At 37.4% G+C, this 70886-nt stretch overlaps 6 protein-coding genes and 1 long non-coding RNA gene across 11 annotated transcripts; 4 read left to right on the top strand and 3 right to left on the bottom strand.

The window, feature by feature from the left end:
- Nucleotides 1-9834: 9834 nt before the first annotated feature.
- On the top strand, nucleotides 9835-16172 carry LOC132177674 (Protein kinase superfamily protein). The gene is made up of 6 exons (XM_059590100.2): nucleotides 9835-11217; nucleotides 13119-13240; nucleotides 13533-13741; nucleotides 13867-14041; nucleotides 14555-14689; nucleotides 15635-16172. The coding sequence occupies exons 1-6, from the start codon at nucleotides 10896-10898 to the stop codon at nucleotides 15839-15841; spliced, it is 1170 nt and encodes a 389-aa protein (XP_059446083.2). The 5' UTR covers nucleotides 9835-10895; the 3' UTR covers nucleotides 15842-16172.
- A 4043-nt stretch (nucleotides 16173-20215) lies between these two features.
- On the top strand, nucleotides 20216-24104 carry HMT3 (homocysteine S-methyltransferase 3). The gene is made up of 7 exons (XM_059592600.2): nucleotides 20216-20487; nucleotides 21142-21198; nucleotides 21309-21553; nucleotides 22199-22328; nucleotides 22591-22794; nucleotides 23216-23287; nucleotides 23607-24104. Exons 1-7 carry the CDS (start codon nucleotides 20302-20304, stop codon nucleotides 23748-23750), a joined length of 1038 nt encoding a protein of 345 aa, XP_059448583.2. The 5' UTR covers nucleotides 20216-20301; the 3' UTR covers nucleotides 23751-24104.
- Nucleotides 24105-24206: 102 nt separating this feature from the next.
- On the top strand, nucleotides 24207-27760 carry LOC132179818 (LOW protein: PPR containing-like protein). Its single transcript, XM_059592599.2, has one exon. The coding sequence runs from the start codon at nucleotides 25061-25063 to the stop codon at nucleotides 27611-27613; it is 2553 nt and encodes an 850-aa protein (XP_059448582.2). The 5' UTR covers nucleotides 24207-25060; the 3' UTR covers nucleotides 27614-27760.
- Nucleotides 27761-27852: 92 nt separating this feature from the next.
- RDM1 (RNA-DIRECTED DNA METHYLATION 1) lies at nucleotides 27853-31080 on the bottom strand. The gene is made up of 3 exons (XM_059592601.2): nucleotides 30736-31080; nucleotides 29420-29656; nucleotides 27853-28400 (listed from the first exon to the last, which is right to left on the bottom strand). Exons 2-3 carry the CDS (start codon nucleotides 29637-29639, stop codon nucleotides 28033-28035), a joined length of 588 nt encoding a protein of 195 aa, XP_059448584.1. The 5' UTR covers nucleotides 29640-29656; nucleotides 30736-31080; the 3' UTR covers nucleotides 27853-28032.
- A 1312-nt stretch (nucleotides 31081-32392) lies between these two features.
- On the bottom strand, nucleotides 32393-33887 carry LOC132179690 (uncharacterized). The gene is made up of 2 exons (XR_009439950.2): nucleotides 33471-33887; nucleotides 32393-33105 (listed from the first exon to the last, which is right to left on the bottom strand). It is a non-coding gene; the product is annotated as an uncharacterized LOC132179690 (long non-coding RNA).
- A 2197-nt stretch (nucleotides 33888-36084) lies between these two features.
- Nucleotides 36085-41575, top strand: LOC132177430 (Pentatricopeptide repeat (PPR) superfamily protein). Of its 2 annotated transcripts, XR_009439758.2 has the most exons (3): nucleotides 36085-36420; nucleotides 38531-40542; nucleotides 40788-41575. XR_009439758.2 is itself a non-coding variant. In XM_059589752.2 (2 exons), exon 2 carries the CDS (start codon nucleotides 38829-38831, stop codon nucleotides 40473-40475), a length of 1647 nt encoding a protein of 548 aa, XP_059445735.2. In that variant the 5' UTR covers nucleotides 36085-36420; nucleotides 38531-38828; the 3' UTR covers nucleotides 40476-40590. The 2 variants fall into 2 exon arrangements, 1 of the variants encoding a protein (XP_059445735.2); XM_059589752.2 differs by lacking the exon at nucleotides 40788-41575 and having other exon boundaries at nucleotides 38531-40590.
- A 78-nt stretch (nucleotides 41576-41653) lies between these two features.
- Nucleotides 41654-67945, bottom strand: LOC132177429 (DExH-box ATP-dependent RNA helicase DExH16, mitochondrial). 4 transcript variants are annotated; one of them, XM_088516078.1, is made up of 16 exons: nucleotides 67532-67935; nucleotides 66472-66598; nucleotides 57437-57558; nucleotides 57155-57345; nucleotides 56462-56602; nucleotides 55255-55377; nucleotides 52203-52280; nucleotides 51550-51718; nucleotides 50748-50860; nucleotides 50519-50599; nucleotides 43528-43593; nucleotides 43367-43427; nucleotides 43126-43166; nucleotides 42926-43042; nucleotides 41954-42045; nucleotides 41654-41875 (listed from the first exon to the last, which is right to left on the bottom strand). In XM_088516078.1, exons 1-16 carry the CDS (start codon nucleotides 67593-67595, stop codon nucleotides 41773-41775), a joined length of 1689 nt encoding a protein of 562 aa, XP_088372204.1. In that variant the 5' UTR covers nucleotides 67596-67935; the 3' UTR covers nucleotides 41654-41772. The 4 variants fall into 4 exon arrangements, with proteins under 4 accessions (XP_088372204.1, XP_059445729.2, XP_059445732.2 ...); XM_059589746.2 differs by having other exon boundaries at nucleotides 43126-43171; nucleotides 43367-43431; nucleotides 67532-67934; XM_059589749.2 differs by having other exon boundaries at nucleotides 43126-43171; nucleotides 43367-43431; nucleotides 66472-66595; nucleotides 67532-67934.
- Nucleotides 67946-70886: the final 2941 nt, after the last annotated feature.

Here is a 70886-nt window from a genome sequence, read left to right as displayed (position 1 = left end):
AAATAGACCCATAAAAAAATAAAAAATAAAAAGAAAGAAATAGACCCAATTCGTAGCGCTCAAATTCCGCATATTTTTATATTCATATCCGCGGACACAAGGCAACACTGAGATAGGACGTTGTCGTTGGCTCTTCACATCAAAGTTTTAAATCCTCCTGGGTAGACCCCACCCAGGGATCGACATCGATTAACGAGTCACGACGACACGTGTACGGTCTGATAATTCCTCCATCCATCATCATCACGCCCTTTGGGCATAAAGAACGGTGTCACACTCACGGACTCACATGAATGACTCACCCACCACCGCTGGCAGCAGCAGCACTTCCACCAAAATAATCACTCCTTTTGTTCTTTCCCAACTTTCCCACATCATTCTCAGGCACACCCAAAAATTAAAAAAAAAAATAAAAAAAAAGTTGATACTTGATGCACAATCATAGTGTCCACTTCATGCGTACTCAACCACGTGGCACATGACAATTTCACCAATTTATATATTTTTGTTTTTTTGGCATAATTTTTTGATCAAAAGTGTTAGAAAGACAAGCAAATGAATTCAGAAAAATTTTTAAACTGACATGACAATGGTTTTTAAATTAAAAAAATAAATAAATACAATTCGCTCTCCCTTACCTGTCACTCACTGTCTGCCATGTTAGTTTAAAAATTTTTCTGAGTTTATTTGTTTGGCTCCCTGACACTTCTCTTTTTCAACATTATAAAAAGATTACCCTAAACATACGGAGGTCAAAGACGTTACCCTAAACATACGGAGACCTCGGTAAACAAAGCTTACAAGAAAATCAACGAAATGTTTATGTTTGATAATCATAGAAATTGGGTAAAGTCTTTTTGTGGATGTCAGACTGTGGATTAATAGAATAAAAGTGTAGTTGACCCAAGTGCTTAGGAGTCTTAATAATTCTTATTTCTTAATTCCAGGGATGCTCTTCTTGCCGCCTTGCTACTCACAAGGGGCCAAAAGAAGGGCCAGAATTGAAGCACTGGTGGAGATATTACACACAGATTTTTGGGGGTTGGTATTTGGTAATGTTGTGGCTTTTGGGATTTGGCAAGAGGGTTTTGTTTTTTTCTTTGTTATGTTGCTCAATGGATTATGGATCCCTATTCCATGATAAACATGTAGAGGCAATTTGTGTCTCTGGCTTCTGTTTTTTTAGTCACAAAGAGCCAAGTCCTCTCAGGTCTTTAAAGATGCATGATTTGGGGTGCCATGGTGGTTGAGAACTTACACTAGTTTATTGTTTTCCTGTCCTAAGAAAAAGGTGCCATTCTCAAACTATGGCGGGTTCATTTGAGAATGTTTTTTTTAGAGAGTAATATTTGCTTTTTAGTTGTGACGTGATATAAAGATGAAAGTAGTTTTAAGAGTATCGTGAATATTTCAAGTTTTTGTTCCACTCAAATTTATCATGTGTAGTTTGTTTTTTAAATTGCATCTTATAGTAGAAAAAATTGTGTCGGATTTGAGAATTAAAAATGTACGTAATTTGAGAACTAGTCTAGAAGAAAGCACTCCTCTTGCAGCAAACTCCCACTTCCAAAAGCCTCCTCTAGAGGTAGAAATCCTTGTCCATCATCGTTGAAACCATAAATAAAAGATGATTTGAATTACAAGAGATCAATAGCCAGTTTGATCAAAAGTCAACATTCCCAACCAATCCACTCCATGTGTTGCTTTAGAGGCATGGTGTGGTGTCTGAAAGTCCAATAGCCTCAATCTAATTCAAATTGACCAAACAGAGCCCAACGAGAGAGAGAGAGAGAGAGAGAGAGAGAGGGAAAAGGAACAGCAGGTAGGTCACTCTCAATATGCATAATTGTATAAAAGAAAGTGGTGGCCACTTTACTTTGCAAAAGAGGTAGGATTTCCATACACAAAGTGAATCAGGTGCAGGCATTGCTTTTCAAAAGCATGAAAAAAGAAGCTCAGGCAACAGCACTGTCAAAAGATGCATATAATGATATAAATATATTTCTTCACAGCATTCAGATTTTTAATGGATGAAGTTTTCTGTTAATTTGATTGGAAAAAATAAAATAAAACAAAACAAAACCATTAACAGGATAATAATTCATAGGTGTTGTTTGTTTGTTTTTGCTACCAACCTCATGGATATGGTATAGAGAGTTCATAACTGATCATAGAGAAATAAACCAACCTATCCTCTTTATGGGCTTAAGTACTCAAAATGATTTTCCTAAATTTAATTTCAAATTTAAAGTATCAAACTATTTCTTACTTCGATATTCAAATGCACTCTATAATAGATTTTATATTCTTTCTTTATACCATTTAAATATTCTTTATTTATAATTTCTTTTCCAACTATCATATTTTCAAATACTATATTCTCCGATAGTCATATTTATATATAGAATCAGAGCAGGAGACGGGAAAAAGGGAATTAAGTCATATTCTTTCTATATAAACAAACTATCTCCTCTCTAATTTTCAAAATGAATGCTTTTCCTTTATAGATCATATTCTTGAACATAGTGGCCTTCTATATGACTTTTCTTTCAGTGACGAGTTATTGTGATCGACGCAACCATTTACAAATGACAATTACACCCTGTAGCATTGCTAGTTATGTGGATCGATCACTTGGGGTCGAATTCGGTTGGACAACTAGCGATCGTGGGCTATTGCACTTTATTGGGGCATTAATGTTGTACCATATGTCTCAAGGAACACGCCAATCTTACCGTAAGAAGGTTATGAGTATGGACAAGCCATATGGAAGAGAGTTATAACTTGAAGTATATGTTATTAATATAATCCATCAGCATGAAGTGAACAAATTCTTATATATTTGTTACCAAAATCCTGAAAATATCTTATTATATGTGGCAGGCTTGTATGATGTTGTTGTACCTTCCGACCAATATTGTTGGAACTGTGACTTTATACCATTACTTTTCACAATCCATGCAATAACTATATCATAATTTTGTGCCATTTTGTTCCAAGTAACCAAAACAATAGACATTCATTGTATGACCACAATTTTGTGTCGTGGACCCAGTCTTACTGGGCCCATTTGGCCATCTACCTCAGGGGCCCATTCGTAGCTAGATCCTCAACTACCAAGATCTCATAAGGCTCACTCGCCTTATGAGAAAGTTATATAAGTTCTTACAGGAAAACGAAATTGTTGGGCATGCCACTCACATTGCAGCAAGTAAATGTGGGATTTTTCTTCTTATATCCATTGTTTTTGCTAAGCCCATGGTGGCTCCAACGAGCCTTTAGCGATCTAGCTCAAAATGGGATGGAAGCTGAGGATGTGTTCAAAACCCACTAAGTGAGTGTAGCTTACAACTCAAAGAAAAAAAAAAAAAAAAAAAAAAAAAACTTAATATTAGTGGGTCCATCATCAAATAACTTAATGTCCACTAATTAAAACTCAAAACAAAAAAAAAGTGAGCAAAACCCATATTCACCCTTTAAATCCATACTAGTTTAACCATATAGGGACCCTTGCACAACCTGCCATTATGGAGGGCTTAATCCTCATCAATCGTCCCTATATAAAACTCTCCTTAACATCCCATTATCAAAACATAACATCCTCAACTAGCCAAGCTTCCAATAACCAAAACCCACAATCCCCACTTGTCAATTTCATCAATATTAAATCCCCATGCAATGAAACAGCCATTAAACATCAATATAAAGCAATCAAATTCATGTATATTCCTCGATTCATATCGTGATCACACATACACATATATACATATAATAGTCGAATCACTCTTTAGAGATAGTCTAGAATTGCGACATATGGCGTGAACCCATTTTTTTTAAAGGCTAAACCAGTTTTTTAAGGCATAATTTTTGAACCAATTTTTTAAGAGTGAACGGCTCATTAAATTAGCTTAATTAAGAACATTTAATTATATTTCAATAAGTTTCCTTATATGTGATTTCATTAAGTTCAAAATTTTAATGTATCTCAGAATTTATTACTTTCCAAAACTATATAAAGACAACATTTAGAAGAGTAATGCTAAGGACTATCTCTTTTTTTTTCTTTTTTTTTTTTTGAATAGAGACTTTTTTCATTCATATCTGAAAAATCTAGAGTATAACACTCTAAACAACAAGAGCAATTTGCTATAAAAGAACTACACAAAGGGATCTCGTCCCTCCATACTTTTTGCGTAGGTTCTTGCGCCGCTACCTTCGCTAGACCGTGGGCTGCAAAATTTGCTTCCCTTTTCACATGAGCGACCTTCCAGTTATGGAATTGTAAAAGCACTACCTAAATATCTCCAATAATCTGTTTAAACCGGAGCCATTGATCATCCATAGAATTAATTGCTTGGGTCACCTGTAAAGAATCTCTCTCTAAAAATAATTCTGTAATGCCCAGATCCCGGCAGAATTCTAACGCTTGCAGTGCCCCCATTGCTTCAGCTATAACCGGCACCGGCCATGCCTCCACTGAACAACTAAGGGCCGCATATACCCTCCCTGTAGTATCTCTTATAACCACCCCAATTCCCACTCGTTGTCTCTCCAAATTAAGAGCCACGTCCTAGTTGGCTTTAAGCCAACCTATATCCGGACTCTTCCATTGCAATCGGCTTGGGACAAATGGTGTAGAAGTAATTTCTGTTGACATGTTTTCATTTTGGTTCCAATATTCGGCTACTAGCTCCTCCGCTTCTCTTACAAGGACGTTCGGATGAGTAAAGTTTCCACCATGGACCACAGTATTCCGACAAGACCAAATTTCTTGGGCCACTGTTGCTATCACAGCCATGTCTTTGTCACTGCTTCGCAACATCAAAAATTCTAGGACTTCAAAAAAGTTAGCTCCTGCACTATGGCACTTCTGAATCCATCTCTTACTGCCTGCCCAAACATCTTGGGCACCTGGACATGCCCATAAGGCATGAACAACAGATTCTACCTCTAGCGTGCAAATGGGGCACATGTCGTCTTTGATTACCCCTCTCCGCTTGAGGTTCTCCTTTGTTGGGAGAATGTTATTACATGCCCTCCAGATAAATACTTTTGTAGCATTAGGTGCCTTAATAGCCCACAACTTTTTCCAAACCTCAGAAACCCCATAATGAGTGGATCCTTCCCCATCCATAGTATCCATGCTCCCCTTCTCCAAATAATAAGCACTACGCACCGTAAACACCCCTGTAGGAGTCGACCTCCATATCAACTTATCCCTTTGACCATAACGGCTTATTGGAAGGCTACAGATTAATTCAGCTTCCTCTTTCCAAAAGATGCTATGAATAAGAGCATAATTCCAATAACCTGTACTCCTATCAATAAGCTCAGCTACTAAAGCATTTTGCTCCAATTGCCGACAAGGAGACTATATTTTATAAGACACCGGTTTTGGAATCCATTTATCGCCCCATATCTTCACTTTTTGCTCGTTGCCTATCCTCCAAATCATTCCTTCCTTAAACAAAGGTTTAGCCGAAAGTAAGCTCCGCCATGCAAACGACGGTCGACTCCCCAACTTCGCCTCTAAAAAAGAATGCTTTGGAAAATATTTTGCCTTAACAATTTGTGCCGCCAAACTCTAAGGGTAATGAAATAAATGCCAACATTGTTTGGCTAATAGGGCTTTGTTGAAACATTGTAAATCACGGAACCCCATACCCCCTTGTGTCTAGGATCTCCCCATTTTCTCCCAACACATCCAATGGATTTTCTTGACATTTTCCGAATGGCCCCACCAAAATCTTTGCATAATGGTATTAAGCTCCTTACACAAACTTTTGGGCAATAAGAAAATTCCCATACTATAAGTAGGGATGTCTTGAATCACAGCTTTCAAAAGAATCTCCTTTTTTGCTTGAGACAAGAGTTTTACCTTCCAATCATTGACCCTTTTACGAACCCGCTCCGTGATGCTTTGAAATTCTTTAACTTGAGATTTCCCTACCAACGCTGGCAAACCAAGATATTTGTCATATCTTTGAGTAGTAGGGACCCCAGCTAATTGAATAAGTTGATTCTGATCCCTCTGGCTTGTGTTTCTACTAAAAAAGATTGATGTTTTTTCTTTATTTAGCTTTTTGGCCTGACACCTTTTCATACCAGTCTAAAATCTCTGTTAACATCCTCCAATCATGTATCGTGGCCCAACAAAAAATAAGACTGTCGTCCGCGAAAAATAAATGACTTAGTCATGGCCCTTTAGGAGATGTAGGAACCCCTTTGAAAGAGCCTTCTTGTTAGGGGTGGGCACGGGTCGGGGCGGGGCGGGTATGGGCTTTTTTTCCACCCGCCCCGCACCCTGCGGGTTTTGAATTTTTCAACCCGTCACCCGAGCAAAATTAACAAAACCGCGCGGGTTCGGGTTGTGCGGGGCGGGGCGGGACGGGGCGGGTTGTGCGGGTTGGGTTCTTCTCCTCCATTTTCGTCTATTCTGCAGGTTTCTTGTCCTCCATTTTCAAACAAACCCTACATCAGAATACCAAGAAACAATCAAACACAACCCAACCCAACATCAAACCTATAATCAATGGAATAGAAAACCAAAGAATGATTAGATCTGAATGATAAAAGATCTTTTGGTTCCCATTCATGAAAGAGGCCTAGAGAGAGAGAGAAAAACCTGGATCGTGGATCGTGGATCGTGGTCTGTGGAGTGGAGGTGGGAGCGGCGCAACAGCCAGTGATTTGAGGTGGAGCGGCGGCGCAGACGAGCAAGCAAGAGCGACGGAGAGAGAGCGAGAGCGAGAGCAAGAGAGATGGAGAGAGAGCAAGAGACGAGAGGTTGAGAGAGGAAGGAAGGGAGAGAGGCGGCTGAAACTGAAACTGAAAGAGAGAGTTAGGAAATTAGGTTAGGGTTTTTTTAGTTTTAATATTTTTATACTTGGGCGGGTCGGATCGGGGCGGGGCGGGTACCCGCATGAAATAAATCTTTATACCCGCAACCCGCCCCGCCCCGCACGGGTTGGAGAGATCCTACCCGAACCCGCAAAAATATGCCTAAAAACCGCTCGGGGCGGGGCGGATCGGGGCGGGGCGGGGCGGGTTTGCGGGTCGGTCGGGTTTTTGCCCACCCCTACTTCTTGTTCCATCCACCGGATCTTGGAACTCAACGCTTCTGCACATAAAAGAAATAAATAAGGGGATAACAGGTCTCTTGTCGGAGACCACGACTAGGTTGAATACAACCCTCAGGAGAACCATTAATCAACACTTCATATTTGAAAGTTGTAATACATTTCATCACTAGGCCAACCCATCAAGGCTAAAGACTATCTTTTTATCATCTTTTTAAAAACATATTACATTAATTAACTACTCATTATGGGCCATATAGCCCATTTTTTTAAAAGGCTATTTTTTTTTTCTTTATACTTTTCATTTTAAACCATGTATACCTATAGAAACAAATTTTTATTAAAAAAAAATGTTTATTTTTCTCTATATATATTTTTTCAAATGTTCAAAATTATATGGGTTTGATTTGTATTGAAATATTATAGATGTCACACTAAATATATTAAATATTCCTCCTAATTTTCTATATTATAATCCATGTCGAGTCATGTTTGTGTCCGTTGAGCAGATTGCATCCACCCCAACTTTTGTCTTTTGCATCTCCTTCCAATATGACGTTTGATATACCAATATCAATTATATCATGACAAAAGCTGGCCGTGTAGAGAGCTCCGGCCCATTGCTTCTGCAGAATTTGGCTCTAAAATGCCTGGACGTGTAAGACATGCACCTTGCAGCAAGTGGCAAGGACAAAACCACCCCAATCCCTCGCTACAATTCCCACTCCCATCTGTTCTTGTTTTTTATCCCAATTAGCCTTAACCCATCCACCTGTTGGCCAGGGGCCCTCCAACGACTTGTCTGCTCCACGTGGGTTCATTTGCTAACTGGAATATTCTTCCATGGCAGCCATACTATCACTAACAATAAAATTAGGATGCGTAAAAACACACTAAAAATATTAAATATTCCTACAAATTTTCTATATTATATAATTCATTGTTTTAAAAATAAAAATAAAATATGACTTGAACCCAAAAACTCAGGTACCATGCTACGTGGCACCCACGTATAAGGGTTATGACGTTAAACATCTGCAAACCCTGTCCAATCTTTAGCTAATAGAACAGATCTACTCTAGCAAAGGTAGCACATTTCCCAGGCATGAGCAAAAGACCCACACCTAAACTATTCCCTTTTAGACCTGAAAGCCAGGAAATTATTCACGTCCTCGACCCAAAGGCCAGGACAACAAAACATACATAAAAATACAAGGAAAAAAAAAAAAGAAGCAATTAAAACCTACAAACCAGCAGCAGCATCGAAATGAGGAGAGGAGGGAAGCTGCCAGAAGATTCTGGCCGAAGCACAAAAGACATAAAAGGCCCACAAGCACCAATGGAAGGATGCATAAAGAATCTAGCCAGAGCGCAACAGACCACGCATTGGTGCGTGGTTGCCCAACAAAGATGCCGAAAGTGCTATTGGAAGCCGGTGAGCGTGGTGGTGGGGCGCGTGTCGAGGTAGGCATGACGGAAGGAAGTAGATTGAGTTTTGAAAAGTCCAATCCAAGAGCCCAGTCAAAACTCGAAAAAAAAAACACAGCCAAAGACGGTGGACGGCATCTGAACTAAGCTTTCTAAAAACAAAAGAAGGGGAGTGTGAAGAAAATCAGGGAGGAGGGGGAGAGCAAAAGTTCTCCCCCTCCTCTTGACGGTCCTCCTTACGGCGCTTTCTAGTACTAGTGGGTTTACTGATTTACTACAGGTACCATTTGCGATATTTTTAAAAACTTAGGTAGCTATTTAATTTTAGTGCAAACTACAAGTACTGAAATAATATTTAACCGTTAATTTTTTAAAAACCCAATTTAAAGGAAACATAAATACATGACAATACCTGAAGTAAAGTACCAAACAAATACAGAGAATTTGTTAGGTATAATTAGTGCATCAAGTACGTGCACCTAGGCATAATCCAACTGGATTCACTTTGGTGGCTCCAAGAATCAAGAACTTTTGAGGATTTCCTTGGAAGGAACGTTTCCCACTCCATTATTGGAATTTTAAACACTATTATTGTCCCTTACAAAAATGCCATTTGGACTTTGACCTTTAACATGTCTCATACTCGCTAAAATAACATGCCAAATTAGGGAAGGTGGACCAAAAAAAAAAAAAAAGCCCTTAAGCATATATTAATTAGCACACCTCTCATAATCCATTTGATTTGAAAAAAAGAAAGTCAAACATACTTTGCAATTTGCATCAATATTTAATGACATGTTTAGCCAGTCAAATTAATCAACTAATTAAACATTCTCGTTCATATAAAAAACATTGTGCAGCCCATTATTTTTCCATGATATATATATATATATATATATATATATATATATATATATATATATATATATATATATCCAACAAGAAAAGAAAAAAAAATGGTCTTCTCAATTTTCTTGATCAGAATCCTAATTAGTAATTACTACACGAATATCTAATGATTTAAAATTTTTAGGATAATTCCTGATAATGTTCTTCAAATCTTGATAACTATTTTTAATTAAATAATTCAAAATTAATCGTTTTATTATACAAATTAAAAAATATAAATATTAAAATACTAAGTTTTAAAACCATTCAATTAAACATAATGATAAGATTTGAAGAGTTTTTATTATCTAAAAGGTCTAGATCGAAGATATATGGTAATGTGATGAAATTTAGAGTAATGGAAAAGGGCACAAAGGTCCATCCAAGAAATACAGGTAAATTCGTTAAAAATACAGGGCGAGGAACAAAGCTTTACTATGTTTTGCTCCTTGTACACGCTCCAATTCCTTCCTTGGATTTCTGAAACAGCTTGTGATTCTGTCTTCTGTCTTGTATATTATAGGTAACCCGGGCTTTCCTCTCTCTCACCCACAAAAACCCTAATGGCCATTTTATTTTCTGAGCCGAACCCTCGTTGAAAATTTGTCTCTCTCTTTGCCTTTGGAATAGCTGATAATGATGGTGGTGATGATGATGATGATGAAATCATGGGACCCTGATGACTTTTCTCTTTGCTTTCAATGACTTTGCCTTTGAATCCCACAAAAAAAGCTTCTTTTTTTTCCACCGACTATTTGGTCATTATTCCATTTGTATAACGTTCAAGTCAATCTTTTCGTCCCTCTCTCTATATGTTTGGGGCTTTTGGGTTTCTGGGTTTTGTATTCGTGCTTGTTCTTGGTGGTCATTATAAAATTTTAAGTGGTTCGGATTGTACTTGAAGTTTTGTGTGCATTTTTAAAAATTTTAAATTCTGGGTCGTCGGTCTTGGTCGTAGAATGGTGGGAATTGAGTCGCTTTCTTAGGGTTTACTTTTGTTGATAGTTATAAAAATGTATTAATAAAAAAAGGTGGTTGGCGATGAGGAAATCTGGGGTTCTGGAACTAGAAAGGGCTAGTTTTGTTTTTTTTTTCCTAGGTAATATTGATTAGAGCGCTCTTCTTTCTTACCATTTATTTTTTTTTTTCCATATTTGTGGGCTTTTTCCAAATATTGATTTTTGGGTTGTCAGGTCAATATTGGATTAGGAATTGGGTTGTTGTGATTGGGTTTCAATTGGGTTGTTTTTTCCCCTATTTTATTCATCTGGAAAACATTTGTTGCTGAAAAATCTACTTTTGGTAGGAGGAGGGTTAGCAAATTTTGCTTTTGTGAGCTTTCTCGTTTTGATGATGATGAGAATTTTAGAATTTATTTTGATTATGACTTCTTAAGATAGCACGTACATAAAATTTATCTAGGTTTGTCCTATTTCTTTATTTTTCTTTGGAATTTAAGGCTTCTTATTGGGTAGCTGAGGTATCCAATTTGGTTTATTTATGATGGATTTGAGGTCTGAGGATGTTGGAGGTGTTAAGACACAAAAGAAGATGGGCAATCAAGAAGAGAATTCAAAAGTAAAGGGTACGGGAAGTGTTAGTAGTAAAGGTATGATGATCCGAGCAGATAAAATTGATTTGAAAAGCTTGGATATGCAGCTGGAGAAGCACCTGAACCGGGTTTGGTCGAACAACATCGATATCCAAAGGTCCAAAGAAGACTGGGAGATTGATTTATCTAAATTGGATATCAGATATAATATAGCTGATGGGACCTATGGCACTGTATACAGGGGTACTTATGACAGCCAAGATGTTGCAGGTAGTATCTCTGTCTATTTTCTTTTCTCCTCATTTGTATTTTTGTTTTTGCTCTGTTTCTCGAGAAGATGTTGATAAGAATACGAAGTTTATAATTTATAGTTTGTTTGGATTCTTGTAAAGGTTTCTTTTATACTGCTTGACCAATCCGAGATATTGTAGTAATTTTTGAAGCTTGAACATCTTGCTAGGATTGCCTATTGATATGTTGCGTTTTCCTGTCATCGTGTTCTAGCTTTACAAGCATGAGTGCTGGAAAAAATATGTGAATTAGCTGGACACGTCCTCTATATATAACTCTGGTATCAGATCCATATTACATGTCATCATTACTTCTACTCTGATAATTAGCCCTTAAGTTGCACTCTCTGAGTCCGTTTCACATGATGAATTGAGATTTCTTAGAGAAAATGAGAAGAAAATCTAAGCATTTGAATCATCTAATTTGTTTTCTTTTTAATATGAAAAAAAAAAAAAAAAGCTTAATGGCATGGATCAAACTTGTAGGGAAAAACTTGATTATATGATTTACCAAACCTAATTGGCGTTTGAGGCATAAAATGCTCTGCATAATTCATGGTATGTCTGCCAATTTATTTTTGATTCTCTTTTTGGATGGAGAGTGCTTTTGATGATGAAAATGATTTTAGTGTCGAGGTTTAAAATTGATTAACAGATGGTCATATTTTTAAATTTTGATATTAAGATGGAGTAAGACCTAACTAATGCTTTTTTTTTTATAAGTAATAATTCAATCTCATTAAAAGCGTAAGGCACCCCTTAGTACACTGGAGGTATACAAAATAAAACACCTAACTAATGCTAATTACTTGCTTTCGGGTTCTGTGGTTGAGAGTGCTATAACTGCTCTAAGGTCACACTATTGCTCGTGTAAGTTTCATTGCAGAATTGATGAAGACCTAGTGGTCTTACTTCAACGTCAGTTTATCCAGCTCACATACCCTTCACATATCAAAAATCATTTCCATAGGAACCAACATCATCCCACCAATGGTTTTTGCAAAGGACATTGAACTGCTATTTTGTCTTGTCGCAAGTTTTCTTATAGCCTATTTTGGCACAGCTTGGTCTGCTTTCTATCGATTTTTGGAGTAATTTTCTATCGATTTATAGAATCTTCTGACAGATTAGAATTTTGTTTGTGTGTTAGATCATGCTTGTGTGTGTCTGTCAAACATTGTCTGCATGCATGCAAGCATGCACATGCTTATTTCCTATCTTTGATCACACATATTGGGGAGTATAACATTTATTTTACATTCTGGTTCCATCAGAGAAACCATGTGTAATGTCTACCAAAACAGATTGGACAACCTTTTGGGGACTGAACTGTTTGTCTGTTATTCAGACGAGAAGTAATATTTTTTGGCACTGCATATTCGTTAAAATTTCCTCTCAGACAACTTTATTGATTGCATTTTTCATCCGGATGCCAATATAGTATCAATTGAATTAGTTACTATGTGTATGTCACAGCCATATAAATGAGTCCTTGGCATCATTTGTAGTTTTGAGCAAATCTACGTCTCCCAGCCAGGATTTTAAAATTCTTTAGGTTCCTAACTCAAGAAGTAAATATCCTGGTTCTTGAAATATTAGGAATTAATTAGAAACTTGCAAACAAGTTAGTATGCTTTTAAAATTACTGAGAATGAATTTTAAATTGTGTGTAATTCAGGAGACAGTTAATAATTATTAAAATGTTTGTGATAGGACTTGGCTTATAAGATCTCACGGTTGCTAATTATGGAGGCTCACTAATAAAATTGATTACTTATTAAGTTGTTTCCATGTCTTCTTATTAGCTAGACTAGTAGTTTTGTAACACTTGATTCATGTTCATATCAAATTCTCACAGAATTGTCCCGTTTAATATTATAGTGAAGCTGTTGGACTGGGGGGAGGATGGTATGGCCACATCTGCTGAAACTGCTGCTCTGCGGGCATCATTTCGCCAAGAGGTTGCTGTTTGGCACAAGCTTGACCATCCTAACGTTACAAAAGTAAAGCCCATATTCTACAACATGTTACGTTTAATTTATTGACATCTCCACGATGATGAATGACATTTGTTTCAAAAGTGGCTGCTTTAGACTTCACTATTTCCATTTTCTATAACTTGTAAATCTTGACGCTAAGTCTGTAACGTTTCCCTTACCTAATTCCTTCTAAGATATAATACTGTTGCATCATCTTAGTTTCTTGATTTGATATCGCATACTTTTGAAGTTAATTGTATTTCTAAATCTTTTCAATTGTAATTTGTTTTTTTCTTTTTATAAATTTTGATTACAGTTTGTTGGCGCTTCAATGGGAACTTCAAATCTTAAGATTCCTTCTAAAAACCCTTCAATTGATGGTCACAATTCCCTTCCTTCTAGGGCATGTTGTGTAGTTGTGGAGTATCTCCCTGGTGGGACACTAAAAAAGTTCTTGATAAGAAATAAGCGAAAGAAACTTGTCTTTAAGGTTGTGATACAACTTGCTTTGGACCTCTCTAGAGGGTAAGCTCCAGATTTTTCTGACATTGTTGTAGAAAAAAAATTATGAATATTTTTTCCTTGTCAGTAGGATTTGTAAATTGAATTGACAAACTGATGAGTGCTAAACATCTTCCAATGATCTGCAGTCTTAGCTATCTACACTCAAAGAGTATTGTACATCGTGATGTAAAGACAGAAAATATGTTGCTCAATGCTCAAAGAACTCTAAAAATTGCTGATTTTGGTGTTGCCCGTGTTGAAGCTCAGAATCCGAGGGACATGACTGGTGAAACCGGTACCCTTGGATACATGGCCCCAGAGGTATTATGCCAAAACTTTATATGTTAACTTTAGATGTTTTTGTGGGGCAGAAATAGTGAACTATTCAACCTTGTATGTTATGACAAATATCCACTCATGATCGCTGAATAGAAATTTTCTTCTACTGTAATGCTTTCCATGAACCCAGAATAAGAGAATATAAAAACTTACTTAGAAGTTCTTTTTTTTAAAACTTGATTTATATGATGTCTTCGCAATTAATCATTGGTAAAGATATTCCCTGTTTAAGAGGTGGAGTTGATTTGTTTGGTCACACAGGGTCAGTATTTCTGTTTGGTGGAAACCAAAATTGAAAAGAAAAAAGAAACAAGAAAATAAAGCATTACGTTATTGGGCTCCTTTTGAATTTCAAGTTCTTTCTCTCTCTCTCTCTCTCTCTCTCTCTCTCTCTCTCTCTCTCATGCACATATGGGGTCCTCTAGTAGATAATGGATGAGATAACATGCCTAGGTTATGACTGTAGGCTATAAAACTAACAAGTTCTTTATGTAGGTTCTTGATGGTAAACCTTATAATAGAAGATGTGACGTGTACAGCTTTGGCATATGCTTATGGGAAATTTATTGCTGTGATATGCCCTACCCAGATCTTAGCTTCGCCGATGTGTCATCTGCAGTTGTTCGACAGGTCAGTTTGTACGATGAATGAGTGATATCTATCAACAGAAATTTGTGCAGTCTCTGCTGTCAGTTTTATATTATTTTATTTGCAATGTTGTGACTTAATAAGGCTTGAGGTAACTGTTTTGTCATTGTACTTACTTAGTGGGTTTTAGATGACAGTAGGTTATGGTATCCTGTTTTTGGTTCTTAATAGCATTAGAACTGACAAATAATGTGACTAATGAAAGTTTTTGAGTTTAACTATATGCCTAATGCAAGTTTTGGATTTGAAATTTTTTAAGTATGGCCTTCCTTCAAAAGCTCTTTTTGGTTTTAACATGCGAACAAAGCTTATTAGTTATTACAGCTCTAAGCTCTGACCATTTGAAACATTGATTCTATATTAGGAATAATTATTTTTAACCAGGCATGTGTGAGGGGAGTCTATCAGTCTGAATATGCTAACCAGAGGACAAGGATCATGTTCTGATCCATATTTATTGATTTTTTGATGTTTTCACATGTACTTTTAACGTTGCTATAGAAACGATCCATTAACTGTAACCGTCTAACTTTCACAGGATGTTAGTTATTGTTGTTTGTTTCAAATAACTAATGCTTAAAAATTTCAAATAGAAATGAGTTTTGTTAATAATTTAATTAACTTATTTTTATCTTTTATACATTTCTAGTGATTCCTCTTGGGTAAAGTTGAAGCAGGGTTGTCAATATTTGACACAACCCACAAACCCGATATGAATCCAACATGAAATTAGCAGGTTAGAGTTTTGTGTTATCGAGTTTGGGTCATGTCAGAATTGACCCTTAACAGGTTGACCAGTGAGTCGACCCTACACGAACCCGACACTCCAACACAAAATGTCAAAAGCCCTATATTGAACTTTATGTATACCATAACATTTGTTATCAATCTTCAAGGGAGTTTCATACTGCATGGTTTTATTGACAGAACTTGCGCCCAGAAATTCCCAGATGTTGTCCAAGTTCTATAGCAAATATCATGCGCAAATGCTGGGATGCAAATCCGGATAAACGTCCAGAAATGGATGAGGTGGTGCGAATGTTAGAAGGAATTGATACAAGCAAAGGAGGAGGGATGATACCAGAAGACCAAGCGCCGAGCTGCTTCTGTTTTTCCCCTGCTCGTGGTCCCTGATCATTTTTGCACTTGCTTGCTTTGTTGAATTAGTTGTGCCAGGAAAAACGAAGAAATTGGTGGAGCTGTTCGTTCATTTGATTTTTAGGTCTGCAAAATAGTTTTGGTCACTGAGGTTTATGGGAATTTATATTAAATTGTATTCCAAAGTGATTTGTGTTTGTGCTATGGGTTTGGTATTGGGGATAGAGTCATGCTATACCTATAATGGTTGTCACTCATTACTCTTGAGTCTTGATGTTGGAAGTAACAGAGAGCTTAGGCAATCCCTGCCTGGGAAATCAACTTTGTACAGACACAAGGAATAAATATATTTAGATATTATGATATTTATGCTTTTCTTCGACAAAGTACTCACTGCAGCTTTCCTTAGTTTCAATGTAAATTTAGATAACCAAATTACTTTTTACTTTTCTATTAAAATACATTTTGTCTGAGACCCATTTGTCACAACATTATGCCCACCAAAGCAGCTTCCCTCTGCACTCTGCAATGGAAATGAAAATCTCTGGCCTTGAAGTAAAGCAGGTGAACAGTGAGAGAAGGAAAAGCTTCTCTAGCCTTCAAGTAAAGAGAGATGATTTCAGAATACAGTGCAAATCCTAATTGAATTCTAGTGGCCAACTAGATATTTCCATTATTCTACCTAATCCACCCGTGCCCTAACAAAGTGATGCCAATTAGACCTGGATATTTCATGTGGGAAGGATTGCAGCCTCAAAACCTTTTCTCTTATGTGATGTCACTTGTCACTTATAAAAATTATAAAAAATAAAAAAAATAAAAAAATTGGGGGATGTTTTAAATTTTTTTTGGGACTTAAGCCTCCAAGGCTTGTGCTAGGTTTGCCCAATTTTGAATCTCTTATGAGAAGTCAGAAGACTTATCCTGGCTGGCATGCCTCTTATTTTTGTTTAGGGTCAGAAGTATGTTGTACATGTAACGTGGGTTGTGTGTGGGTGTGACAATCTTTTGGTTTTGGTTTTGAGTTACGTTATAAACAGGGGCTTGCTTGCTTTACAAGAAATGGGTTAACTTGTTACTCTTTACTACGATAATACTGGACATAAAATTTTCTTACAAATCTGCATTTAAAAGTGACATATGTTCTTAGCATTTGAGAAACACGCTTCTTTTAATAACATATATTGTTTTAGTAGCTTAAAGAAGACGTGCCACTTTTAGAGACTGGTTTGTAGAAAACTCATATAAACCAATTTATAAAATATTTGTGTTCAATAATACCCTAAAGTTTTGGCTTAGAGTGTGAAGGCTGCGTCTGATTGGCCTATGTAGTGTAAACATATTACACCATATAACACCTCCCCTTGTATTAGATACAATATTGGGCCTTATTTTCTATTATTAGATATAGCATTCCCAGCAGCACCATTAAGTATTTTACCTTTTGAAAAAAGTACAATTCTTTACTTTACTTATTATTTTTTCACTACACACTCTAACAGATTCTCTATTGCATTATCTGTTTGCTTTAAAATATTATTTCTCATTATTTTTTTATTATATTATTGCCAACACTTAATTAAAGGGAAAAACAAACACATATATAGAATTCATTCATAAAAACAAAAATAAACACATATGAGGAACATTCATCTCACATGTAGGTACTAATTGTTAAAATTAATAACATAAATAATTTATTTTTTTTTTCAGCCAATTGCAATTGATTTGTTTTCATCCGTGTGTTTCCATGAAATAAATTTTGTCTGCATTCAATTTTTTCATCTAACTTTGTGAAGAAATTTTGTGAGTGAGGGAGATAAATTTTGTATTTGAGAGAGAGACGTATCAGATGTGAACAAGTGTTTAGAAGAAATAAAATATGTTGGGTGAAAAGAGTAGAAATAAAGAAATAATAAACAAAAGAAAAATAAAAAATATTTTATTCATCTAGTATGCTACAGTGAATAGCTCCAAATTGCTATTCACTGTAGCAATGTAGCTATTCTACCTAATGGCAAGTTACTCCGTTGGAGCTAAAAAAAGAGCAATAATAGCTAAATATAGTTAATATTGGTCTTTTAGCTAAGCTGCTAGAGATACTCTAACTATACAGTCTATACTTATGGTCTAAGGGCCTGTTTAGAATTGCGTTTAAATCGCCTAAAAATGTTTTTAATACTCAAAAAGCCCGTTTAAAGAAAAAAAAAATACTCGTTTGGTAAAAAAAATTAAAAACGCTTTTAAGGGTTTAAAAAGTCTAAAAATGACCAAAACGCACTTTTGACAAAAGATTAAAAATGAAGTTTTTGCCCAAAAGCTCTTTTTGACTTAAAAGCTTTATTTCTCAAATGCAATTCCAAACAGGCTCTAAGTGACTGATAATAGTGGTTTTAGAAGAATTAGGTAGAGTATAAGCACTTCATATTTCCTTTTCTTTTTTCTCCTTTTTTTTTTTTTTTTTAAAAAAAGTTATTATTAGTTTTTTTTTTCGTTTAAAGATACAAAGCACTTATCTATGTTTAATCTTATCCCATATAATGGCAGGCAAACAAACCTTATCTTGATATGTTGCAGAAGGCAATCAAAATTCACCAAAAAAAAAAAATCCATCTTTTAGTGGTGTCACCACTTGATCATCATCTTCTGTCATTTTTCCTATCATACACTTTACCTTATGTAAGCCAATATGAAACCAAATTAAACAAAAAGACAGAAAGAAAAGAAAAGAAAAGAAAAGAAAAGAAAAAAAAAAAAAAAAAAACTTAGTTGGATAATAAACAACAAATGAATGTGGACGCAACAGTTCTCCTCCGGTTCATGTCAAATTTCGGGAGTCTGGGTGTTTTTTTTCTTTTCTTTTTAAATTATTATTTTCAAAATAATGTGGCGGCTAATCAGGATGGATACATGCTGATGTAGACCATTAGCCTATTAGGTGGAGTCCAAGAGAGCAAGGCTATCCAAAATTCTTAAGCGCTTACGTGTCAAGTGACAACAAGATGGACCAACTTTATCTACTTTTGGAGATAGTGGAGTTTTAATGTATTATCACTCTTTGGTGCCTTAAAATTGTCTCCTACCCTAAGTTTTTTTTTTTTTTTTTGGTTAATCAAGGGATAAGGATTTGGAAATCTAATTTTGACAATTAAATATATCATTATTGTGATATGTTCGTCATATTTTTGTTTCTATCTTTTAATGGAAGAAGAGAATGTTTGTGATTGTGTTTGAGAAATATAGCTTTTAAGTCAAAAAAAATTTTCTTGCAGGAGCTTCATTTTAAAACTTTTGTCAAAAGTGCATTTTATCTATTTTTAGGCTTTTTGGACCATTAAAAACACTTTTAATTTTAATTTTTTTTTTTATCAAATCAGTACTTTTTTCTTCAAACGAGCTTTTTGAGAGTTAAAAATATTTTTAGGCTCCTCAAAGCGCTTCCCTCAATGTCTTATAGCTATCTCTTAATCCAATAAGAATTCGCTAGCCACCACCTAACAACAGTGAGTTACGATCACCTCGGGAGGATCCGAATATGATGTAGTTGAATCAACGGTTAAGATTAAATTTTAAAGTTGATTTACTTTTAGAAGCATTTAATATGAGAGAAAAAATGAAAAGAGATTTTAAGAAATTTAATCTTGATCGTTGATTAAACTATAATATACATGCTGTTATTTTAATAACAGCATGTATTTAGTAGGCATAATTATTCAAAAGAAAAATTGTTCAAAAATTAAATGGACAATTATGCCCCATAAATACACTAAATAAACTCTTTCCATTTCAAGTCAAATAAAGAGAATTCGTTTCTACGGCTTTGAGGGAGTGACCTGCGAAGCGCCGCGAACCACCCTTTAGAATATATATATATTCTCTTAATGAGCTTAGTGGTATGGAAAGGCATGTGAAACATTATCAATTTATCATGCCACGCAAGACAGCATGAGCACACCTTAATGCCCATGAAGATAGGAATTGGAAACATAGACAGCAAGGATTAGTTTTTTTTTTATTTTGGGATTGGTGTTTTCAATACGGCATGTGTAGGCTGAGCTAGCTTGTTGCTTATTTCCAGCTCATCGGATCTCTTTTAAGTGTTACCAAAAAAATAAGTGTCTAATTATTTAATTATCCAAAACCCCCTGGCTTTTACTTAATTATTTATTTCTTTGTTCCTAGTGCTTCGGTACCTCGTACCTTCTGGGATACACAATATTAATAATTTAATAATTGTGAATTTTATTATCACGTCAAAAAATATGCAATTGAAAATATGCTTATGAATAATGACAGTTGGCGTGAGAACTGAGAATCTTATCGGCAAGGGCATATTCGTAAGTTTGCATCTTCCCTTCCCTCTATAAATGGTTTTCAAGAACCATGGAGGATTAAGTGTGTCGTGCTTTAGTTTAATTTCCAACTGAGAAAAAAAAAAAAAACGCGTTCCAACACTCTGCATTGAAACCGCCGTCTTCTTTTCCTGATTCTACGGCATGGGTTTAGTAGGTGCGGAGGAGACATCGTCGTCGTCGTTTATGTCCGACTTCATTCAGAAGTGCGGTGGCTGCGTTGTCATTGACGGCGGCTTTGCAACGGAGCTCGAACGACACGGGGCTGACCTCAACGACCCTCTTTGGAGCGCCAAGTGCCTTATTGATTCTCCTCATCTTGTCAGAAGGGTACTCTCTCTCTCTCTCTCTCTTTTCTGTTTGGTTCTTGGGAAAGATGAAATGAAAGGAAAGAAAGAAATATTCTCAAAAGATTTCCTTTTCAGGGTACTACTAGAAAATATATGAAGAAAGAATTGTTTAGATTCTCAGAGGTTTTTTTTTTTTGTCTTTTCTTCCTTTTTGGTCGGGGTAAATGAGGGTTAGATTTTCAAGAATCTGCTTCTTGTAATATTTCTCACATCCTTTTACAACATATATGTATTTTCTATCATATTAAGTTGGATTTTTCTTTCTTGATTTATAGAATAATAAATTTTATATTATGCAGATAAATATACTTTCGTAAACTTTGATTAATTCCATTTCTTACTTTGAACATCCCTTCTTTTATTTATTTACTTAATTAGTTTTTTATTTATCTCTAAGTATAAGTTTAAATGCGATTCACACAAATCTAGAAGTGAAGTTCGTCTTCTTCTGTGAAAATCACAGTGGAAAATAGAGAAAATACTATTTTACTGATAGTGACGTGGCGAAATTTATTGTGTCCACGTGTCGGTAGTTGTGGATCGTGCTGGAATCTCATTGGCTGTTGCAAGTGCCTATGAAAGGAGTTATTTATGCATTTCTTTTGTTAATTGTCGTGTTTTTATTGATCAACAGGTTCACCTAGATTACCTCGACGCTGGTGCAAATATTATTCTAACAGCATCTTATCAGGTAATTTTCGATACCCACTTTTTATCTTCCTTGATTTTCACCCCCATAGAATTACTTCTTTTGCTCTCGGTAAAAAAAAAGTTACCATGTACGTTCTTAATTTGACACAGGCCACCGTTCAAGGCTTTGAGGCCAAAGGCTTCTCTAGTGAAGAAGCTGAAGGTTTGCTTAGGAGAAGTGTAGAAATTGCGTGCGAAGCCCGGGAGATTTACCATGACCGTTGCACAAAAGATTCTTGGGATGTCATGGAAAATGGGAGGAGTTCGAGTTCGAGCTCGAGTTCGAGACGTCCAATTCTAGTTGCAGCTTCTGTGGGCAGCTATGGAGCTTATTTAGCCGATGGTTCTGAGTATAGGTGTGTAAACTTGGAGTAATCCATTAAATAATATTATTTAATAGATTGCTATACAACTATCATACTGTTGGGATGACGTGACAATGATTTAAATACTGATTTTTATTACCACATTATGACAGTCAAGTTGTATGACAGTCGTATAATACTCTATTGATTATATAGTTATTATAGACAACTTGTACATGTAATTATAGACAACTTGTACATGTTACATGTACAACATGGAAAGTTGGACATTTATTTTTGAGTAACGTGACTTATTATACTAATCATTTTATGACGTGTTTTACCTAATTTTTTTTAAGCGGCTGACATGAAAAGTCACTTAAAACATGTTAAGTCAAATAGAGTGAAATGAATATATATATGAATAATAACATTACTATTTTTTTTTTTTTTTGTAAAGCTAACATCTATAAAAAATTGTATGCAAGACAATCAAGTGCATTGGATAGATATTAGTTTAATAAACTAGAGTTAACTTTGGGTGATGGTTGTCTTTAAAGCAAATATAATGTCTAACATGGACAGGCGTGTTGGCCTCATATGTTGTTCAATTTATTTTTAGTTTGACTTTGATAGTATTAGAATCTTGTTGTGATACATCAACATGTCTCTATATGATTTATTTTCTCTCCACAGCGGAAACTATGGTGATGCAATTACTTTGGAAACTTTGAAGGATTTTCACAGGAAAAGGGTACAGATTCTAGCAAACTCAGGTGCTGACATAATTGCGTTTGAAACAATCCCAAACAAGTTAGAAGCAAAGGTATTGAACCTTATCTGCTTACAATATATGTCGATCTGTTCTATATATCTGCAGTAGCTTAAAGAGTCTAACATGTCTTAGCGTCATCCTATTTATCATGTGGTTACAGGAATTCTCCCATGCAATTGCCACCTCATTCATCCATTACTTATTTATAATTTGGAAAAATTTATCTAGCTTGTTTGGTGTTTTGCATTTTCTATTATGTATGGAACTAGTTTCAGCATGAACATATTTGTTCACTTTCTTTTCTTTATTGTAGGCATATGCTGAGCTTCTTGAGGAAGAAGGCATAGAAATTCCAGCATGGTTTTCTTTCAATTCTAAGGATGGAGTTAATGTGGTCAGTGGTGATCCTATTTCAGAGTGTGCCTCCATTGCAGATTCATGCAAGCAGGTTGTTGCTGTTGGAATCAACTGTACCCCTCCTAGATTTATCCATGGACTAATTACATCTATTAAGAAGGTAGGATGAGTTTTTGGGTTGATGCTCATTTATGAGAGTAATTCTGATAGAAGTTCTAAATCTGCTTATTTTTCTCATGAGCTTGTGAAGAAATTGGGTTAGGTTAGGTGCCAGTAATGTTATAGGTGACATCAATTTCTGTTACTGTGCAATTGCTTTGCAACAATCTTTCTCTTGTTGTCTCTTCATTCAAATGAGCTGACAAATGAAGCACTAGGATTATACTGATACTGATAACTTTTACTTTTATCCTGCTTAATTAGCATTTTCAAATGATGTTTTTCTGGCTTGCCTTTTCAAACAAGCAGTCGAATGAAGCGTTGGGATTATAATTTATACTGCTCCTGATGCATTTCACACTTAACCTGCTTAACATTTTGAAAATTTTGAAGTGATGTTTCTCTGGCTAACCAATTGGCAGGTAACGAGTAAACCAATACTGGTATATCCCAACAGCGGTGAGACTTACGACGGTCAGGCCAAGCAATGGGTGGTGAGTTTCCTGCTCCACTCTAATGATCCTAAAAGGCCTTTCAGGATCATTAAGAACAATTGCATATTCACAATGTGAATGGTATAGTTCCAAAGAAGTAGCTCATATCAACTTCTACAACCCCACTTTTCACTGATTTACCACCATATGATTCTCAATCTTCCAATTAAAACAAAAGGGGTGTTTATTAAAGCAATGTACTTGATCCACCTGCTGCATGGTTCGCACATTGATGGATGATTGAATTCCATAGACAGTAGGTTCTGATAATGTTTGATATTGTCTCAAAGAGCTGAAGTTCAATATTCTCTTTTGGCAGAAATCAAGTGGAGATGTAGATGAAGATTTTGTCACATACATTGGCAAGTGGAGGGAAGCTGGGGCTTCTCTTTTTGGTGGGTGCTGCAGGACTAGTCCCAAAACCATTAGAGGCATAGCCAGGGTGCTTTCTAGTAAAAACTAATGTAGTTTTACCCCAAGGAGGCACATCAAGCATGTTCTCCTACTGTGAGCATTCCTTTTTCTCTCGTTCCTTTCCTCATGCAAAGAAGCAGACACAGCAATCTATTTGTCTACCAGAAAAGAAGAAAGGGAGCTGAATGTTTCACCCGTTGACGGGCAAAAGTAGTGCAAACAACACCGAGCTAGCATGTCAGACTGAGATGTTAAGAATAAGAAGCTAGAAATAGTTTTTTCACTTGTTACTTCCTTGTCTCATACCATCGAAGAAATAACAGCAGAATCCGAGGTTGGGGGAGAAAAATGGTCCCATGTATTCTCGAATAACAATAGAATTTGATTTCGTTTGAAATGTTGACATGTGTATAAAATGCGAATTTAGCTTGACATTTAACCCAAAAAAAAGAAAGAAGAAAAAACCTTCTTAAAAAAATAAAAGAGTTGGCAAAGAAGGCTTTTATCTCTCCACCACCTCTCACCTTGGGAGTGGGGTTCCGGCCATTCCTAAAGAAGGTTTTAGGAGTAACTGACCGCTCCTAACCCTCGAAAGCCTATTCAAGAGCAATTGGACCGACTACCGTAAAACTAAAAAGAGGTTTTGTCCCTAAGTAAGGGTGGCCCGGCCATCCAAAACTTCCCAAGGGGGTGGCTGAATCTCCCCTCAAGCCAGAGGATGGTGTAGCAACCCCTAAAACCTTTTGAAGGGATGGTCATCCCCCACCCCTGGTGAGGGGGTGGTTTAGCCGACCTTAGGTGGTGGAGAGCAAGCCCTCTAGCACCTTAGTTTTGTTTTAGAACTTTTTTGTAAGATGTCAAATGCAAGAGTTGAGAATTCTGTTGTGGTTGATGTACCAAAACAGAAATGTAATGTTTATTTATAACCAACGAGGTGAAGAGCAGTTTACAAAGAATACAGTAACCGAAAGCTACAAAGAAGGAGATTTACATGTAAGTGATGCACGACAATACAAAAGAAGGAATTGAGAGGACAATACCTATTTTGGTTGCTTGAGTTGGATTAAGAGACAACATGGCTGTGCTTGCTTGAGTTAGATTATGCTGGAAGAGAAGTAAAATGCAGTTAAGGAGGGGAGGGGCTGCTGTCACAGGAAGCATGTAGAACTGTCTGGGCATGAATCCTAGTTGTGAGTCAAAGAGTTGTCGTTTCTTGTATCAACTTTACATCCAACTCAAAATCACCATTTTGCAGTACCAAGTCAAGTACTATATAAGCGGAACCAATTCAAATACTTTATCCTTGGAAGAATAGTTTAGTTAATTAGCACTTGGTGACTGCTGCAGCCAATAACCACCATGACCACAATGGCTGTGACCCTTCCCCTGCCTCCTGTGGTCTCAGCCACCCCGAGCTCCATAACTCTCACCAATCTAGATGAGGCCAAGCCCAAGACCACGGCCAAGGACTCTTCTTCTCCAACTGGGTATTTCAAAAACTGCAAAACCATGAACGAACTCAGGCAAATACACTGCAACATCACAAAGAAAGGCCTCAGCCACAGCCCCTCTTCCGTTACAAAGCTGATTGCCGCGTGCGCCGAAATGGGCTCTTCCGAAAGCTTACATTACGCTCGAAAAGCGTTTGAAGGCTATAATGGAGATGTGGGAACTACTGGGTTGTTGTTCATGTACAATTCTTTGATTAGAGGTTACTCTTCTGCTGGACTTGGTGGTGATGCTATCTTGCTTTATATTGAGATGGTGGTTGCGGGGATTGTGCCCGATAAATTCACGTTTCCGTTTTTGCTGAGCGCGTGCACGAAGGTTGTGGGGTTTTGTGAGGGAATTCAAGCTCATGGAGCAGTTGTTAAGATGGGTTTAGAAGAAGATGTGTTTATCGGGAATTCTTTGGTTCATTTTTATGCGGAGTGTGGGAAGATAGATTATGCACGGAAGGTGTTTGATGGGATGCTTGAAAGAAATGTTGTGTCGTGGACTAGTTTGATTTGTGGTTATGCTAGGAGGAATTGTCCGGAGGAGGCGGTTTATTTGTTTTTTGAAATGGTGGAGACGGGTGTTAGACCCAATTCAGTTACGATGGTGTGTGTTATTTCGGCTTGTGCAAAGTTGAAGGATCTTGAATTGGGTGAGAAGGTAAGTGCTTACATGGGTGAGGCAGGAGTAAAGCTTAACACTATTTTGGTGAATGCGCTTGTTGATATGTACATGAAATGTGGAGCTATTGATAGTGCAAAGAGGCTTTTTAATGAATGTGTTGATAGAAATCTGGTTCTGTGCAATACTATCATGTCAAATTATGTGCGCCAGGGGCTGGTGAGAGAAGCTCTTTCTGTCTTTGGTGAGATGCTGCAACAGGGACCACGACCTGATAGAGTTACAATGTTATCTGCGTTCTCAGCATGTGCACATTTAGGTGATATTCTCTTTGGAAAGCAGTGCCATGGTTATATTTTGAGAAATGGGTTAGAAGGTTGGGATAACATATCTAATGCGATGATAGACATGTATATGAAGTGTGGCAAACAAGAAATGGCTCGCAGGGTCTTTGACTGTATGTCAAAGAAGACTGTCGTGTCGTGGAACTCGTTGATTGCAGGTTTAATTAGAAATGGTAATGTGGAGTCAGCTTGGGAAATTTTCAAGGAAATGCCAGACAGTGATCTCGTCTCCTGGAACACAATGGTCTCTGCTTTGGTCCAAGAGAGCATGTTTGTGGAAGCAATTGAACTTTTCCGAGTGATGCAGAATGAAGGAATTAAAGCAGATAGGGTAACAATGGTGGGCATTGCATCTGCCTGTGGATATTTAGGAGCTCTTGATCTTGCTAAGTGGATCCTTACTTACATTGAAAAGAATGATATTCACTGTGACATGCGGCTTAGCACGGCCTTGGTTGACATGTTTGCTAGGTGTGGTGATCCTCAAAGTGCAATGCAAATTTTCAATAAAATGGCAAGAAGAGATGTTTCTGCTTGGACTGCAGCCATTGGAGCAATGGCCATGGAAGGAAATGGGGAACAAGCTATAGAGCTTTTCAATGAGATGCTTGGGCAAGGGGTGAAACCCGACGAGGTAGTCTTTGTGGCGCTATTGACAGCATGCAGCCATGGCAGGTCTGTGGATCAAGGGCGGCTTCTTTTCAGGTCAATGAAGGAGATCCATGGAATCTCCCCTCAAATTGTCCATTATGGATGCCTGGTTGATTTACTCAGCCGAGCTGGGTTGTTGGAAGAAGCTCTTGATCTCATAAAGAGCATGCCAATGAAACCTAATGATGTGATTTGGGGGTCTCTTTTAGCTGCTTGCCGGAATCATAAAAATGTTGAAGTGGCAGCATATGCAGCTGAAAGGATAACTGAATTGGCTCCTGAGAGGACTGGGATTCATGTGCTTCTCTCAAACATATATGCATCTGCTGGGAAGTGGACTGAAGTTGCAAAAGTGAGGCTACTGTTGAAGGAGAAAGGCGTCCATAAAGTACCTGGATCAAGCTCAACAGAGATTAATGGAATAATCCATGAGTTTACCTCTGGTGATGAATCACACTCAGAAAACACCCAGATTACATTGATGCTACAAGAAATAAACTACAGACTCAGAGATGCAGGTCATGTTCCAGATTTAACCAATGTTATGCTTGATGTTGATGAGCAGGAGAAACAATACTTGCTCAGCCGACACAGTGAGAAATTAGCCATAGCTTTTGGACTAATCAGTACGGGTCGAGGCATGCCTATTCGTGTTGTGAAGAACCTCCGTATGTGCACTGATTGCCACTCATTTTCCAAACTCGTGTCAAGAATATATGGAAGGGAAATTGTTATTCGAGATAATAACAGGTTCCACTTTTTCCGGCAAGGCTATTGTTCCTGTTGTGATTATTGGTAGTAAAGCACCAGTGAAAGAGACAGAGAGAGAGAGGGAGAAGAAAAAAAACGAAGAGCCTTCATTTGTGATTTACTACTCCTAGACAACTTTTTAGCTAATTGTAAATTTCAGCATAATAAATATTTTTATATATTATTCCAATTTAATTCCAACTATCTGCTCAAAAAATGAACACTGAAATAGTTTGGCTTCAATCTAAGAGAACATTATTTGGTTTGGTATTAAAAATAAAACAAACGGAGAATAGAAGCGTCATCATACATTGTTACAAGAGAATAAGTTTTCTTCCATACAAAATTTATGAGATACAGGTCTTGACCAAACAAACCTAAGGAATAGGAATCTACATTAACACTTTTACACAATCAGCACCAGGCCAGTGAAAACTGAAGGGCCAACCAAGCCTTTCAATACATGGTTCATAATTGTGGGAAAATGGAGTCGACAAAAGCATGGTGCATTGGGTCAAAAAGCCACAGTTTGGCCAGATGAAGATGAGATGAGGTGCGGCGATGGACTTCTTCAGTGAGCCAGATGGTGGCTTCAGCTTTGCAAGGGTGAATTATGGTATCCAAAGGCCTATGTTCATCCTCACTGCCAATTCTCATTTGGTCCCACTGTTTTAGGAGATTATTGGTGAGGTAGTGCAAAGGCTGACCATATAACTGCTTAATGGATTTGCCTAATCCTATCCATGATGTAAAGGGAATGACAGAGCCACGGTGTATAGGGATTGGGATCTGCTTCATGTATTCCTGATACATTTCTGCCCTTCTGATTAATGCATCTGCATCACAAAGAGCATGGTTATGAAATAAAGGCACTTGTTGCAAATGAGATCAACGGTAAGGATCCCTGAAGGAAGCCCAAGGTACTAACCACAAGAGAGAGAACTGTATCTCAAAAAATGGAATCAACAGTAATTTATGAGCCAGAGAAATTTTCTAAGAAGTTCTACATGCTGAGACCTAGAATGATTGTCAGCAAAAGCAAGCAGGAACAAAAACCATAATGACTTTCAATTTTTTTCATCTTGGACAACATGCAAGAATCGGCCATTATGAAAATATTTCCGTTTTGCTTCATGCAACTTGCAGAATCTCAAAATGATCTAGAAGTGAACATGTTGTGCATTCGAGATGATGAACAAGACAAGGAGACAGCCATTTTACAAGGAAAGCAGAGCTCCTGAACATCATGATGACAGCAATGTTGAAAATCTAGTATTCACTAACACCATATAATGACAGCAATGTTGAAAATCTAGTATTCACTAACACCATATATCATAGATTCTTTGTAGGTTTTCATACTACGAATGTTGAAAAAGAAAGCAATTTACTTTTTAAGTCACTCCTGTGCAATCGAAAACAAGCAAAACTAGTGGCTAAATAATCTTTAATCAATTGAGGCTGTCATGCTGAAACTGATTCACCGTAAAACCATGTAATGGAACAAATTGCATTATAACACCATGCCGTGGGCTATGGGCTATGGAGATACTATTCTAATCATACTCTGTCTATGTTGTATCTCTTAAGCCAATGCAAAACTTAAGTTACAATCTTTGTTTATTCAATAAAAGTTGATAGAAGGTGATTATAATCACTTGGTGATATTTAAACTAGAATAAATAAGTACGATCCTGAAAACAGAGTAGTGGCATACCAGTTTCAACTGGATAGGTATTTCCAGAAAGTTTCCAATAAAAAGAATCCAAACTAAGGTGCTTTCCAACACTATAAATTTGATAAAATGTATACCAACTAATAGTAAAACTGGGCTTCAAATCCCAATGGCAAATACCTTCAGATCTTATTTCTGTGGCAGGTGGATTTAATGACAAATTATTCATTGGCTGCTTGCCATCACACCCATCATTGACTGGCTGCTTGTCATCACACCCATTGTTGGTTGGATGCTTGCTGTCAAACCCATCGTTGACTTCTATCTCTGAGTCCGAGGAAGAAGAATCATCTGATGATATAACATCAATCTGCTCGTCCCATGGCATTGCCCTCTTCATGGTGTAGAAAATGTATCCTGAAGAAGACAAATCACCGTTTTTGCATCCACATCAAAGAAAATCAAGAAGTGCTTAAATATTTGTAGAGCAGAAAAGCTCAAGGCTCCTAGAAGGATCAAAGCAACTTCATTTATTGCAACAGAGCATGCTCAGGTGCAGACACACGCACACAACACACATAGAAATGTGTAATGAAGTAGAAAGATGCACCACCGCACATATTAATCCATAAAGTTTTGGTACTTTTTGAAAAATCTAGAATGACCCCAATCTTGAATTAAACAGAAAATATCTCAAATTTAACACCGAATTCAGATTATAAATATTATTGGTTGTCAATGCAAACACCGCGGTTATAAATATCAAAATCCAAGAAAGCATAATATCAATCCATACAAAGATTTTAGTATCGAAGTGGAAACTTTTGAAGCACCATTCAAAAGAAAAACCACTCCAGGACAAGCCAACCCTAAAGTAATTCCACTAGAAGATTAAAATGTTACAACTAGTTTACTTACAAAACCTTGTAACCTAGATTTGAACTATACTCTTGGCCTAGGATAAAAATCAATGCTAAGAGTTATCCTACGCTTTCTGCCGTCTACTGCAAACTATGAAACTGGGTTACTCCCTCTAAAACCATTCTCGGCTCTCATATTTCCATATTCTTCAAAGCAGGCCAGTCTTCCAAATCTGGGCAAACAAAAATGCCTTTTTTTTTTTTTAACCCTTTTCTCTGGTGAATAGAAATTAAAATGACCCATTTGCCTTGCAAGTTTGCCTGGCAATCTAAAACAATTTATCATGCATAAACGATACCCATTTGATCAATGAGAAAACAACGGTACCCCAGACCCACTCCCAGCAGTAAAAAATTGTACGCTTACCCAAAATGCCCAAAAAGCTAGGCCTCCCTGATTTTCCATCCTTGGGTCTTTATCAAAATTTCAAAAAAGGATACAAAGATCAAAACTTTAGGTAATAAATTCTGAAAACCATGCAATTCCATGAAGGCCCATTTATGATTTATTCACAATAACAAAGGGAAAGTAAATCATCAAAAGGAAAGCACAGAGAGAGAGAGAGAGAGACTTACCTTTGAACAGCAATAGAATAGGCGATTTTTTAGTTTTTATCAAATTGGGTAAATTTGTCAATACAGAGAGAGAGATGTCTGAGTTTGGTGCTGGTGATTGTTATGGAAGCTTAAACCGTATACAAGACAGGTACAGTTAGGTCCAACAGGTCAGAGTCAGAGACTCAGAGACTCTCTCTCTCAGACCCCTAGTTTTTGCTTCATTAAGAAAATAAATGCCGCGGACCCTTTCCCCGGCTGAACAAAACTAGGATCCCAATCGGCCGGCTCGCACTTCCATAATTCAGGCTTTCTCGGGTTTCAACGGCTCCGACGCTCCGTTTAGCAATGAATTTGGTAAGCAACTTCTTGTTTGGGAGTTATTAATGCGAAAAGTAGATAAAATTTTAATTTTAATTTTTTTTATGAAAAATTTTAAAAGTTATGTTTTTGTAATAAATTTTTTATTTTGAATAATCATAAAAAGTTATTAATGTGATATAAAAAGTAAAAATGTTGAGAAATTAATTTTTTTTTAAATGGGACTTGGGCAAGTCGATTGCCAAACAAAGTCGGGAGGGCTCGGGAAAAGTGTTTAGTTAAGAGTTTTGAAAGTTGAAAGAATCAATAAATTGATTGATATGATATAAAGTATAATTTTTATTTATATATTTTTTGTGAGAGAAAATGAAGAAAGTTTTTGTTAATGTGAAAAAAAAGAGTTTGACATTTTTTGTTTTTAAAGAAAAATTAAAAGAAATCTTTATCAAACATACTGGACTTTCTAGAGGGCCACTCATCAAGTGTCACATTTTAGATGGGCGATTTGATTGAGATGGTGTAAAAAAAAAAATTGGTTATTTAAATTTTCTTTTTTTAATAGTCTACATTTAATTTTATTCTCTATAAAATTAAATATGAATCGCAAAAAAAATTACTAGTGTAAAAGACTTGAACCCAAAACAAAACATGATTTTGAGTGGTATGTATAGCATTACTTGTGCATGAGCATTCTCATCTGGCTCCTTATTTTGAAAAAAAATTTCATAATTTGGGAAGTTGAAGATGTTAAAATGCATCTTTTTACTCTCCATCAGGCTCTCTATATTAGCTAAAAAATTTGGAGAGATGAAAAGGATCTAACACTGTTCACTCCTCAAATCTTAAATATATTAAAATTTTGATACTCTCTTTCCCCACAAATTTGACATTCTCTCTCCACACAAGAATAAAGAAATCTTTTTTTTTAAAAAAAATTATAATAGAAGAGTGAAAGTGAATCTTTAATTTGATGACTCGAATGTAAGTGTTTTGAAAAAATTGATAACTAAAATAAAAATATATAATTTTTTAGATAAAATAAAGAGTTGATTTAGGGAGCTATATGAGAATGCTATGAAGAAATGATAGGAATGTATGGTTTGTGTTGGAACTAGTCGCTCATATTAGAACACTAGTGGAAGGCCAAGTAGACGGGAGCGGAGTGAACGTCGCGATAGCGAGGTTCATTGAGTGGGAGTATTTTGGGGATTTACAAAATACGTCAGTACAATTAAGGTTTAGGGTTTTCTTATATATATGTTATGATATAATCATGAATAATTAATAGCAAAATACAGCTGCATTCTCTGTAGATGTAGATACATTACCGAACAACGTTAAATCTGTGTCTCATATCTCTCTTAATCTCTCTCTTTCGATTCTATATTACTCATCATTGTTGTGTACAGTACCAACAGTTTGCAAAATGCAAAGGTCTAAACAATTTACAAAAATATAACTCAAAAAAATTTACATAAATATAACTCAAAAAAATAAAGAGTGAAAAAAAGAAAGAATGCCCCTACTATGCGGTCCATCTACAAACAATGCTTTTTGCAGCATCCAATAGTTGAGTGATACGTCACCTTATTACACAAGTACACAATAAAACTAAAGGGGGAACTTCACTTACCCCCCCTATACTTTCGCGCTTTTTGCAGACACCTCCCCATTGTTCAAAACATCTCACTTTGATGTATCCAACTTTCGTTTCCTTTCACTTTGCCCCTTCCGTTAGGATTTTCTGTTAAATCCTAACGGAAAGGGTGGAAAATTACAATCGTGCCCTTATTTTTTATTAAAAAATAATTTAGGGGTAGAAAGGTCAAAAGTTAATGGTAGGGGGGTATTTGAAAGGAAACGAAAGTTTGATACACCAAAGTGAGAGGTTTTGAACAATGGGGAGGTGTCTGCAAAAAGCGCGAAAGTATAGGGGGGTGAGTGAAGTTTCCCCAAAACTAAAACACCTAATAAATTCCTCTTCTCTTTAATAAATCGAATGGATTCCAATTTCTCTTATTTTTCTCTCTAAAACGCTCTTCTCTCTGAAATACTCCAAATTCCTTTTCTCTGCAACAAAAATAAAGAACTTAGTTTCAGAGGACTTCGTTGAAGGGCTAATTTGCAGAGCCATGAGAAAGAGCAGTGAAAGAAATGATTAAAGAAAACAAATAATTATGAAATAACAATAGCAAAGCTCATAAAAAAATAACATTTTTTTTTCTAAAAAAAAAAAAATCTGCAGATAAGTGCCATGCAAGTTTATGTTATCAAAATTTGAAAACAACCTAGAAGAGATAAATAAATAAAAATAAAAAAAATCCATAAACCCATCAAGGAGCATTGTAAAAGATTAAAGAATTCAAGGATAGCAAGATTCATAGTTCAATAAGAAATTAGACTAACTATATTTTAGCATGGAGGGGAAACTTCACCTTCATTTTCTTGAGTCCAAAGCTCTGACCAGAACTTGATTTAACTAATCAAAGACAATATAAGATACAATAACAAGCAGAGAATATATAAGAAGAATATGATGAAGAAGAAGGTGCAAAGAAAGAGAAAATCCCAAGACTTTCCCTCGACACCGTGGGTCTCGCCTTAAACCAGTTTGACCCGACCCAAACCCAGTATCACCAGCCGTTTCTTCTCTCTTTCTCCCAAACCCTCTTTTATTCTGATCTTCTTCCTCTTTTCTTCATTTAGAAAAAACTAGAAAAACAAAACCAGCATCCCCAATCAGCCAAACCAGAAAAAATAAAACCCAAACTCCAAATCCAAATCCCCTCTTCCCAAACTCAAAACCCTAATCAGCCTAACAAACAAAGACCCAAAAAAAAAAAAAAAAAAACCGGAAAACGCAACCAGACCGACCAAACCCAACCGGTACTTCATGAAGTAGCCATTTCTTCTTTCTTTGCCTGACCCACGCCATTTTTTCTTTCTCCTTCTTTCTCTCTTTTCTTTCTTTCTCTTTTTTTCATCCGGTGTATTTGGTTGTAAGTGATGTTTGTGCACTTAGCTTAAGTGGTTGTAGTTGATTGGAGGCTGCAAAAGTTGGGTTTTGCAACCCAACCACATAGTAAAGTTGGGTTAGAAACACTTCAAATGGTTTTTTTTGGAGGAATAGGCAAAAGTAATATTTTAGAAAGGATACAATTTTTTTATTCAGAAATTGAAATCGAAAGCTACAAAAATTTCTTCAATCTTTACTCAACTTTTTGCACACAATTTTTTTTTTTTTTTTTTTTTCACTCTTTATTTTTTTGAGTTATATTTTTGTAAATTGTTTAGCCCTTTGCATTTTGCAAACTGTTGGTACTGTACACAACAATGATAAGTAATATAGAATCGAAATAGAGAGTTAAGACACAAATTTAACGTGGTTCGACAATGTATCTACGTCTATAAAGAGTGTGGCTGTATTTTATTATTAATGATTCATGATTACATCATAACATATATATAGGAAAATCCTAAACCTTAATTGTATGGACGTATTTTGAAAATCCTCAAAATACTCCCGCTCAATGAACGTCACTATCGCGACGTTCACTCCGCTCCCGTCTATTTGGCCTTCCACTAGTATTCTAATATGAGGCACTAGTTCCAATACAAACCATACATTCCTATCATTTCTTCGTAGCATTCTGATATAGCTCCCTAAATCAACTCTTTATTTTATCTAAAAAATCATATATTTTTATTTTAGCTATCAATTTTTTCAAAACATTTACATTCGACTCAACAAATTAAAGATTCACTTTCACTCTTCTATTATAATTTTTTTTTTTTTTTTAAGATTTCTTTATGGGGAAAATCCACTTTACCCTCCTGAAGTTTCAGAAGTTTTTCAATTTGAACTCCAAAATTTAAAAATTGGCAATGTACCCCCCTAATGTTTCAAAAAATTTCAAGTTAAACATTATGTTACTAATTTCCGTTAAATTGGACTGAATTTTTTTAAAAAAGTCAGAGGGTAATTATGTAATTTCATAGATTTTCGTCCAATTTGACGGTTTAAATTGAAATTTTTTGAAACATTATGGGGTACATTGCCAATTTTTAAACTTTGGAGTTCAAATTGAAAAGCTTCTAAAACTTCAAGATGGTAAAGTGAGTTTTTCCTTTTCTTTATTCTTGTGAGGAGAAAGAATGTCAAATTTGTGGGGAAAGAGAATAACAAAATTTAATATATTTAAGATTTGAGGAGTGAACAGTGTTGGATCCTTGTTCATCTCTCCAAAATTTTCAGCTAATATAGGGAGCATGACGGAGAGCAAAAAGATGCATTTTAACATCTTCAGCTTCCCAAATTAGGAATTTTTTCAGAACAAGGAGCCAGATGAGAATGCTCAAGCACAAGTAGGGCTGTTAAGTGAGCAAGCCGCTCGCGAGCAAGCTTGGGCTCGACTTGCATAAGCTCGGCTCGTACTCATACCACTCAAAATCATATTTTGTTTCGGGTTGAAGTCTTTTACACTGGGAATTTTTTTAGTGATTCATATTTAATTTTATAGAGAATAAAATTAAATTTGGACTATTAAAAAAAGAAAATTTAAATAACCATTTTTTTTTTACACCACCTCAACCAAATCTCCCATCTAAAATGTGATACTTGATGGGTGACCCTCTAGAAAGTCCGTATGTTTGATAAAGATTTCTTCTAATTTCTCTTAAAAAAAAAAAGTCAAATTCATTTTTTTCACATTAACAAAAAACTTTCTTCATTTTTCTCTAAAAAAAATAAAAATAAAAATTATACTTTATATCACGTCAATCAATTTATTTATTCTTTCAACTTTCAAAACTCTTAACCAAACACTTTTCTCGAGCCCTCCCGACTTCATTTGGCAATCAACTTGCCAAGTTCTATTTAAAAAAAAAAAAAATCAATTCCTCTACATTTTTACTCTTTATATTACATTAATAATTTTTTATTATTATTCAAATAAAAAATTTATTACAAAACAAAAATTTTTAAATTTTTTATAAAAATAAAAAAATAAAATAAAATTAATAATTCCCAAACAAAAAGTTATTTACCAGTTACCAAATTCGTTGCTAAACGGAACGTCGGAGCCGTTCAAACCCGAGAAAGCCCGAATTATGGAAGTGCGAGCCGGCCGATTCAGATCCTAGTTTAGTTCAGCCGGGAAAAGGGTCCGCGGCATTTATTTTCTTAATGACGCAAAAACTAGGGGTCTGAGAGAGTCTCTGAGTCTCTGACTCTGACCTCTTGGACCTAACTTTACCTGTCTTGTATACGGTTTAAGCTTCCATGACAATCACCAGCACCAAACCCAGACATCTCTCTCTCTGTATTGACAAATTGACCCAATTTGATAAAAACTAAAAAATCGCCTATTCTATTGCTGTTCAAAGGTAAGTCTCTCTCTCTCTCTCTCTCTCTGCTTTCCTTTTGATGATTTACTTTCCCTTTGTTATTGTGAATAAATCATAAATGGGCCTTCATGGAAGTGCATGGTTTTCAGAATTTATTACCTAAAGTTTTGATCTTTTGATCTTTTTTTTTTTTGTAATTTTGATAAAGACCCAAGAATGGAAAATCAGGGGGGCCCAGCTTTTTGGGCATTTTGGAGAAGCGTACAATTTTTTACTGGCGGGAGTAGGTTTGGGGTACCGTTGTTTTCTCATTGATCAAATGGGTATCGTTTATGCATGATAAATTGTTTTAGATTGCCATGCAAACTTGCAAGGCAAATGGGTCATTTTAGTTTCTATCCACCAGAGAAAGAGGGTAAAAAAAAAAGGCATTTTGTTTGCCCAGATTTGGAAGACTGGCCTGGCCTGGCCTGCTTTGAAGAATATGGAAGTAGGAGAGAGCCTAGAATGGTTTTAGAGGGAGTAACCCAGTTTCATAGTTTGCAGTAGACGGCAGAAAGCGTAGAATAACTCTTAGCATTGTTTTTTATCCTTGGCCAAGAGTATAGTTCAAATCTAGGTTACAAAGGTTTTGTAAGTAAACTAGTTGTAACACTTTAATCTTCTAGTGGAATTCCTTTAGGGTTGGCTTATCCTGGAGTGGTTTTTCTTTTGAATAGTGCTTCAAAAGTTTCCACTTCGATGCTAAAATCTTTGTATGGATTGATTTTATGCTTTCTTGGATTTTGATATTTATAACCGTGGTGTTTGCATTGACAACAGATATTTTCTGTTTAATTCAAGATTGGGGTCATTCTAGATTTTTCAAGAAGTACCAAAACTTTATGGATTAATATGTGCGGTGGTGCATCTTTCTACTTCATTACACATTTCTATGTGTGTTGTGTGCGTGTCTGCAAAAGTTGGGTTTTGCAGCCCGACCGCATAGTAGGTTTTTCCTTTTACAAATGTTAGAAACACTTCAAATGTTTTTTTTGGAGAAACAGGCAAAAGTAATATTTTAGAAAGGAGACAATTTTTTTATTCAGAAATTGAAATAGGAAGCTACAAAAATTTCTTCAATCTTTACTCACAATTATTTTTTGGAAAAACCTACTATGCGGTCGGGCTGCAAAACCCAACTTTTGCAGCGCCCAATGAACTACTGCCACCTAAGCTAAGTGCACAAACATAACTTACAACCAAATACACCGGATGAAAAAAAGAGAAAGAAAGAAAAGAGAGAAAGAAGGAGAAAGAAGAAATGGCCAGTTGGCTTGTTGAAGTACCGGTTGGGTTTGGCCGGTCCGGTTGCGTTTTCCAGTTGCTTTTTTTTTTGGTTGATTTTGTTGGGTCTCTGTTGGTTTGGCTGATTGGGGTTTTGAGTTTGGGAAGAAGAGGGGATTTGGTTTGGAGTTTGGGTTTTATTTTTTCTGGTTTGGCTGATTGGGGATGCTGGTTTTGTTTTTCTGGTTTTTTCTGGATGAAGAAAAGAGGAAGAAGAACAGAAGAAAAGAGGGTTTGGGAGAAAGAAATAAGAAACGGCCGGTGATACTGGGTTTGGGGCGGGTCAAACTGGTTTGAGGCGAAAGTCTTGGGATTTTCTCTTTCTTTGCACCTTCTTCTTCATCATATTCTTCTTATATATTCTCTGCTTGTTATTGTGTCTTATATTGTCTTCGATTAGTTAAATCAAGTTCTGGTCAGAGCTTTGGACCCATGAAAATGAAGGTGAAGTTTCCCCTCCATGCTAAAATATAGTCTTAGTCTAATTTCTTATTGAACTATGAATCTTGCTATCCTTGAATTCTTTAATCTTTTTCAATGCTCCTTGATGGGTTTATGGATTTTTTTTTTTTTTTTTTTAAATTTTTTTTTATTTGTCTCTTCTGGGTTGTTTTCAAATTTTGATAACATAAATTTGCATGGCACTAATCTGCAGATTTTTTTTTTTTAGAAAAAAAATTATATTTTTTTTATGAGCTTTGCTATTGTTATTTCAGAATTATTTGTTTTCTTTAATAATTTCTTTCACTGCTCTTTCTCATGGCTCTGCAAATTAGCCCTTCAACGAAGTCCTCTGAAACTAAGTTCTTTATTTTTGTTGCAGAGAGGAGGAATTTGGAGTATTTCAGAGAGAAGAGGAAGAGAAGAGAAGAGCGTTTTAAAGAGAAGAAGAAGAGAAATCGGAACCCATTCGATTTATTAAAGAGAAGAGGAATTTATTAGGTGTTTTAGTTTTATTGTGTACTTGTGTAATAAGGTGACGTGTCACTCAACTATTGGATGCTGCAAAAGGCATTGTTTGCAGATGGACTGCATAGTAGAGGCACTCTTTGTAAAATCCTCAAGCTGGTGAATCGATTTTGTTGTAGAAGCAACGAGGAAAAGAATCATCCTTGTCCAAAATGCTCTCAAAGTTCCAACTTCCCAGGCTTCTCTGTCATTCACTTTGCCGAAGAAAAACCATTGCCAATCTGCTGCCTTTCAACTTCTTATACAACCCTTTCTGCACCACGGCTGACTCGACCCAAATCGCTGAGTCGACCGAGCTTCCAAGCTGGGTCAAATTCAGTGAGACCCAGAACTCTGCAACCGCAGATTCAGATGATGACTTTGTCATACCTTCACTTGCTCATTGGGTTGAGAACCACCAACTCCATGATCACGGCAAAGTTGTTAAGCCAACGCTAAGCGAAACTGACGTAGACAAAATCAGCAAAATCCTCAAGAATCGGTACCCATCGCCAGATGACGTGGTTCAAGCTCTAAATGGGTTTGGTTTTATTGCATCAACCAGTTTGGTTGAACAGCTTCTGAAGAGGTTTAGCAACGATTGGATCCCCGCTTTCGGAGTTTTCATTTGGGCAAAAGTGCAAACAGGTTATAAGCATTCACCGGAGTTGTATGACTTCATGGTTGATGTCTTAGGAAAATCGAGGAAGTTTCATACCATGTGGGAGTTGGTGGTGGAAATGAATCAGTTAGGAGGGTATGTCACATTAGTCACAATGAGTAAGGTCATGAGGAGGCTTGCAAAGGCTGGTAGGTACGAGGAGGCAGTTGAGGCATTTAGGAACATAGTGCGGTTTGGGGTGAGCAAAGATATCGTAGCAATGAATGTCCTGATGGATGCATTGGTGAAAGAGAATAGTGTTGAGCATGCCCATGATGTTTTCTTGGAGTTCAAGAATGTGATACCTTTGGATTCTCACTCTTTCAATGTTTTGATACATGGGTGGTGCAAAGCCAGGAAATTAGACCATGCCAAAAAGGCTATGGAGGATATGGAGAAACATGGGTTTCAGCCCAATGTATCCTCCTATACATGTTTCATTAAAGCGTATTCTCATGAAAAGGATTTTCGCAAAGTGGATGAAATTCTTGATGAAATGAAAGATAAGGGATGCACACCTAATGTGGTGACTTATACTATTGTAATGCATGCTCTAGGTAAGGCAAGGCAGGTAACTAAAGCGATGGAGGTTTATGAGAAGATGAAGAGGACTGGTTGTGTTCCTGATACTTCATTTTATAGCTCTTTGATATTCATTCTTGGTAAGGCTGGTAGGCTTAAAGATGCACGCGATTTATTTGAGGACATGGAGAAGCAAGGAGTTAGTCGCGACGTACTGACGTATAATACTTTGATTTCTTGTTATTGCTCACATTTGCAAGAAGAGACAGCTTTGAAGTTGCTTCAGAAAATGGAAGAGGATTCTTGCAAGCCGGATCTCAAGACTTATGCTCCTCTATTGAAGATGTGCTGCAGAAAGAAGAGAATGAAGGTGCTTTATATCTTGTTAGACCACATGTTTAGAAATGACATTAGCATTGAAGTTGGAACTTACTTGCTTCTGGTGCGCGGTTTATGTAAGAACGGAAAACTCGAACACGCTTGCTTGTTTTTTGAAGAGATGGTGTTGAAGGGAATGGTTCCAAATGACTGCACATACAAGATGTTGATGGAAGAAGTTGAGGACAAGAGTATGACAAAAGCAAAGGAACACATTGAGAAGTTGATGTCAAATGCAAAAGAACAAAGAAGCATCTAACACACCTTTTACAGTGCCTAGTACACATCAGGCTGAATTGGTTCAGCTGTTTTATACCATGGTTCTGGTAAGTTTTTAATACATTTCCAATGGTACAGGCAACTCTTCATCATTATAGTCTCTCTCTCATCCCATCTAGTTTTGTGAATCTATTACGATGAAAGCAACCATTTTATTTACTCAGATGATCAATGTAGAATTTCATATAATGTTAGGCAGATAATCAATATATCATGCCAAAATAAGTGATAAATTACCGATGTATGATGTGGGTTATTTGAACTTTGAGCACGCGTGCTTTTCTTTCTCCAGTTTTCAAGAAACTTTGGAGGACAAATTACCACTTCCCCTGTTGTTGAAACGACCAGTGTGTTTGACACAATATTGCCTGTTAAAGGTTTTTTTGGGCTTCTAGCAGCAAGGAAGGTTTGGATATTAACGAACTCCAGGCATGGCATAGCCACAATGAGGGGCTCCAAAAATCCAGAAATTTTACATGAAAAAAATAATACATGCACCACATGTACTCTGTGTATCCAAAATTTTTAGAATAATGCTACTTTTTACATTCATTTATCACACACTTCATACTTGCTGATATGACATGTTTTAAGTGGCTGACATAAGAAATTACTTAAAATATACCATATTTGTCAATATGAAATAAGCATGATAAATGCGTGTGCATAATAGCATTACTCAAAATTTTAAGCTACAACAATTGGACAGTTAGTGTTCCTACAAATGTTTTCCAGAAGCAGAACACTGCTGATATAATTAGCTTTTCAAAATTATGTTGTGCTTCCTTCAAAGGACACTTTTGGTGGGATTTTTGACATGTTTCAGAACCTCACATCCAATGCCCATGTACCACATATTGAATTTGAGACCTCTTCTAGGTGTTCATCGCATTGCCTGTGAACATCATATTTGCCCTTCCAGCAGAGGAGGCCGTTTTTCTTTCCATAACCAAGCAGGCTTGTCACTTAAAGCATTGCCCATGTAAATTGTTTGTTTTATGTAGAGCTTATACTTGCAGATTCTACTGGATCATATTGTGGCCTGTTAAAATTGGTTCACTTCCAAGTTTGCAAAGGGAATACCAATTCTGACAATTTATATTGTATTATTGACACTAAATTTTTACATTTAATATTGTTGTGTAAATAATACAATGATTGCCAAAGTAATTGATTGAATTTATAAATATAAAGTAAAGAAAGTTTCTGTGAAATGCTCTGTTCAACTGTTAAACAGAAGTAAATGGTTGGAGATACAACAGGTTGAGGTGCAGTGACTAATCTACAAATTGAGAACTTAAGCGTCTGCGTGGTTGGAACCTCCTTGCCATTGGTTTCTTCTTCACCCACCCTAGTCTTCCAAGGAACTCCTCAATCAACCTACGAATTTATGTAGAGGAATAAGACACGGAGCAAAATGAAAACCAAACATGCTACATAAGACCCAAGTAAACTCACAGGCTACAAATGGCCTTCTGTGATGATGCCAGCTCGCGGTCCGGGAATGAATCCTCCAATCGGAAGCTCAACCAAACATAGAGATCCAACACCTTCCGTTTTTGTACCAAAAAAGAAATTTTAGTTGCAAATCCACCTTTTATAATAATAGTGAAAAATGGAATTCAGTAACATATTTCCTTGAAGAAGCTCAAGTTAAACAGAACCTCTATCTTCAGCTCCAGAGCTTGACAAAAGAATGCTATTGACAAATTAGGAACTAAATGACTTACTGTAAAGAGTAGTCAATGTTTTTGCCTTTAAACCTCTATTGATATCGAAATCATTTACAGCCAGGAGAAAATGTACAGTTATCTACATACGCCGTTGGCTGTGGGGATGCCGATGGTTCAATGGCCAAATTACAAGAGTTTTCATTCGAATTTCTTGGCCAAATTTACAACTAAATCAATGGAACTTTTATATATATATATATATATATGCAGTAAAAGTTTAGAACTTATGTACCTTAAGAACTAGCAATTACTTAACTCCAATCCCTTCATTATCCAATTAATTCCAAACATACAACAGATGCACCTCCTTTTCTAGTGTGCAGTGCCTACAATCACAATAAACTCTGAAAATTCCATTCTCAATAAAACTTATGTACCTTTTGATTCTAAAATTATTCCTAAACATTGCAATTTACAATTCTAATATTATAACTATTTCTTGGTTTATTAGAAGTGGTGACTATGCAAAAAAAGAAAAGAAAAAGTAATGCCTATTTAAGAAGATTGTAGTCACTTGCAAAGTCCAATAAAAAATTTTCAGATTCTCGGTTATGTCTACTTAAGTTGTTGATTATTTCGAACACTGCTACAAAGTAGAAGATTGCATCAATGAGTAGAATTTCTGAACCAATGATATTTGGTAACAAGACCAAGTTTTGTCCCCCAGGATCAAAAGTGATACTAAAAAGAAAATTACCTTGTGTATGGATTCAAGCTCCTTGACAGCAGCATGTGTTTCTGGCACCTGAAGTGGTCCTGGTGTAAATATTTCTCGCAGCCGTACTATGCCTTTGTTTGCATAATTTCGTGCAAACTGGTGCATCATGATATATCGTATTAATTCATAGTTAAAAACAAACGTCAATAGTTTTTCAAGAACTATAAACTTGATCTTACTTGTGTGAGACCCTGAGATGAAATCTTATCACCCATGTCAACTGGACTGCACAACACATAAATTAATGATACTGAAACTGAACAAGTTAACAAAAGAAAAAAGCTACCTAACTTGCTCAGTCCACCAAGTTTTCCATCCAAGTTGAAGTCCACCAAGCCAGGTAATCATGTTTTAAAAACTTGGGGGACAAGCTAAAACAAAAACAAATTTTGACCTTTTCAGATGGATAAAAGACGATACCTGATGCAGAAAAGGTACTTATCATGCAAATCGAGCGGCAATTCATCAATAACAGCAGCAACTTTCTGACCAAAATTGTTGACATTCTTAGTAGCCAAGAAGAAAGCAACATATTGGGATATGTTCCCCTGATTGATGGGGGGAGAATGATAAAAACATACCAAACTTTCTTCACAATCAGAAATAAAATAATTCTCAGATAATTTGGCGTTGTCCAGAAAGTGCTCCTGCCAAAATAAAAAGCCTCTAACTATCAAATATTTGGAAACAGATTACTGTCATAATGCAAAAAAGGTCGAGTTTCTACAAGTTTTTCAAAATTTTAACAATCAGATTTACTTGTCAGTTGGCTGAAAGTAGTCATTACAATTTTCAAATGTTCCAACTCATTCAATGAGGAATCATGGTTTGTTTTACAACCATAATTTCTTTACTTGTTTAAACCTTTTTATCATTTTTTACCAGTTTCAACCAGCACTCAGTTGATGTCCAAGGAAATTAAAAGTGAATTATCAAAACAGAATGGAGTTTTTTTTTTTTGATAAGTAATAACCAGTTTTATTGAAAGCGTAAAGGCGCTCCAAAGTATACCGTGAATATACAATAGGATCACCTAACTAGAAAGGGAAAAGCGAACAAGAAAGTCATCGTAACTAATCGACATCAGGAAGACATACGCCACAGTCCAAAAGTACAATGTATGAAAGCAATAGGATAATAAGTCTTCCAAGGAACCCTCCAAGTCCTCAAAACACCTATTATTTCTCTCCCTCCATAGACACCCAAAAAGCATGTAAGCACCATCTTCCAAACTGCAGCATTCCCCTCCTTCCTGAAGACCACCAACAGGCGAGCAAATCGGAAACCCGTCTCGGCATCACCCAAGACAACCCAAACCGACCGAAAAATGCGCACCACAAAGTATAAGCTACATTGCAATGAAGAAGAAGATGATCCACCGTCTCCTCATTCCTCTTGCACATATAACACTGTTTTTCACAATCACATGCCGCTTCCTTAGGTTGTCTAGGGTCAAAATTTTGCCCAAAGCTGCCGACCACACAAAGAAACTCGCCCTCGAAGGAGCTTGTGTACGCCACACTCTTCCAAGGGAATCGCCTCCCTTCAGTACATGCCAAGGAAGCAAATAGAAGTTTGACCTTGAAACGGCCTCTTTTGGAGGAAATTCACCACAACCTATCTTCACACACTCGTCTCACTTGGGCAGAATGCAACACCTGGAAAAAAGAGGCAAATACATCCACCTTCCAATCATGAGCCCCTATAGAAAAACTAACATTCCACTGATTAGAGCCACCCCGCACCTCCAAATGATCCGCAACTGAGGCGTCCTTCGCACAAACAATACTGAATAATTCAGGGAAAACTGTCTTGAGAGCTATATCTCCACACCACAAATCATGCCAGAAGCGAACCCTAGTCCCATCCCCCACCTCAAAATGCGTAAAGCCTTGGAAAGTGTCCCACCCTTTCCTAATATTCTTCCATAACCCTACCCCAAAAGTACCTCCAATCTCCATAGAGCACCACCCTCCCCATAAGCTTCCAAACTTAGCATCCACCACAACCCTCCACCAAGCATCTCTTTCTGATCTATAACGCCACAACCATTTTCCTAGCAGGGTGCGATTGAACACAATTAAGTTTCTAATACCCAACCCCCCTTCTTTAATCGGAGTGCAAACCTTTGACCACTTCACCAATTAGTATTTGAACTCTTCGCCTAGCTCACCCCATAAGAAATTACGTTGTAACTTCTCAATGCGCTTGGCAACGCTAACCGGAATAGGGAAAAGAGATAGATAATAAGTAGGCAAGTTAGCAAGAGTGCTCTTGATAAGTGTGACCCTGCCACCTCGACAAATTCAAACTTTTCCAACCTGCCAGCCGACATTCTATCTTTTCGATAACTCCATCCCAAATATGCTTAGCCTTATAAGGGGCCCCCAACGGCATACCAAGGTACTTTATTGGTAGAGAGGCAACCCCACACCCTAGAATACCGGCTAACATGTCCACTTGCTCCACATTCCCTACTAGATTTAACACCGACTTAGCCAAGTTAACCTTAAGACCGGATGCAACTTCAAATAGTAAAAATAGACTCCGCAAATATTGTACTTGGGCGGGCATAGCATTGCAAAAGATCAAGGTATCATCAGCAAACAAAAGGTGGGAGACCGCAGTATTACCGACCTTGAATCCATCTAGCAGCTCTCCATTAACCGCCGCCGAAATCATCCTGCTCAAAGCTTCCATCACAAAAACAAACAACAAAGGAGACAGGGGATCCCCTTGCCTCAATCCCCTGGAACTGCTAAAAAAACTGTTCGGAGAACCATTGACTAGAATTGAGAATCGCACCGAAGAAATGCAATGTTCTATCCAAGAGCACCAAATCCCCCAAAACCGCATCTCCTTAGCATATATAACAAGAAATCCCAATTCACATGGTCATAAGCTTTTTCCAAATCCATTTTACAAATAACCCCTGACTCCCCAAATCTCAACCGACTATCAAGGCATTCATTAGAAATCAAAATAGGATCTAAAATCTGCCTACCCTTAATAAAAGCACTTTGCGACTGAGATATAATATTGTTTAGAACTACCTTCAATCTATTTGCTAAAACCTTGGCTATGATTTTGTAGATACCTCACACAAGGCTAATTGGCCGGAAGTCTTTGAGATTGATAGTGCCTAAAACCTTCGGAATAAGTGAAATGAAAGAAGCATTGAGGCTCTTCTCGAACAACCCTCCTACGTGAAAATCTCTAAACACCTTTATAATATCCCCCCTCACAACCTCCTAGCAAGTTTGGAAGCCATAGAAAACCCATTGGGCCCGGCGCCTTAAAGCCATTCATCTTGAACACTACCTTTCTGACCTCATCCTCTTCAAAGTCTCTCTCCAGCCAACTAGCCTCCTCTTCCAATATGGAATCAAAGGAAATACCTTCTATCATAGGCCTCCAACGGCATTGCTCCGTAAAAAGTTTTTTATAGAACTCAACTATGTGCTCATTAATCTCGGTCGGGTTTGAAGAGGGATTGTCTCCAATCATAAGAGTATCTATAGCGTTGTGTCTTCTATTAGAGTTGGCTATAGAGTGAAAGAATTTAGTACACTTATCACCTTCCTTCAACCACATCACCTTGGATTTTTGCCTCCAACTCACCTCCTCCATAAGAGTGCATTTCTTTAACTCGCGAACCACCTCTGCCTTCCTCCTTACCTCCTCCGCATCCAGGGCCTTACTTTCTTCGTTCAAATCTAACACCTGGAGCTCTTCAAGAAGCAACCTCTTATTCCTACCAATGTTGCCAAACACCTCCTTGTTCCATGTCTTCAAATTCATCTTCATGGCCTTAAGCTTGCAAGCAAGAACAAAGCTCGGCGTACCGTGGAACACATAGGAGTCCCACCATTGTTTCACTAGGGCCACAAACCCTTCCGCTTTCAGCCACATATTTTTGAATTTGAACGGCCTTTTCCCCTTTGACACTTCCCCCAGCTCAAGAATGATAGGGAAATGATCAGAGCAAAGGCGAGAAAGCCTCTTCTGTCTAACCCCTAGAAACCAGGCCTCCAAAGCTGGGGAAACAAGAAACCGATCAATCCTTGACCACAGAGGGGGATCGTTAGATAGCGACCAAGTAAATGAGCCCCCAACCAGGGGGAGATCCATTAGTCCTTGTTCATAAATAAAATCAGAAAATTCCATCATAGCCGAATCTAGATGAGCTCCCCCTAATCTTTCGTTAGGGAACCGAGTGACATTAAAATTGCTGCCAATACACCACGACATGTCCCACCAACTCATAATGCCAGCCAACTCCCAAAGGAGCCTTCTATCCCTATATAAATTCGGACCATATACCCCAGCAAAAGCCCAAACAGAGTGATCCCCAATATTCCTGAAAGACACCGCCAAGGTGTAAGCTCCCACACAAACATCGACCTTCTCCACCACCTTGTTATCCCATATAATCAAAATACCACCTGACGCCCCGCTAGAATCCAAACAGCACCAATCCACATGACTCCGCCCCCATAAGCTACGGACAATATTGCGAGACATACCCTGAAGCTTGGTTTCTTGAAAGACAAACAATATCTACCTGCCAGTCTCTAAGCATATTACTCACCCTCAAACGTTTATCCCTCTTGTTCAACCCTCTTACATTCCTAGATAGAATGCTTAGCTTCATAAGGTTACTACATGCCCCCTCCCCTTTCGATTACCACGGCTAGAGCTCATACTTCTAGCATCATAATTCACCGAGCACTCCAAGTTCCTAACCTCCCTCTTGCCCTTAGTGCCACTACTTGGATTAGTAACCATCGCATGATTCCTTCGTTCCTCTTCTAAAAAGGTCAATAGTGCTAACAATTGCAGCTTATGACCCATTTACGAAATCTCCACAATCGGATAAATCTCATTAGCACATTGTATCACCCAATCCGAATAGCCCGATACACCCCCTGCATTAGGAACATATGTGTTCAAAGAAGAAGGCACATCAGCATCACAAACCCCAACCCCTCATCCTCCCTGCCCAAGCTACAGATGTCCTCGTCTCCAGATGCTTGAACTTCTACTCGTGACTCAACGACCTTGCCATCCTCTCCAATAGACTAGCCAGCTACACAAAACTCAACCACTTATGAACACTCGAGTGGAGAACCAACAAAGAACCCTTCGTCCCGAGGATTACCCAGCCCCTCACTAACCTGTACGCACTTCTGTATCACGTTGCCATGAGACCCAAGCTTTGAAATTCTGGCCTCACCCACTGGAAATGACATCTTCGCCGTCATGTGATGCAAAGCTGCCTTCCCACTTACCAGAGATGCAACTGCCGGTGAGTTCAGGGGATCACCGGCCTTAATTCACGCACCAACACCGCCAGACACCTTTCCAGACACGAACATCTCTTGATTGGCAGGGGATCTACTAGTGATGGCTTCTCCGACGACATCTGTGTCAATCCTCCCTTTCCCCTAGTCAATATCTCGTTCGCTGATGATCTCTGTGGAGCTCCGGCTACACCTAACGATTCCTCACCGCTGGGAAGACCACCAGGCACATCCGCGATACTTGCTGAAGCAGCGGCGAGGACATCCGTGACTGCCGGTGATGACGACGATGACGCTCCTGTGTCTCCGGTCCAACCCTCAAGCCTTTCCATCAATGGGCCGCTTGTAAGAATAGGGTGTGAACAATTCTTATTACTCCTCCCACTTGGTCTAGACTGTCCTCGACAATCCTGGCCCAATCCCGAGCCCACAGCTGGTTTCAACTTATAAATAAATTTCATTTTAGCCTTAAAACCTCTCGTGGGCCGTGAGCCTTTCCCTGCGACCCCACTCCTTCCCCTTTCGAATACATCCTTCCTTAACAGATATGTCTAAAGTAGGACCTCTCGCATTCCGTGGGCCTTTCCCTGCAGATTGGTCAAGTTCATGGCCTCTCAAGGGTTGTGAGCCTTGCCCAACATCCCACTCCTTCCCCTGCGACCCTTGCCTAATAGAATGGGCTAGATTCGAACCCCTCTTTGCCTGTAGAAGCCCACTATTCTCCACCCTTTTAAGAGCCAATTCCAATCTCTGAAGACCCATGTCAATTTCTCCTTTTAGCCACCTTAACGTCTCTCTGCAATTGTGGAGCTCAAGACTTACACAAGAATGGGTCTGAATCTGACACTTAGAGACCTCCTGTCCTGTCAGCTCTTGCATAGTACTGTTACTCCTTGTAGGCGCCCTCACCAGCGCTTGTAAGTCACACGCCGGAGCCCTAGCCTCTCGCGCTTTTTTCTCCATAATTTTCTTCACCTCCGGCTGTCGGATACCATCGCCCTCCTGACCACAAGGTGGCCTCGCCGGATTCTGGGTCTGCTGCCTTGGCATCAAGCCTTGTTTCCCTGTGTCTAGTACATGCTTCTCCAATCCTGTTGTGGATTCCTTCAACCATCTGGGCACTCGCACAACAGGCTCTGTAAATGGACCAAATAACTCCTCCACCGGATTTACTGACAATGGCAAGACCTCAGCGTAGCTCCTCTTGTCCTTCCTCTCCTGAACTTTCTTCTCTTCTTTGGAACTTCGGAGAGACGAGTTAGCAAAACGCACTTCCAAGATGAAGCGTTTCCAACCTTGCCCGTGGCGCCCTTCTGGAAAAAGGACCGAACCACTCCTCCTCCCATCAAATTCCTCTATCGTCAGGAAACACCCATGTCCATTGGAACAACGCTGCGCAATAATCCGTGGGTAACCCACTGTGGATTGATCCCAGAAGACCTCTGAAGGTTCCACTGCCACCAGTTCCTCCACATTATGAACTAACCACTCTAACTCATCATTCTGAATGAAAATGGATCTTTGTTTCCCTTTGCTCCTCTCGAAAATCCTCACCCCATAAGCTCCTGCCCTCACCACCCTTTCGAACTCCTTCGCCTCTATTGACCATCTTTTCCCTCCCGCCATGATTCCACCTCCCCTATCTAAGAACACACCTCACGCGCCACCCACGCTCCACCACTCAAGCCAGGAAGAGAAGCTTGACCTTTTTAATCATTTCAAGGTCAATTTCAATATGGTGATCATCAACAATATGGTCAACCAACTTCACTGACATTTCTTCATGAGACCTAGAAAGCAAATGAAAAACAAATATGGAGTTTTCTTGGGAGCTATAATATGTAATTGATGGATACTCATTTCTGGGGAGGAGGATAGATTACTAAAAATACACTCATCAAAGTCGGGAAATATTACACTCATCCAAGTGATTTTTCTCTTTTTTTTTTTTTTTTTTTTTGTTCTTTTGCACTATCACATGCAGTGTACAGGGAGGGCAGGAGAGTGAAGCTCCACATACAATGTAAATGAATTTTCGCTTCTCTTTTCTTTCTTTTCCTCACACGTAAAAATCCATGACATAACAGATTGAATCATAACCCTTAGCATCAGCTATGCAAACACAATTTTAATTGTTCTAAAAAATGTATAACTCAATATATATATATATATATATATATATATATATATATATATATAAGCATGAAACAAGTAAATAGATGGCTATAGAAGATACAAAGAAAACAGAAATTGTCAAGTGAACGCCTACCAATATCTGATGGAGGTCATTTGTTTGGTGTACACGTGAGTACATGAGCATGAGTTCAAACGTAGGAAATAGTCCAGCATGCTGCATAAGAAGAGTTACTTCGATTAAAAAAATGATGATGCAACGTAAAACGATGATACAAAAGCACATATTTATATTGTAATTGAAAAGCAATTAGTAGTCAGATGCATAAGATGTGGGGTGGCCATTTTGATGATGGTAGAATGACCTCTAGAGTGGGCGATGGGGATTTGAGTGATGAATGAAGCAAGGGTAGATCCTCTGCATCTATACAAGTCACTTCACCAACAGGAAATTTTGATCCATACCGGCCCGCTCTCCCTACAGGTAAATTCAACAAGCCATCTGAAGCATTCATGGAGGATCAGAATATACAGATCATACCATTCCAAGCTCAGGAAACAAACAACAACACAACATCATCACCAAGCGACTATTCTTTACTCGATACGCAAGTGTTGGCATAACAGATGATATCTTGATAGCACATAAATTAGTCGAGCATAGTGACCATTAGGTAATTCCAGACAAAGGGAGATCTGCAGCCATGAGCCTCTAGCCTCACCCATGGCTCACTTCAAGGGCAAGCCCCAAACTCATTCCCAGCTTTCAATGAGATACAGCACATAACGAATGTAAGAGAGAGTATCCAACATCTATACTCAAATAATGTAGCAGGCATAATGTCTTGATGATCTCAAGCTCTACATACTGCACGCTCTTCTTCCAAAATACATAAAAATATTAAAAAAAAAAAAAAAAAAAACTATCAATGCAGCAAAAAATGGGAATTAACATTTAACTAAAATAAATATCTATTGTTACATTGATGTCAAAAAGTTGCAGGTTACCAACAGAAAAAGGAAATCCTTTCACAAAATTTTCCGGCCCAATTTCCACATTAACATGAGCTTTATAGATATTGAGTAACAAGTAACAGTTAAAACTTACAACCATGCTAAAAATCACTACCAAAACAAAATTCTATAGTTTGGCTAGGATTAAGCTACCTACAATTTGCTTGATTTCTGAAATGGTAAGATCCCGCATCTTAATACCATCAAACTTCTTCATAGTTGAAAATATGATCCTGGAGATGTTCAAATTGAGACCCATCCCTATGGGATCACTAACCACAAGGACATCATAGTCACTGCTTGCATCGTTGAACATTGTTTCCTGCAGTCCTAAAGAATTTTTTAACTCAGCAAATCCATAATCATCAACTATAGAGGACCATAAGAGAGAAAATAAACAAGCAACAGAAAATTGAGAGAAGGTTTACTTTTATGTTTGTGTGTGTGTGTATATATACAGGGAGAGAGAGAGTGGAAAACATGGAAAAAACCTTCAAAGTACAATAAGAAAAATCACACTTCCACTAGGAGAAGTAGCCATTGTAAATGAATTTTGTTATCAGTATATACCAAACACATAACTCACCGTAGAGGAAAACATATTTTAGATAAGGGGGAGAACTGTGAGTTTTTCACAAATTTATAACAGAACAAGGAAAAAAACAAAGTAGATAAAAAAAGAAGAAGAAGAAGAAACAAGGAAATGTAAATGAGATCAATTGAGAAAATACATCTGTTGCAATGTACTAAGCATAGGTATAACAGAGGCGAGATAAAGCTTTTTAGACACAGGAAGGAAGGCATACCTGTCTGGTTCGAGTCTCAGGCGGCAGTGAACCATAAACTACAGAACAAAGATGCTTTCCCTCATTTTCAATTTTCTTCTACAGTGGTGGAGAGGATACAAATGTACTTAGAAAAGTTATGTTACAAAATAAAACTCATATTATGTCACATGTGCATTGTTTAAACAGAACTCGGAAAAGAGAAAGAAACAAAGTAACCTTATGTCAAGAAATTAAACTCTACGTAGGATATCAACGGAAACAAAAGTTGGAAAGTAAATTTTCTATCTTTCGTAAGGCAAGGAGCAGAGTTTAAAACATGAGTAGAAGAAGGTTTTGATTGAAGGAAACCCTTCAGTTCTTGAGTAAATAAAAAGAGTGCTTCCACTTCTGCCAGCTTGATCTCTTCCAGCAGCACAACAGTAGCATTAGCTCCTCTGGCCACCACTCAGACTACTGAGGACCTGTATCTTCTCCCTCTTTCTCATTCTCCTTCTATTGGAAACAGAACTTAGGGGCATAGCAAAATACTAGCCTTTGACAAACACTGAAATAGGATGCCCTAGAACACCTTGAAGCGAAGTCCATGGCAAATACTCATTTGAACTCCATCAATAAGAAGATTTACTGAATCAAACTCTTTCATTCCAGACCACCTAAGTAGAGCCATGAAGATAAATTCATGGGTTACCATCATCCCGTAGGCCTCAAGAGTTTTAAATTGTAAGTCAAATTTTGTCTATCTGCTCCCTCTTTCTCATTCTCCTTCTATTGGAAACAGAACTTAGGGGCATAGCAAAATACTAGCCTTTGACAAAGACTAAAATAGGATGCCCTAGAACACCTTGAAGCGAAGTCCATAGCAAATACTCATTTGAACTCCATCAATAAGAAGATTTACTAAATCAAACTCTTTCATTCCAGACCACCTAAGTAGAGCCATGAAGATAAATGCATGAGTTACCATCACCCGTAGGCCTCAAGAATTTTAAATCATTAGTCAAATTTTGTCTATATTATTTATTTATTTTTTTTTATGTCGAGGAACCTCTCCAAGGTAGGGTCCTTCGGACCCACTCCTACAAAGTAAACCCTGGTCCCGTGCACCGCACCCTTGAAAGTTTTTCCACACAGAACTGGTTAAATCGCTGGCTTTTCAGTAGGGGGTGTGGCCCCAAGGGATTGTTTGCACCCATGAGGTGTTGAACCTTGGACCTTGCAGGGATGATGCCTCAAGACCAAGGCCTCCACCACTTGGGCCAACCCCTTGGGGTTTTGTCTATATTATATGGCATACTTACAGGCTAACTAACAAAGTTTCCAAACTGTAACTAGAGAATTCCAAATTGTGCAACTTAGTAAACAATGAAGAAAGATATTATATGACATCTCTGAGTCCAACTTGAAAATTATTAAATTTCTGAGTCCGATTTGAAAATTATTCCAAAACCACACAACAAAATTATGTATCGATCTGTCTGCTGAAGCATACCACCAATTCTACCATCATTAAAAATATAGATCGATCTAAAAATCTAAACATTGGGGGGGTCTTCAAAGTTTCATATAATTTCAGATTGGAATACAGCTTTCTGTCTCCACCTCCTTCTGCTGAAATATCCTTACATATCTGAGCAATCAACTACAATCTCCTCTCCAAAGCTAATTACATGTGCAGCTTGAACATGCTTTTAGAGCTTCTTGGGCTCAAGTATGAAAAGACTTACAAGTAGAAGATAGGAACTTGATATTTATTTATCAATAATAATTCAGAAAAAAAAAAAAAAAAAACTTAGTGTTGCATGGTGCAAGAAGACCGGGGAATCCATTGATCATCTTCTACTCCACTGTGAAGTAGCTAAATGATTTGTGGGAATTAATTTTCTGTCTTTACAGAATAGAGTGGGCAGTGCCCCAACGGGTGGTGGAGTTATTAGCTAGTAGGAGAGGCCATGTTGGTAACCACCATAATATAGAAGTTTGGAGGATGATTCCCCTTTGCTTGATGTGGTGTATTTGGAGAAAACGCAATACCAAAATTTTGAAGATTATGAGAGAACTGAAGTTGAGTTAAAAGCTATTTTCAAAACCCTTTATGGGTGGATGACTGCTTTCAACAGTTCTCACTTTTCTAATATTTTAGGATTTCTGATTTTTCTCTTCTTCTTCTTCTTCTTCTTCCTAGTTGGGTGTCTCTCTTGTATACTTCATGTATACTTTAGGTTGTGCCCCTTATCGCTTTCTAATAAGATTGAATTACTTTTCAAAAAGAAAAAAAAGAAAAATACATAGTTTTTACCTTTTATTACTTTGCTCATGATCCAACTCCAATCATAAGAACTCTTAACAAGTCTGTCAACCGAAACTAAAGAACCATAAATAGTTTGATTTCTATCAAATTCAGCATCCATTACCAGTATCAGCTTAAAGCCCATTTTGCAACTCCCAAATATCTTTCCAGAAGCTATGCTCCATGCCTCAAGAATGTGTCCTCTATTAGGATCACGATTCTGACATGATCTACCGTTTCTACTTGCAAAAAAAAAAAAACATGTTCTACTGTCTCCATTTAACCATGTAACACAAGTCAGGTATTTTATACAGGTAATTCTAGCTCTTAGCTTGATTGAGCGTAGATGTACCCAAGCTTGTAAGACTCATGCAGATCAGACGTTAGATCTGATACAGTTAGGAAAATTGCTTTATTAAGATAAAAGGAACCAAATCAACATAGCAACAGTTTTAGAATAGTTTCACACCTACCACCCACATGGTCATTCTACGCATTTTTTCTTTCCTTTTTTCTTTTTGGGGGGGGGGGGGGGGGGGGGGGGGGGGTAAGTACATATCTTTTCATCTAAATACACGCACCAAAAAAAAAAAAAAATTGTAAGATAGCAAGATAGGCTCATGTTCAATGCAAATATATCATTGCAACAAGAAAATTTAGACAAGAAAAATAATGATTCAGGACAAAATAGTTAAACCCACGTCAAGTGGGATTAAACAAGAGAGAAACATGGGAACAGAACATAACGATAAAAGTAGAAGCAAAAGAGAAGTAACTACTGACCTTTAATCCGTATATCCCATAACGCGAAAAGGTTACAATGCAATCGCCTGTTTGTATATGAGAGAAGGATCCAAGAGGGACCTTTGATGGAACTAGTGGTGAAAGTCTCTCATAATATTGAACCTTGTATGGCATATACAATAAAAAAAGGTTTTCCACGGAAAAATCAGTAACATGATACAAACACCACAACAGTAGCATACAACTTAACAGCCACATAATAGTAGACTAGCATAACATATTACAAGATCTTTTTTATTCATTTCTTTCTGTTGAAGATGGGAGGGGGCATTGTGAATTAGAAAATATAGAATGATATCGGCACATTACCATTTGTATGCCCAAACATAAAAGTCTGAGGATATTAGTTAATCAAAGACAATTTATAGGAATTATGACTACTTCAAGAAAAGCCACTACGGAGACCAAAAAGTGGGACTCCCTAAACTTTGTTGCAGAGGAATTTCAGGTTCATTTTAGTCCAATGCAGGTAAACAGAATGAATACATCTAAAAAGAAGAAAGAAAAAAAGTTTCTTACCAACAACAAACTTCTGATTAAATTATCATTAAGAAAAAAGAGAGATAAAAATGTTACCCTTCCTTCTTTTTTTAAAGATATTCAACAGAGAACCAATAAATTTGAAAGATGGCAGCGTGGCCTAAATCACATAGAAAAAGATGAACCATGGAGAAAAAGAGAGAGCGAGAGAGGGGGGGGGGGGGGGGGGGGAGCTCAAAAGGATAACAGAAGAAATATATATATATATATATAAAATAAAAAATAAAAAATAAAAGTCACATTACATTAGGCTTCACAATTCCATTCTATCTTCTCCCCCCCTTTTTTTTTTTTTTTTTTTTTTTGTGAAGAAAATTTGTGATTCTATCTTCTCTTTTGAGCACTGAAAGAAAGTATACTCCATATGGACCTGAATTTTCAAGTTCAACCAACCCATTTTCAAAGAAATAAGCCACTGCCCGACGAAACAGCAGAGGAGATAATAAGAAATGCCTGCCTGCTCAACCATATAGCCAATAGAAGAATTTGTAAATATGCCACTTAAAATCAATTATTTCAAATCCACAAAAAAAAACTTAAAAAAGGTTCTCATCTATTTACGGAAGAGGTAAAGTAGGTTTAATATATCCTTTATGAACTACAAGAAGTAAATTTTGACTCAAGATTACATTAAATAGATTATTACCTCAATCTCATCACCTGTCACTTTGAGTATTTCCTGGATAAGGGGAACAGCAGCTGCATCTCCGCAAAGGTGAAGCTCATCAGCAGAGATTCCTAATAGAGCACGTGTAAATGAAAAACCCCTTGTCCTACATCCCAACATCTGAGGAAGGGAAGATAATAAGAATATGAATATAAATAACTGCAAAATATAGGTACCTAAAGAAAATTCATAAGCTCGAATTTATATAAAACAACATCGATAAAGACAAAGCCACATAGTCCAAAAACTTGGGGTTCTCTGGACCAATATTACTTCACCACGAATTTCCATCTAGGCCTCATCTTCAAACATATAATTGACCAACATGATGTTCAAAGATACTTATAATTGTGATGGTAAAATAAGCAAAGCAAAGATATTGAATCAAAGTATTGTTATAACATGAAAATCGACTCCCTTTTATTAAATAAGACGATCTTTTAAATACAATTATACGTGATTTAAATCAGTTTCGTGATCCTTTATGGCAGACACTAACCTTTCCCATAATTGGTTGATTCCCATCTACAAAGTATTGAAACTAAATCATTTGCATTAAGGTTCACTTTCACTAATTTCACATTTATATAGAATTTAATTAACAGCAAACAAATGCTGATGAACTTGCTAAAATATGCAGGAAGTAAGTCTCCAGATAAAGCAAGGGCATGCCTGAATTTCATCAATAACAGCGCAATGGTAGTCTGATGTTACATCAGCCATCTCAACTGTCACAGCCTTGTGTTCTGCACCATCAATTTCCTCTCTTTCTTGTCCCGTGATAAGATCACAAGGGACTTTTGCCTTGTTCAACCGTTTAGCCACCTCCCAAGCCAACAATCTCAATGGACCACAGTATATGCCTGCATAGTAATGACAGATGCTTAAGAAGTTTACATACAGTTATAATACTCTCTTAATTCTTCAACTAAGAGGATTTGGTAAGGAATTTACCAGATGAACTTGACTCAAGTTGCTTCAGAGCATGGTATTTTTTACCACTATTTGTGGGACCCATATGCAGGATAACCTTGCGATGTTTCTTTCGAGCATTTGGGTACCATGTATGAGGACAACTAAAATAAATGAAAAACTCCGTTGTGAGGATTCTATGACGGTAAAAGAAATATTGCATTCACAATTAGCATAAGCATAATGACAACAATTACTGGTATCCTATGACTTGAGTATGTGGATAAGACATTTATTAGAACATTGGAAAAAAGGCTTCATTAGAATCCAAACTTTTTTTTTTTAATAAGGAATTGAAATATCATTAAAAGCATAAGGCGCCACAGGTACACAAAAAGTATACAATAGAAACCACCTAACTAGCTAGAAGGAGAAAAAAGACAAGAAAATTGTTAGAAGAATGTAGAAGAATGTGTTAGAAGAATGTAGAAGAATGTATTAGGGTATGAGGGCAATTTGGTCATTTATGTATTCTCAAAGCTTATATATAATATGTGTGAGGTAGGCTATGTATCTTTGAATAGCCTCCTCTTTTCTCTATACTTTAAAACCTCTCAACATGGTATCAGAGCCTAGGGTTTATACCTTTTCCTGATATCTTATTCTTCTCTCCCAAATCTTTTTTTTCTTTCTTTTATTTTAATCGTTTTTTTTTCCCGGTTCTCTTTCCTTTTTTTTTTCTCTCCCATTTATATTGCTACTGATTGAACTTAGTTGACGTGCTGGGCTTCAAGCCCGTGGTGGAAGATGGCGCTAGGTTCCCCATCGCCGATGGTATGAACCGCTGTCATCTCCATGGGCCTTAAGTCGTCGTCGATGATCGGTTGGTGCTGTCTGTGGTGATTACCGCTCTCTGCGGTGGCCGGAGGTGTGTTTGTCGTCGTTGGTTGTTTTCCGGCACGATCTGGGTGTCGCCGGCATGGTTTGGGTGTCGCCGGCACGGTTTGGTGTCGTTGGTTGTTTTCCGGCACGATCTGGGTGTCGCCGGCACGGTTTGGGTGTCGCCGGCACGGTTTGGTTGTCGTCGGCGAGATCTGGTTGTCTCCGGCGCAGTTCCGGCAAGGTCTGGCTGTCTCCAGCGAATTTCCGGCGATGTCTGGCAGTTTCCGGCGTGGTTCCAGCAGTTTTCACAGACGAAGAGTGGGTGTTTGGCTCCGGGTTCCTGCTGTCGCTTATTCGGGATAAGGATATCCCAAACTTCAACCGGGATAAGGCTATCCGGGTTTCTGGTTCTCCACTGTCCAGACCGGTTCAGCCAATTTCCGGCCGGTTCAGCCCATTTTCCGGCCGGTTCAGTCCATTTTCCGGCCGGTTCAACACGGTTCAGGTCAGTTTTTGCTAATTTCTCTCGGTTTCTTCCGGTTCACTATGGTTTAGACCTGTTTTTGCTCAACTTCAGTCCGGTTCAGGTCAGTTTTTGACGTATTTTATCGATTCTACCATGGTTTGAGTTGTTTTTTGGTTGGCATTCATCATTGTCAGCAAGCTTTGCTTTGAGTTGGGGCTGTTTTGTGTGGATTTTTTTTTGGTAGTTCGCTGGTTGGTGGACTTGTGTAGTTGTTTGCATTTGGTTAGTGCATTATCATGGCTCCTCCTTCCGATTTAATTAATTCTGCCTCTATGGGTCCGGCTACTATGACACTTGTGAAACTTAATGGCAAAAATTATAGTTATTGGTCACGATCTGTGGAAGTATACTTGAGAGGAAAAGGTCTGTATTCTCACTTCGAATATGAGCAATCTCCGGAAGATGACTCCAAAGGCCTTTGGGACCAGGCCGATAATCAGATTATATCTCTTATGTTGAATAGTATTGAACCTCACATTGGATCCTCATGTCTCTATCTTCCTACTGCTAAAGCAATTTGGGATCATCTCCGACATATGTACTCTGGCGCTGGGAATATCACTCGAGTTTATGAGGTGTGTCAACGATATTTTGGACTAGAACAAGGTACTCAATCTTTAGATGAGTACTACAATCAGGTTGTGACCGTCTGTCGGGAAAGAGACATGTATCAGCCACTCTCCACTGACTTGCAGAAAATGGAGAAGCAACGTCAAGATGTGGATGTGGTTCGATTTCTTCTCGGCTTGAAACCTGAGTATGAGTCTGTTCGTGCGCAGATTTTGGGAGGTTCTGATCTCCCATTGCTTTCTGAGGTTTTTTCTTGGGTTCAGCGTGCTACTATTTCTGATCATGGTTCTTTGTTGAGCATGGAACGTACTGGTGATCGTGCTGCATTTATTGCTGCCCGTGGTAGTTATGGTGGTTCCCGTGGGGGGCGTGGCAGTCGAGGTGGTCGTGGTTTTCGTGGTGGCCGTGATTTCCGGGGAGGTGGTCGCATTGGAGGTCGTGGGCCTCGCAAATGCACTCATTGTGGCCGTACCAATCATTCTGTGGAGTTTTGTTGGGACTTACATGGCACACCATCTGGGTTTGCCAATCAGGTTACTTCTCATGAGGGTTCTCTAGCCCCGGCTGGACCCCTTGGTACTCCAAGCTCACCCCTTGAGAATGATCTCATCTCCATCCCGAAAGATGAGTATGCTCAGTTCTTAGCCCATAAGCAGGCCTCTTCCTCTTCCACTGCTACTCTTGCTCAGTCAGGTACTGCATCTCACTGTCTTTTATCCTCCACTAGCAACCCGTGGGTTATCGATTCTGGCGCCAATGAACATATGACTGGTTCGTCTACTTTCCTCTCTAATTATCATCCTGTCGCATCACCTAGAAGTGTCACCCTAGCTAATGGTTCCCTATCCAAAGTGGTTGGTTTAGGCACTACCCATCTGAGTCCTGACATTGAGTTGTTATCTGTTTTACATGTCCCTGGCTTTCCTTTTAATTTGTTATCTATTAGTCAAATCACAAAATCCCTTAACTGTTCAGTTAGTTTTTATCCTTCTCTATGCATTTTTCAGGATCTCAAGACGAGGAGGATGATTGGTATGGGGCATGAAGTTGATGGCCTCTATTATCTCGATCTAGCACCCACAATTTCCTCTCATGCGTTGCAGTCGTCGGCCTCCGCTCTTCAGTGGCATTGTCGTCTTGGTCATCCTTCCCTTTCTACATTGAAGCATCAAGTCCCCAGTCTTCGTCATGAGACGTCTGTGCCTTGCGAAGCTTGTCAGCTTAGCAAGCATCATCGTGTCTCGTTTCCGTCTCGTGTTGTTAATAGGGTTTCTAGTGCTTTTGAGTTAGTTCATTCTGATGTATGGGGTCCAATTAATATCGCAGCCAATAAATTTCACTATTTTGTGACCTTTGTGGATGATTTTTCCCGTATGACATGGTTATTTTTAATGAAAAATCGTTCAGAGTTATTTTCTATTTTCCAACTTTTTCGCACTATGATTAAGACTCAATTTGCTCAGAAAATCCGTATTTTGCGTTCGGATAATGCTAAAGAATATACATCTCATTCATTTGCCTCTTATTTGTCTGATAAAGGCATTATCCATCAAACATCCTGTGCTCACACTCCACAACAAAATGGTGTGGCTGAACGCAAAAATCGTCATTTATTAGAAATCGCACGTTGTCTCTTAATTCATATGCATGTTCCCAAACAATTTTGGAGTGATGCTGTCCTCACCGCTTGTTATTTAATTAATAGGATGTCCTCCTCGGTCTTAGATGGTACCTCTCCTCATTCTCTTTTATATCCTTCTTCCTCCCCATTCTCCTTGCCATTGAAGGTTTTTGGGTGTGTTTGCTATGTTCATAATTTGGGTCCCGGATTTGATAAGCTTGATCCTCGTGCTACTAAATGTGTCTTCCTTGGGTATTCCACAACCCAAAAGGGATACCGTTGCTATAGTCCGGTTCTTCGACGCTACTTCACTAGTGCCGATATCACATTTGTTGAGTCTCTCCCCTATTTTTCCGCTACTACCTCTTTGGGTGACCCTTCCCTTGAGCCTGATGTCGAGTCTCTTCCGCTGCCTATTCCTCTTCTCTCTGTGCCAGTCTCTCCTTCTCCTCCGGTCTCGCTACCTCACCACCAACCTGCTCCACTCCAAGTCTATCAACGCCGACTTCGACCATCAGCTCCTGCACCGCCATCATCATCCTTATCGTCTCCAGATCCGCTGCCTCCACATCCATCCGACCACTTGCCTATTGCCCTACGGAAAGGTACACGTTCTTGCACTACCCAACATCCTATTAGTCAGTTTGTCTCCACTCGTTCTTTATCCCCTACATTTTCTTGCTTTATTTCCCATCTCTCTACTGTTTCTATTCCTAAGACAGTGCAGGCTGCAATATCTGACTCTGGTTGGAGGCAAGCTATGGAATTGGAAATGAAGGCCTTGCATCACAATGGGACATGGGAGCTTGTTCCCTTACCACCTAATAAGAAAACTGTGGGTTGCAAATGGGTCTACACAGTTAAGTTTCATCCTGATGGTTCGGTTGAAAGATTGAAAGCTCGGTTGGTTGCTAAGGGCTATACGCAAACGTATGGTATTGATTATGATGACACTTTTTCTCCTGTTGCCAAAATTTCATCTATTCGTGTTCTTATTTCCATGGCTACTAATCTTGATTGGCCCTTGTTCCAATTGGATGTCAAAAATGCCTTTCTCCATGGGGATTTGAGTGAAGAAGTTTATATGGAGCAACCACCTGGGTTTGTCGCTCAGGGGGAGTCTCAGGGCTATGTCTGTAAATTAAGAAAGGCATTGTATGGTCTCAAGCAATCACCGCGGGCATGGTTTGGAAAGTTCTCTGAAGCGGTATTGAAGTTTGGTCTGCAGAGATGTCAGACAGATCATTCAGTATTCCACTTACATACTAGTGCTGGCTATATTCTCCTTGTGGTATATGTAGATGACATTGTCATTACTGGGGATGATTCAGGAGGCATTGCCCGATTAAAACAATTCCTACAGGATCAATTTCATACAAAGGATTTGGGCAAACTTCGATATTTTCTAGGCATTGAAGTTGCTAGATCTCGAACAGGTATCAACTTGTCCCAGAGAAAGTATGCACTTGACTTATTAGAAGAGACAGGTCTTTTGGGTTCTCGGCCAGTTGATGTTCCAATGGATCCAAATAAGAAATTACTAAAGGATGAAGGTGAATTATTTGAAGATCCCGGCAGATACCGTCGTCTAGTTGGGAAGTTGAACTATCTTACTATCACCAGGCCAGATATTTCATATGCTGTTAGTGTTGTCAGTCAATTCTTGGAGGCTCCTCGGGTTTCACATTGGGAAGCTGTTACTCGGATTATTCGTTATGTAAAGAGACAACCTGGTCTAGGAATATTGTATAGACCAAATGGACATCTCAGGGTAGAAGGTTTTACTGATGCAGATTGGGCAGGTTCTCCTTCAGATAGACGGTCTACTACAGGGTATTGCACATTCTTTGGTGGTAATCTTGTAACTTGGAAGAGTAAGAAACAGACTGTGGTGGCACGATCTAGTGCTGAAGCAGAGTACAGGGCAATGGCTCATACGACTACTGAGTTGACATGGTTACAACATTTCCTTCAGGAGATCGGCTTCTCGACTACTACTCCTATCCCATTATCTTGTGATAACCAGGCTGCCATACATATTGCATCTAACCCGGTTTTTCATGAAAGGACTAAACACATTGAGGTTGATTGTCATTTCATCCGAGACAAGATACTCAATGGAAACATATCTACAGTATTTGTGAAGTCTGGAGACCAATTAGCTGATATGTTTACAAAGTCTTTATGTCGTAACCGGTTAGAGTTTATTTGTTCCAAGCTGGGCTTATATGATATATATGCTCCAGCTTGAGGGGGAGTGTTAGAAGAATGTAGAAGAATGTGTTAGAAGAATGTAGAAGAATGTATTAGGGTATGAGGGCAATTTGGTCATTTATGTATTCTCAAAGCTTATATATAATATGTGTGAGGTAGGCTATGTATCTTTGAATAGCCTCCTCTTTTCTCTATACTTTAAAACCTCTCAACAAAAATCATGATAATTGAGCACCAAGGGAGAAATAAATGCAGTTGTCCAAAGAAAAAGAGTGTAGGAGGACTCGAGCTCCTCCAACATTCTCTCGTGGTCCCCAAAATTTCTATTATTTTTTCTCTTCAAAGTCACCACAAGAGGCAAAGGGGCATCGTCTTTCACACGATAGCACTCCGAGTGTTACTGGCAGTTCACCAACAAGCAAGCAAGTTGACTAATCGGCTAGGCATAACCCAAGACAACCAAAGCGCCAAAAAAAAAAAAAAAAAAAAAAACATTTCATAAGGCGCAAGCAATCTCACAATGGTCCATAGACTCCACAGTTCTCTTACACATCCAACACCTGTTAATTACAATGACATGTTGCTTCTTAAGATTGTGAATAACAAGGATCTTTCCTAGTGCCTTCGACCAAGCAAAGAAAGCCACCATCAAAGGAGCCTTAGTCCGCCAAATATTCTTCCGAGGGAAAGGAGAGCCATCAATATGAACCAGGGCACTGTAGAAAGATCTAATATTGAACAACCCTTTTTTGAAGAGGGACCAAAGTTTGTCTTCACCTTCTTGTCTCCCGCTAACTGAATATAACAAGCTGAAGAATGAGGCAAAGATATCCACCTCTTAGTCATAGGTTGCTCAGCTTAGAAAGAAAGAAAAAAAGTCATTAGTTGCTCTAGCAAAGCTGCTCCATTGATTAGAGCCACCAAAAAGCACCAAGTGGGCCGCTATAGAGGCATCCTTCACGCAAGCAATACCAAATAAATCTAGAAAGGCTTCCTTTAGAACTTTATCACCACAGTTCATGCCAAAATATAACCTTGGAGCCAACTCCCACTTCAAATCTAGTATGACTTGAAAACCCACCAATCCCTCCTAACATTCTTCCATAACCTCACTCCATACACCCCAACAAGCTCATTAGAACACCACCCACCCCATGAACTGCCAAATTTAGCGTCCACCACAACTCTCCACCAAGCTTTTCTTTCATACACATATCGCCCTAACCATTTTCCTAGGAGAACACGGTTGGACATTTGTAGGTTCTGAACCCCCAATCCTCCCTTAGAGATTGGAGGGCAAACCTTGGACCAACTTACCAGTTGAAATTTGAACTCTTCACCTAGCCCCCCATAAGAAATCTTGTTGAAGCTTCTGTATATGGTTTGCAATACCCACTGTGAGAGGGAAAAGGGACATGAAATATGTAAGCAAATTGGAAAGGGTGCTCTTGATAAGGGCAATCCTGTCACCCTTAAACAAATACATTTGTTTCTAACTAGCCAACCACCGCTCTATCTTTTTCAATAACATTGTCCAAATAGACTTGGCCTTATAGGAGGCCCCCACCAACGAGAGACTAAGATACTTCATAGGCAAAGAAGAAAACCCCACAACCTAGAATGCCAACCAACCCATCCACATTCTCAACATTACTCACAGGAACCAATTTTGATTCAGCTAGATTAATCTTTAATCCAGAGACAGCTTCGAAGCATAAAAATAAAGCACAAACCTCACAACCCAGAATGCCAACCAACCCATCCACATTCTCAACATTACTCACAGGAACCAATTTTGATTCAGCTATATTAATCTTTAATCTAGAGACAGCTTTGAAGCATAAAAATAAAGCATGCAGATAGTGAAGGTGGTCAAGCTTAGCCCCACAACAAACCAAAGTGTCATATACAAACAAGATGTTTGAGATGTTAACCTCCTTAGACCCCAGAGAAAAGCTTGAAAGAAAACCCCATCAATAGTTGCATAAATCATTCTACTTAAGGCCTCCACAACAATAACAAAGAGAAAAGGCGACAAAGGATCTCCCTATCTAAAACCATAGGAGCTACTAAAGAAACCGAACAGAGTGCCATTCACCAAAACGGAGAAGCACACCGAAGAAATACAATGCGTTATCCAAGAACCCATTTATGTGGCGTTTCACATTGCCTGGGTGTGAAAAAAAGGATGTGCTTATATAGAAGCATGCTCTCTCTAAATGGTATGAGGCCTTTTGGGATAAACATAATAACAAAAACTGTGTGGGCTAAAGCCCAAAGCGGACAATATCATACTACTTAGAGCAAGGCTGTTACATATGGTATCAGAGCCAAAACCAGCCTGGGATGAAGGATGTGCACAAGCCCATAAGGGCCGCCAACGAGGATACTAGGTCCCTAGAGGGGGTGATTGTTTAGGCCCTATTGCCTGTGTGTTGGAAAGGGGACATACTTATATAGGAAAACCCAACTGACATGATCCTAGGCTTTCTCAATATCCAACTTACAGAGCACTCTGACTCGCCAAATCTTATTCTTCCCTCCATGCATTTAATAGCATAAGCACAAAATCGAGGATTTGCCTACCTCTAACAAAAGCATTCTGGGGCTTCGAAACAATCTTTTTGACGAGCCTTTTTCGACCTATTGGTAAGGACTTTACCAATAATCTTGTAAACTCCACTTACAAGACTAATAGGGCAAAAGTCCTTAAGATTATGGCCCTAAGAACTACTCCAACGACCACGTACATGCAAACACATACACAGAGAGAGACACACATAAAATGCAAGAGTGAGGATTGAGGGGTTGTATTGGTGTCAGAATGAGGACTTATTTTTGGTTAATTCAAAGATATGATTTCATTAATTTCATTGAGGGGCTGTTCTACTTTGAAGAATGTTAGTTTTCTCAGAAGATGTAAAGACTAGATAGTTTCTAATCCCATATAATGTCAAGCCACATGATTTTGTATCCATATCACTAAAATAGAAACAAAAATAAGGAATAGAATCATTAACCTAAATGAACAACATAGCAATCTGTCAAATATGCATTACAATAAATAGATAAATAAAATCATTTAGAATGCTATGCTAGAGCAAACCAAAAGGTCGTGATATCCAAGTACTCAGACAAGTATTACGTAGTTTCAGTCTATATAATTTTCACGTACAGAATTATTGCATTAAAAAGGCAAAGGTAATTTTTTTTCTCCCAAGTGAAGATAACATTACTATTGTAATTGTGAGCCACAATTCTTACGTGAGATCTGTAAAGTCAAACTTCGTGGTACCAACAAAACTACTGTATTTTCTCGTTGCACGAGAAATGGTAACTAAAGCTGCAATCCTCAATTCCAAGTGCAGCCAAATGGGATCCATATTTCCTGCTACACAATGAAGAGAAAGGGACTGAGAAAAACTCCAAAACAACACGACCAGTTCAAAACCCACAACTATAAGTATTTATGTAACTATCAAATCCGAATAATTGATAGCATGATGTGAAAATGAACATTACGAAATACTCATGTTAGCTAATAATATTAGTAGTATCAAGCTAAATAGCCACCAACTTATAAGTGTGACCAGTCCTATAGCTGAATTAGGCACCTGTGACACCTGATAAAACATAGAATATCTCTAAGCAATTAATGCTCATGTCAGAACTAGATGATATGAACATCTACTCAAACAACTCAAGTTTTTCCCCTATAGCCATTTATAAGAGAACTTACTAAAGTAGAAAATTAGAGATTGAGGATAATTTTATTGACATTCCACCATGTTCAGTACGGGTTTGTTATTCAGTATATCTATTGCAAGATAAGGATATGGTAAATAACATATATAGCCTAAAAATAGCAAATTTTGAAATTTGTTGTTTCCTTTCTTCGTTTTTTCAATTAAAAGAAAAAAATCAAAATCAAAACAGCCGATCCAAATTGTTATGTAAGATTCAATTCTCAATTTAGTCTTTCTTTAAACCAAACACTTTTCTTTCTTATAGGATTGAACAACCATACAATATACTTCTCAGCTGAGATTGACAAGGATATTTAGAAACACAGAGAAATTTCATTCTGCAGTAAACCCAGAAAACAACAAAATATGCTCAACTAAAGCCACCATTATCAATTTTGACTTAAAAAAAAAAAAAAATCAAAAACAAATTTCTTACGTTCTTTATATTTTCCACAGTTTTCTCGGGTACCAAACACCTTCAACTAAATCATTAAAAAAAAAAAAAAAACCAAAACAAAACTTTAACACAAAATTGAAGATTTATTAAAGAAAATGAAACGAGGGTCCGGAGGTCGAACCGTGTAGCGTACGAGAAACGCCCATAGACGACGAAACTCTTCGACGAAGTAAGAACGAGGCCATTGCTTTTGGGATGTTACGGGTGCTTCACAGAGGACAGGGGAGGAACTCTGTAGGTGATCGTGTACAGAGTAGTGCCCGGGGAGGAAGGATCAAGAAAGCTGACTGGGCAGCTGTCCTCCACCGTCTAGTACCTATATGTACTGGCTCACTACGGGCTAAAGGGTGGGATTTGAGATATTGAAATTGCTGTAACCGTGGACCCTCGTTTGATCTCCGGGCCTCGTTTTCATTTTCTTTGATAAATCTTCAATTTCGTGTTTAATTTTTGTTTTGTAATGAAGGTGTTTGGTACCAAGAAAACTGTGGAAAATAAACAAAGAAAAAAGTTTGTTTGTTTTTTTTTAAAAAAACTCAACCCAAGTTGTGGAAATTGATAATGGTGGCTTAGTTGAACATAGTTTGTTGTTTTATAGGATTACTGCAGAATGAGATTTATCGGCAATCTCAGCTGAGACCTGTATATTGTATGCTTGTTCTATTATAGAAGAAAGAAAAGAATTTGGTTCAAGGAAAGACTAAATTGAGAATTGAATCTTACATAAGGTGTTTTGATTTTGATTTTGATTTTTTATTTATTTTTTCAATTGAAGAAAGGAAACAGAGTTTTCAAAATTTGCCAAATGTTGAAAAACTTAGGGGTGCAAACCGCCCGCTAACCGCTAAACGCTATAACCGCCTAACCGCCTAACCGTCTAACCGCATTAACCGCTAACCGCCTAACCGCCATAACCGCCTAGCGGTTAGCGGTTAGCGGTTATTGGGTCTACTAACCGTAACCGCTAACCGCTAACCGCCTTTTTATATAATATATTTTTATAATTATAATTATAAAAATATTTATACATATAACATAATCACTTGATCATTAAATCACAATTTTTTTAAAAAATAATTAAATCACAATTTGAGTATTAATATATTATCACTATAATTTATATGATTATATCATATAATCACTTGATCATTAAATCACAATTTTTTTAAAAAAATAATTAAATCACAATTTGAGTATTAATATATTATCACTATAATTTATATGATTATATCACATGAGATTGATTATTAAATCATTTGATTATATAATAACAAATTATACATATATAATATGACATAACTCATAAGTATACTAATTCATACTAATACAACAATTAAATATCTAGAGACTTATTTCCAATGTATGTTATAAACCTATAAGTCTATATAAGTCTACATATGTATATGAATAATATAAATGTATAATATCAATAGTTAATCATATGATTCAATGACAATTCAAATACTTTATTCAAGACTTCAAGTGAATCATATTATTAATGTACAATGATGATATGATTCGTATAATATCAAATTAAGTAATTGACATTGGATTAAACAATGACCAATGTGTTACTTATAAACATAATTTAAGTACTAATGTATTATCATTATAATTTTAGTAATTTATATATTATCACTATAATTGATATGATTATATCACATGATGACTTGATCATTAAATCATATGATTATATAATAATAAATAATACATATATAATATGACATAACTCATAAGTCATAAGTCTACAAGTTAATCATATGATTCATGTACAATGATAATCACAATTGATTCAATTGAATTAAACAATATGTTACTTATAACTACAAGTCTACAATTTAATTAAAGCATTATTAGATACTTTAGGAATTTAGGATTTAGGAGTTTAAACATTGTCATTTACCATTAGATATTAAGTTCAATTCAAAGAAAAAAGATTATAAGTAAATATGATAAGAATTTAAATAATTAATCATATGAATCATATGATATAATTTAATGAGACTATATGATTATATAATATCAAATTAAGTAATTGACATTAGATTCAACAATGTGTTACTTATAATCACAATTGAAGTATTAATGTATTTTTTGAACATTTTTTAGAAAAAGAAATTTAACCATTTTTTGAAAGAAACAAAAAAAAGAAAATTAACAATTTTGAACAATTTTGAATTTTATATATATATATAATTGCTTATAGTTATATTATATGCATATTGAATAATATAAATGTATAAGATAAATATTTAACTATATGATTCAATTACAATTCCAATACTTAATCAATTATTCATGTACAATGACAATGACAATGTGATTCATATAATATCAAATTAAGTAATTGACATTGGATTAAACAATGTGTTACTTATAACTACAATTGAAGTATTTTTGTTTGTTTGTAAGTTTATAAGATCAACACTTAATCATATGATCCAATGACAATTCAAATATTTATAGCAATTGGGCCCAAGAAGATATTAAAAATACAAGAAAAAAAAATGAGGGTAAAAAAAAGCCCAAAAAGCCCAAAAAAAAAGCCCAATTTTAAAAAAGCGGTTAGCGGGCGGTTATCTATTTCACTAACCGCTAACCGGCCACTAACCGCTAACCGCTAACCGCCTAGCGGTTAGCGGTTGCGGTTAGTGAAATTTACTAACCGCTAGGGCGGTTACGGTTAGCGGTTATTGCCACTAACCGCTAACCGTAACCGCCTTTGCACCCCTAAAAAACTAGGTACTAGTTTCTAGAAAAAAAAATGCACAAACAAAATATTAAAAAGCTTAGATATGTCTTCAAGGGGTAACTCAATCAGCTGGAAACTAAGCGGAGATTTCTAGTTCGAATCTCTCTCATCTTTTGTATGGAAAAAACCCTAGATACGAAGTTTATGTAATGTATTTTCTTCTAGATATAGAGAATTTGGAAAGAAATGTTTGAATTTTAGTTCAATAATTTTTTTTTTTTTTTTTTTTTTTTTAAAAAAGTGGGGAATGAGACGACATAAGAAGGAAGAATTCATTCCACAAAGTTTCTAACTTGAGGCATATCTTGATGGGGCTTGGATCAACACTAGCTAGCAAACAAATGGGGCATATGCAAAGACTACAATTATGTGAACCTTTCATACAGTTTGGTTTAAAAGTTGACTTTTAAAGATTTTGTGTGAGAAGGGACATCAAGTTATTCAACATTTAATTAATCAAGTAATTTTATATGTTCTATCACTTAAATCTCACACTTTTATTTTGCAACTCTTTTGATATTGCTTTATTTTTGGCTAGCATTATATTTGTGACTAACTAACTCCCCATGCAAGTATCATGAATTATATAAATCATATCAATGATGTTTCCCTTTCATTCTGTTGATTTACATATGACTATACACAATTTAAGAACTTAATATTCATTTATATGGTTCAAAAGAACAAGAACTTTAAAATTTTAGATAAAACCTATAAACATACC

Source organism: Corylus avellana, chromosome 4, assembly GCF_965113065.1.
Source record: "Corylus avellana chromosome 4, dhCorAvel1.hap1.2, whole genome shotgun sequence".
Lineage (NCBI taxonomy): Eukaryota > Viridiplantae > Streptophyta > Magnoliopsida > Fagales > Betulaceae > Corylus > Corylus avellana.
This window is presented reverse-complemented; position numbering and strand designations above follow the sequence as displayed.

Coding starts and splice junctions, on each gene's coding strand:
- LOC132177429 (XM_059589746.2), bottom strand. CDS start 67,595: ATGGCCTCGTTCTTACTTCGTCGAAGAGTTTCGTCGTCTATGGGCGTT. Junction 55,378..56,461: donor TGACAGGTGATGAGATTGAG/GTAATAATCTAT, acceptor ATGCCATACAAG/GTTCAATATTATGAGAGACT. Junction 50,861..51,549: donor AGAAATCAAGCAAATTGTAG/GTAGCTTAATCC, acceptor ATTTACCTGTAG/GGAGAGCGGGCCGGTATGGA.
- HMT3 (XM_059592600.2), top strand. CDS start 20,302: ATGGGTTTAGTAGGTGCGGAGGAGACATCGTCGTCGTCGTTTATGTCC. Junction 22,329..22,590: donor CAAACAAGTTAGAAGCAAAG/GTATTGAACCTT, acceptor TCTTTATTGTAG/GCATATGCTGAGCTTCTTGA. Junction 22,795..23,215: donor TAATTACATCTATTAAGAAG/GTAGGATGAGTT, acceptor ACCAATTGGCAG/GTAACGAGTAAACCAATACT.
- LOC132177674 (XM_059590100.2), top strand. CDS start 10,896: ATGATGGATTTGAGGTCTGAGGATGTTGGAGGTGTTAAGACACAAAAG. Junction 11,218..13,118: donor TGACAGCCAAGATGTTGCAG/GTAGTATCTCTG, acceptor TTAATATTATAG/TGAAGCTGTTGGACTGGGGG. Junction 14,690..15,634: donor CATCTGCAGTTGTTCGACAG/GTCAGTTTGTAC, acceptor TTTTATTGACAG/AACTTGCGCCCAGAAATTCC.
- LOC132179818 (XM_059592599.2), top strand. CDS start 25,061: ATGACCACAATGGCTGTGACCCTTCCCCTGCCTCCTGTGGTCTCAGCC.
- LOC132177430 (XM_059589752.2), top strand. CDS start 38,829: ATGCTCTCAAAGTTCCAACTTCCCAGGCTTCTCTGTCATTCACTTTGC.
- RDM1 (XM_059592601.2), bottom strand. CDS start 29,639: ATGAAGAGGGCAATGCCATGGGACGAGCAGATTGATGTTATATCATCA. Junction 28,401..29,419: donor CACAGAAATAAGATCTGAAG/GTATTTGCCATT, acceptor TTTGTGATGCAG/ATGCATTAATCAGAAGGGCA.